Source organism: Dermochelys coriacea, chromosome 9 (assembly GCF_009764565.3).
Source record: "Dermochelys coriacea isolate rDerCor1 chromosome 9, rDerCor1.pri.v4, whole genome shotgun sequence".
NCBI classification, from domain to species: Eukaryota; Metazoa; Chordata; order Testudines; family Dermochelyidae; genus Dermochelys; species Dermochelys coriacea.
In genome coordinates this window covers 30,335,681-30,407,769 of record NC_050076.1, presented here as the reverse complement: position 1 = coordinate 30,407,769, position 72,089 = coordinate 30,335,681, and the positions used below count along the sequence as shown (strand labels likewise).

At 38.4% G+C, this 72,089-nt stretch overlaps 2 long non-coding RNA genes across 2 annotated transcripts; both read left to right on the top strand.

Annotated features, from left to right (window-relative positions):
- Positions 1-15,145: 15,145 nt before the first annotated feature.
- On the top strand, positions 15,146-41,816 carry LOC122455661. The gene is made up of 4 exons (XR_006274026.1): positions 15,146-15,241; positions 28,773-28,934; positions 36,463-36,547; positions 41,348-41,816. It is a non-coding gene; the product is annotated as an uncharacterized LOC122455661 (long non-coding RNA).
- A 10,613-nt stretch (positions 41,817-52,429) lies between these two features.
- LOC122455832 lies at positions 52,430-63,896 on the top strand. The gene is made up of 3 exons (XR_006274323.1): positions 52,430-52,537; positions 62,842-62,961; positions 63,463-63,896. It is a non-coding gene; the product is annotated as an uncharacterized LOC122455832 (long non-coding RNA).
- The last annotated feature ends 8,193 nt before the right edge of the window (positions 63,897-72,089 follow it).

Below are 72,089 nucleotides of genomic sequence, written 5' to 3'. Positions count from 1 at the left end.
CTCTCCAGCTAATGGGAAAGGGAACAATATATGTAGTTAAAATGCAAGCCTTATCGAATACCTTACATTTCAAATACTTTAATTGTTTTTCCATCTTTTCAGTATCTTTAATAAAATGTTAAAAGGATGCTTAATGGCACATTTCGCCATGATAATGAGCAGGCTGAGGTCTCTGTATAACAAACCCTGAACCTTTTTTAAAACTGTTTAATGTTAGACAGTGACTGCTTTATGTTAACATCTTTAACTCTTTGTCCATTTATTACACCTAAATTAATTTAACAGAGGTCTCCAACAAAATGTCCACTAGCCTAGGACAGGGGTTCTCAAACTTCATTGCACCGTGACTCCCTTCTGACAATAAAAATTACTACCGGACCCCAGAAGTGGGGACTGAAGTCTGAGCCCGTCCAAACCCCACACCTGGGTGGGGCAGGGAGGGCAAAGTCAAAGCCCCAGTGTCCCAGGCTGGGAGGCAAAAGGCAAAGTCCAAGGGATTCAGTCCCAGGCAGTGGGCCTGTAATCTTATCCCCGCCGCCCAGGGCTAAAGCCCTCAGGCTTGGGCTTGGGCTTTGCCCCTGGGCTCCAGCAAGTCTAAGTCAGCCCTGGCGACCCCATTAAAATTGGTCCCGACCCTTATGGTTGGGAAAAGCCTCATCCCCCCACCTTAGGGGTCAAACAGGTTTCAGCTACACGATTTTACAAATAAGCTAAGTGACACATTGCACAATATTACTTTAGAATTAGAATTCAGCTGTCTGACATGACAGACTACAGTGTTCCCCCCTTAGCTACACTGCCTCTTAAGAAGAATCTACCAGTTCTGTATGGTTGCCTATGCTGGCTATAACCATTTCCCACACTTCAGTCTCAGAGGTGGTAAAATAACCCAGAACTCCTGCTTTCCAGAATTTTATTTCTAACTAGTAAGCAGGTGCAAAATCCACTTGCAAAGTGTATCTCATAACCCCACCTAGTGGCTCTTCCTCATAAAAAAATAAGTTTTTTCAAGTGGTAGAAGTATGTGCTGGGAGGGTAGGGGGTGAATTAAAATTTAGTGTTAAAACCCTGCTGATGACCCTGGGTAGGGTGACCAGAGAGCAAGTGTGAAAAATTGGGACGGGGGTGGGGGCAATAGGAGCCTATATAAGAAAAAGACCCAAAAATTGGGACTGTCCCTATACAATCAGGACATCTGGTCACCCTAACCCTGGGTGGGGATGGGATGGGAAAGGAATTGTGCTTATAGTTGCATGATGCAAGATGATAGAAATCATCTTCAAAAAAAGGTTTTATAGTGAAAAAACATATTATTATTGTGAGATGTGCAACAAAGCACAGGTATTCCACAGTTCGGTAATTTGTTACACATTTCAACAGCTTGACAGACTTGTAGATTTTGAAATATGATAGCAAAGGTGAAATGGTGAGTATCTCCCCTAAGAGCAACTTGGGGCTTCCACCCCCCCTGGAAAAAAAATGGAGAATAGTGGTTATTTTTAGTAGGAGTACCCCCACTCATAAAGTAATGGCCATCATTACTGACCAAGTGAGTAGTTTCAATACCATTGTAAGTTATAGGAAATGGTGGCCATTTGAGAAAGGGAAAATAGTTGATTTAATGAAAAAGACAAGAAAAACTAATAATTAAGTAACTGCTTACTCATAATCTTATTTCTTCATATTTTGCATTTGTCAGTAGCAGACAATGTGGTTTGACTATATGAAAAGTTTATCTTTCAAATTAATCATATGTTAGCAAAAAGATTCCAAACATTCATTAATTTTAACTCAAACTAAATACCAGATTTAGCCAAAAAAATACAGATAATGTAATCTTTACTCCTATGTTCCTACTCACCAGAGCAACACTCCCTCACAGCTACAGGGACTCCAAGAACAGGGCAGAAATTGCATTAGTAATGTTGTTTGATCTATGTTCCTGTGCCAAAACCATACTTCATCTAGATCATATTTTGGATTATGTGCACTGGACTGGAATTTCTAATGAAGAAGGCAGCTGCATCTTTCTTCTAGTCTCTAGTTCCTGCTCTTCACAATAAAACTCAGTCCTTAGGAAGAAAATGCATCTTATCTTAATGTGGGATCTCAGAAATCATTCATTAAAAAACACAATATGGCATTGAAAACAGTTCAGGAGACAGTCTGTGCCAGCCATAGAAAGCGTGCCAGCAGTTGTAGCATCCAGCAAAGTGCTAGTTATGTTCCACTAAGCCATAAGTGATTGAGCAAGAAGATAGTTCTGTGCTTTTGACACCTACAAAAACATTATCAAGAGAAAGAAAGAGACATGGAGCCAACTAATTGTATAATATTGGACGAATACTTGCATAATTACAGAGCTACGGTGACAGCTGCTTACAATGTCCGCTATCATGCACTGCAGGTGGTAATTTATCCATGGGTTTCCCATTCACTTGAATGGGAAACAGTGTGGGGGAGTGGCCTCTTGGCATCCCACATAATCACATACATTTTAAGCATCTACCATTTCTTAGGTCCCTGTTTTAACAGTGGGGTTTGTTATTCTATACTGGACTTGTCTACTGCTGAGTGCCAATTTTAAGGACAGATGGTAGTTATTATTAAAGATGTTACAGGGCAAGTTGTAGATGGCCCAGGAACTCAAGATAAATTCTTAGGACTGGTTTTGGTGAACTGAATTTTGGAAAGTTTCCTTATGATGCAACCCTTCTGGTTGCATATCACATGACAAGTTGGAGGACAGCAATAGTAATGTCCTTTAAAATGTGACGATCTGAAATACTGTTGAGTATGTAAAACACCTGTTTGAGGCTGAAACAAAGTAAATAGAGATAACTGAATATAAAGGCAGAGACAAAAAAGGAAACTCTTTTTTTAATCTCCCTTATGTCACTTCTAAAACGCATGTTGGCAAGGAGGAAATGTGTCACAATATATCCTTTCTCCTCATGGGGTATACAAGTGAACCACAAGGACAGAAACAATTAGTCATTATGGCTTCAGAAATGACATCTCACATATGTTTTGTGGTGCCTTACAATATATTCTCTATCTCTTCAGTTACCACCCACACCTATGTTACTAAGCATTGAGTACAAAACCAAACGTAGCCTTAATCTCAGGCTGTCCTCGAGTGTGACTGTGGGCTAGCCTCACCAACTGAACCTACTGTCCTACTGTTGTCCATAGGGTCAAGCGTTTGTAGTTGCATTTGCTTTATTTGTATTTGCATTCACTGGTGCACATGTTCACACTTTCCTTAAGCTCTTGTAATGCCTTATTTGGTTATAATACTTACTGTACAGTAGAACCGCAGAGTTACGAACGCTTTGGGAATGGAGGTTGTTCGTAACTGTGAACAAAACGATATGGTTGTTCTTTCAAAAGTTTACAACTGAATGTTGATTTAATACATCTTTGAAACTTACTATACAGAAAAAGGTTTCAGAGTAGCAGCCGTGTTAGTCTGTGGCTCGTTCACCTGTGCATCTACCAATGTGATATATGCCATCATGTGCCAGCAATGCCCCTCTGCCATGTACATTGGCCAAACTGGACAGTCTCTACGTAAAAGAATGAATGGACACAAATCAGACGTCAAGAATTATAACATTCAAAAACCAGTTGGAGAACACTTCAATCTCTCTGGTCACTCGATCACAGACCTACGAGTGGCTATCCTTCAACAAAAAAGCTTCAAAAACAGACTCCAATGAGAGACTGCTGAATTGGAATTAATTTGCAAACTGGATACAATTAACTTAGGCTTGAATAGAGACTGGGAATGGATGAGTCATTACACAAAGTAAAACTATTTCCCCATGGTATTTCTCCCCCCCCCACCCCCCACTGTTCCTCTGATATTCTTGTTAACTGCTGGAATTAGCCTACCTTGCTTGTCACCATGAAAGGTTTTCCTCCTTTCCCCCCCCCTGCTGCTGGTGATGGCTTATCTTAAGTGATCACTCTCCTTACAGTGTGTATGATAAACCCATTGTTTCATGTTCTCTGTGTGTGTATATAAATCTCTCCTCTGTTTTTTCCACCAAATGCATCCGATGAAGTGAGCTGTAGCTCATGAAAGCTTATGCTCTAATAAATTTGTTAGTCTCTAAGGTGCCACAAGTACTCCTTTTCTTTATACAGAAAAAAATGCTGCTTTTAACCATCTTAATTTAAATGAAACAAGCACAGAAAGGGTTTCCAAACTTTGTCAAAAAAAAATTTAAAAACTTTCCCTTTATATTTTAGCAGTTTACATTTAATACAGTACTGTACTGTACATGTGGGGTTTTGTTTTTTGTTTTGGTTTCTGCTACTGCCTGATTGCATTCTTCCAGTTCCAAATGAGATGTGTGGTTGACCAGTCAGTTCGTAACTCTGCTGTTCGTAACTCTGAGGTTCTATGGTATCATATCTGTGTGACTTTCTACTGGCTTTATAGTCAACATTTAACTGTGTTTGTGCATTCTGTGTACCATAAGAATTCTCAACAGAATCCAGCAGTAACAATGCCTATTAGTCCTTATGCCATTAGAAAGTGCGGGAAGACTCGCTTTGTCATTTTTGTAACTGGGTGACATTGTGAGCTGCTTCCCATGCTTGCAGTATTAACCTGCATTACAGAAAAACAGAAAACTTCCATTTAAATTGTAGCAATCATAGGTATCATTCTCGCCACTGTATATTACATTAAGTTAATGAATTTTGGAAGATGCACTTGAACAGATCATCATGTTCAGCCCAATTTATTATAAACGGTATGCATCATTTACATTGGTTTTCTGTCTACTTTATGGAGATAGGGGGAGGGGGGGGGGATGTGGATCACTTCTGTAATCAGCTCAACATGTGTGTCCTGCATGCAAATGATTACTTCTGGGAAATAGACCGAAGATAAAACAAAACATGAGTTTGAGTACAACATAAAGGAAATGTGTCCTGGTCACAAAAAGAGTGCATCGTTCAGATGAAAGTAGAGAATGTGAGGGAGCGACCATAAAATGTGGCTTGTACGGCATGACTGCACTTGAATTGCTTTCACTGTAGTCCACCCATCACCAACAGGCAGTCATGCGCATACTCAGACCACATTCACACAGCCTGTAAAGGACACCACTTTTAAAGCTTTATGCTTTTTTTTCCTTCGGAGGCTGAACCTGACTTTTCAAAGAGTTTTCTTTACTGACATTTATAATAAGCTCTATCTGATTGGAAGAAAGAGACCAAAGACAGCACTGCAGCAGAAGAAAAGCTAACAGATTTTCTTGTGTACCCTGCATGCACCCTTCACTTCATTTGGATACAAAGCAGCTTTCTCACCACAATCCTTCATGAATATTTGCATATTACCTTTTCTTCCCTCTCCCAGTTTGCATTCCTCTCTCAACTTTCAGCACTAGGCTTCACATGCTACCATTCTTTTTGAATCAGAAAACACTCACTAAGTGCTCTTATCATACAACACACCTGATACAGTCATTACCAGACACCACATCTGAGATCAGTAAGGCCACATCAGAAACAGGAATAAATCTCATCCGTTCTCTCTCCATCTGGTTTTTATCCTTGGACCCAGCAGCTGGACCACCTGGAAGCTCCCTTTTTTTGGACTCTCCCTCAAGTGTCTTTTTTCTTTTACAGAGGTGGGAATGTAGTCAAGATTCTGTAACTTGGCCACGACCTACATTCGTTCATTAATTAAATACTTTTTTTAAAGTGCCCTTCAGTACGTTAGTGTGGCTGACTGTTCCAGGAAGGGATCATTCATCAGATCTATTCCAGCAATTTAACAGCTGTGTGGGGTTCTCAGTTCTATCTCACTGGTATGCCTTGGCCCATCTCACAACTGAGAGAACTGTTTAGTCTCTGTGCCCATTCACAACTTGGCTTTTTGGATGAGACTGTCCATGAAGTTGATGATTATAACTGGGGAGTTTGGGGTGTTGGCACTTTTCCATTAATGAGCTGACATACTGACCATGACTACCAACTCATTTCATATAGGCTGTTTCTGGGTATGGCTGGGACATTTATTTTAATTTCGTGACTAATCTACAAGTATTAAAGAAATAATTGAGAAAAAAGAAGCTTTTTCCATGTTTTCCTGTTACTTTACCTATTTATGGTGGTGATGTATCCATGTTGATCCCAGGATATTAGAAGGACAAGGTGGGTGAGGTAATATCTTTCATTGGACCAACTTCCATTAGTGAAAGACCCAAGCTTTTGAGCTACACAGAAAAGCTCTCACAGTAAAACTTGTCTCTTTTATCAACAGAAATTGGTTCAATGAAAGATATTACCTCACCCACCTTTTCTCTCTGTTACTTTACCTCAGTGGTTCTCAACCAGGGGTATGCGTACCCCTGGGGGTATACAGAGGTCTTCCAGGTGATACATCGACTCATCTAGATATTTGCCTAGTTTTACAACAGGCTACATAAAAAGCTATAGTGAAATCAGTACAAACTAAAACTGCATATAGACAATGACTTGTTCATACTGCTCTATATACTGAAATGTAAGTACAATATTTATATCCCAGTTGATTTATTTTATATTTATATGGTGAAAATGAGAAAGTAAGCAATTTTTCAGCAATAGTGTGCTGTGACACTTTTGTATTTCTATGTCTGATTTTGTAAGCAAGTAGTTTTTCAGTGAGGTGAAACTTGGGGGTATGCAAGACAAATCAGAGTCCTGCAAAGGGCACAGGGTCCTGCAAAGTCCTGGAAAGGTTGAGAGCCATTGCTTTACCAGACAATTTGCACTGCACTTACCCTCTGCTGTCAGACCTGATCACATATGTGACCATATCTCTTTCTACTTGTTGGCCTCTACTGTTAGCTCAAGGGGAAGAGAACTGTGATTATATCCACACTGTAGAACACATACATATGTAGAGAATCACTGAAAATCATGAAGTCCTGTGTTGGTTAAAAAACTGACCTGGGTTAGAAGGCAATTGAAGTCAGCTATAAAAAATAAAATTATAATATATAATAAATGGAAGAAAGGTGAAATTGATTGTAATTTATGTAAATCTGAAGTTAGGAACTGTAGACAACTGATAAGAAGGGCCACAAAGAGATATTTATGGCTAGGAACGTTAACGACAATAAGAAGGGATTTTAGATACATTAGTAACAAAAAGAATCCTGACAATATTGGTCCATTATTAGATGGAAATGGTAGAATTTTCAATACTAATGCAGAAAAGGCAGAAATATTCAATAAATATTTCTGTTGTGTATTTGGGGGAGAAGACATAGTCTGCTCATATGGAAGAGGTGGCTGAGGATCATACTGGACCGTTAATGTTGATTTTCAATAATCTTGGAGCACTGGTGAAGTTCCAGAAGACTGGAAGAAAGCTCATGTTGTGCCAAAAAAAATTTTAAATAAAGGGTAAATGGAATGTTCTGGATAGGTCTATTAGCCCAACATCAGTCTTGGCAAGATAATAGAGTGCTGATAAAGTATTTGATTAATAAAGAAATAAAGGATTGTAATTAATGCAAACCAACATCTGTTTATGGAAAATAGATCTGGTCAAAGTAAATTGATATTTTTTTCACGAGATTACAAATTTGGTTAATAAAGGTAATAATGTTGACAGAATCTGTTTAGACTGCGGTAAGATGTTTGACTTGGTAATGCATTACATTTGGATTAAAAATAAAATTAACATGGCACACACCTTATATGGATTAAAAACTGGCTAACTGATAATTGTAATGTGATTGTAAATGGGGACTCATCATTGAGTGATTGTGGTTTCATTGGGGTCCCCCAGAAATCAGTTCTTGGGCCTTTGATATTTCACATTTTTGTCTATGACCTGTAAAAAATAACGTAAAATCATCATGTAAATCATCAGATAAAATTTGCAGAAGACACAAGAATTGGGGAAGTGGTAAATAATGAGAAGCACAGGGCACTGATTCAGATCTATCTGGATGACTTGATAAACAGGGCACAAGTAAACAACATGTATTTTAACACGGCTCAGTGTAAATATATATATTTAGGAACAAAGAATGTAGCCGATGCTTATAGGATCGGAGGCTGTGATGGGTTATACAAACCCCACATTAGATAATAAGGGGTTAAGGTGATTCTCTGAGTTCAGCCAGCTCTACCCTACCACACCTGCAAGACAGATACAGGCTGGAGGTGGGTCTTAAAAGGAGAGAAGAACAGCTCACTTGCAGGCAGACCAAAGAAGAGAACAGACTTTCAACCCTCAGCTCCTGAGGAAAGGGCTGACTGAAGGCAGGAACTTCCCAGACAACCTTCCTGAGTGAAGGGAGGGCCAGATCCTGATACAACCTGAGCAGGAGTCATTCCCCTCTCTCTTTTACTAACTCAGGGTTTTTTGCGTTAGTTTCCTTTGCTTTTTGTTTATGGATTACCCTGGAAGGGGAGAGACTTTGACGTAATCTGGCCAGAGGGCCAAGTCACAGGAGGCGGCAGGCTACTGCAGAAGTGGATCAGCCATTGTCAGCAAACCCCAGCAGAAAGAGAGCTACCACAGCATGCCAGACCACAAGGAGGTGCTGGCAGTAAGTTGACTCCTGCACAGGGACTCAACCCCGAGAAGCAGTGACTCTGAAAAAGATCTGGGGGTTATAGTGGATAATCAGCTGAACATAAGCTCTGAAAAGAACTAATGCAATCCTGGGCTGCATAAACAGGGGAATTTTGAGTAGGAGAGAAGTCATTTTACCTCTGTATTTGGCAATGGTGTGACCGCTGCTGAACTACTGTGTCCCGTTCTGGTGCCCATAATTCAAGTAGGATGTCAATTAACTGGAGTGGGGTCAGAGAAGAGCTGCAAGAATGGTTAAAAGATTAGAAAACATACCTTATAGTGATAGACTCAAATAGCTCAATCTATTTAGTTTAACAAAAGAAAGGCTAAGGGGTGAATTGGTTACCAGTCTAAGTATCTACATGGGGAACAAATATTTAATAATCGCTCTTCAATCTAGCAGAGAAAGGTATAATATGATCCAATGGTTGGAAATTGAAGCTAGACAAATTGACTGAAATTAGGCATAATTTTTTTACAGTGAGGTTAATTAAGTATTGGAACAGCTTATCAAGGGTTGTTGGGGATTCTTCTTCGGTGTCAATTTTTAAATTAGAGTGGATGTTTTTCTAAAGGATTTGCTCTAGGAATGATTTTGGGGAAGTTCTAAGGCCTGGGTTTTACAGGAGGCCGGACTAGATTATCATAATGGTCCCTTCTGGCCTTGGAAGCTATGAAACCATGAATTATATGACCGCTACTTCTTCCTCAGTTAAAGGAATACATTTAAAAACTAGTAATGTAGTAGTCGAAAATGCCTTTAATGTTTCTATTTGGGAAGAAAAGTCATTTGCTTCTCTTGCGGTTGGGCTCCCTCTCCTCTTACCTAGGTTGTTCCAAACTCCTGCAACCTTGAGGGAGGCCAGAATCCCCCCCAGAAATCACTCTAATGCACAGACTTATTTCAACACCTTCATTAGTATGGATACCTGATACCCTGATACCATTGAAAACAATGAGCAGGCAGATAACAATAACCCAAGATGCTTAACAGTGAAGTTCTAATTCCATCAATAAGAATCTCAATTGCCTCTCCAGTTTTGGTTCTGCAGTCCCATATTATGGTGCCCTTTGTGCAATAGCTAATTCTTACATGCAGTGGAGGTGCATAGGTGGGGAATAGCCTGAGTGCATAGTCCCTGGATTGTCATTCTGTTGGGAGCTGCTGTGTATGTTCCAGCAGCAGCATGTGTGCCAGGCTGCAATCTTTCTCTGTAAGTGGCATTCCTATTCGCCAACAAGAGAAGACCAAGCATCTGGAAGTCAGTTGTGGGATTTCTTTCCAGCTGTCTGGCCAACCTCAGGGCTCTGAGGGGGAATGGAGAGGTCAGCTCCTCCCCTGTTGTGTCTAGCATCTAACCAGTCAGGGCTCTGGAAAGGGGAGGGCTTTCACAGCTCTGCTACTGCTATGTGAAGTGAAGGGGTTCCACCCTACAAATATAGCTGCAAACATTAGAGGCGGGTACACTTTAAAAAGCAAACCATAAAAATAGTAAATTTAGAGAGCTTTTAGCAGAAAGACATTCTATCTTCCAATTAAATATTAATTTGTCACTATTACCATAACCATTAAGGGCCTATTCCAATTAATTCATTAGGGGTCCTTCCACTGGTTTCAATAACTTGGCTGAAGCCCTAATTTGGCGTATGGATGTTTGCAGATGTTTTGTGTGACCATACTGCAATGTTGTGTTCTGTTCACACCTTTGAAAGGCTGTAGTTATTTAAATACCGTAGCCATCAGTCAATACCAACATTCTTCCAACCTAGGTTACAAAATCTGATAGTAGTTTTGTGATCATCTGGATTTTTTACTAAATCAAGGTGCTTTCAAATTTCTCAAGGTTGGTTTTTTGTTTTGTTTTTTGTTGTTGTTGTTGTTGTTGTTGTTTTTTGGAGAGAGAGAGACAGACAGACAGACAAGGTGGGTGAGGAAATGTCTTTTATTGGACCAACTTCTCTTAGCGACCTGAAGAAGAGCTCTGTGTAAGCTCAAAAGCTTGTCTCTCTCATCAACAGAAGTTGGTCCAATAAAAGATATTACCTCACCCACCTTGTCTCTTTAATATCCTTAAATCTTTTCCACAGCTTGAGGAATTATTTTAAAATGAAAACAAACTTCTCCTCCTCATGCTTATTTTTAGTCTATTGTTTTGGTCAGCTCAGAAATCCTATTTTAACCTCTACTGTATGTGAATCAGTGCTTGAATTAAGGGAAAATGTCAGGGTCTGCTCTGACTTTTTTGCATTCCCTCCCCTTGCCATTTTAGCCGTTACCTCGCTACCCCTTTATATTTACCCACCTGAGCATTATGGTATAACTACTTATACCGACCCTTGAACCCACCCCATTTTGAGCATGCTGTACTCAGTATCTGTACTCAGAGCCTGCTGGACACTGTCAAGTTAAATTGCCCATTGGTAAAAATTTTCCCTGCAAAGAAGTATGATCACACATTGGTGACATCGTGGCAATGCATGAAAACACTGACTCAGGCTGCCAAAGACTCTGATATTACAAAGATAACACAGGTTTCAGAGTAGCAGCCGTGTTAGTCTGTATTCGCAAAAAGAAAAGGAGTACTTGTGGCACCTTAGAGACTAACAAATTTATTAGAGCATAAGCTTTCGTGAGCTACAGCTCATTTCATAGGATCCGATGAAGTGAGCTGTAGCTCACGAAAGCTTATGTTCTAATAAATTTGTTAGTCTCTAAGGTGCCACAAGTACTCCTTTTCTTTTTAAAGATAACACAGTCTCCCAGGAGTGAGATTTCAGAGCACTCTTGGCTTCTGCTGATCAGTCATGGCCTAGGGAATAACTTCAATTTTTCACTTCATAAAAATTTATCTTCCACCCTGGTGCCTGCAGGGTTTGTGTCATGGGGGGAGGAGGGGAGTTGATTTGGTTAGAACAAAAGTGGGTGGAGGAGCGTAAGGAAAGAGATATTAAAAATAAGTGAAGTGCATGGAGTGAATAATTAAAACCACTTTTCCATCTTCTGGAGGAACAGAAACCACAAAGATGAAAGTGAGATTGCTTGTTTTATTAGTTGCCTAACCAATCAATACCATCTTGCAACAGCAACTGTATAAACACACATCTCTTCAGCAAACGCTTTGTAGAGCCACCTGCACCCTGATGTAAACTGAACCCCAGTGACTTTTCAAACATTCTCATGGGAAGTTTACTTCTTTCTCAGAATACAACAGACTGTATTGCTCAGCAGATTATTTCTCAGAATACAACGAACAGTATTGGTCGGCAGATTATTGGAATAGATGCAGCATTTTTTGGACAGTGGTTGCAGTGAAGGATTTTAAAGCAGTGGTTTGTGGGTTTTTTGTTTTGTTTTAACCACTGCTTCATTTTTAACATCTTAAACCCCAATGCACATCTGTGTCAACGCTTCCACAGAATTTGTAAAAATCTTTGCATACCTTACAGGTCAAGTCATATTGGGCTAGATCCTCAACTGGTGTGAATCAATGTAGCTGCTGCACTGAAGTCAATGGAAATATGCTGATTTACTCCTGCTGAGGTTTTGAGCCATTGTGTCCTTAAGATTCAAAATTGTGTGTTTCTAGTGAACTTACTTATTATTCAGCTATCTGGTTAATTTATTTTTTATATTTGACAGTGTCTTAGTACAGAATTGTCATTGAAGTAAGCAGGGGGTTACATGCACAATTCTCATTAACAGTAGTATTTTTCTTGGGATTTTGCAATGCCATTGCCTTCTAATCATATGCAACTTTCATGCTTATGCATGTACAAACCAGAAGGAATAGAACTGAAGGAGGGCAAAGGGAAATTACCGTACTAAAAATACTGATCTTATCACAAAATTTTGCGTAGCCCAAGCAATGCCTACCACGGTATTTAACAACACTTCGTGCAAAACTGAAGGAAAACATCATCTTATCTAATCTATCAACAGTTCCTAGCTTTGCAGTAAGGTTAAAGTCCTCCTAGATAAACTGATGCCAAAATAAAAGCCATATTTTAAAGAAACAGTTCACCTTTTTATTTAAGGACTTATTCAAAGTCCATTGAAATCAACAAGTGTCTTTCTGTTGACTTCAATGGACTTTGGAACAAATTCTTAATATTCTTCTGTAAGAAAAAAAATAAAAGAAAAACACACTTATGGGAAAAATTCTTCACCTTCTTAAATTCTTCGATTCCCTTCATATATAGATTTCCCAGTGTCATCTGTGGTAATTCAATGCACACAGGGACAGCAGGATTCCACATAAAAGAACCATCATTCCTATGGGAAAGGAGATTTTTTATATACTAATTGTCCTTTTCTTTTTGACTCATTTGCTCACATGTCATTTCAAGTACACAATTACTTGGGTCATTGTCTACCTGCACAAATAATGTCAAATTCCTCATTAGCACTTCTGCAAATGATCCAACATTGCTAGAAATGCTGATCTTCAGTTGTTAAATGATTTTACAACATTTGTAGATGTGCTGCTATACTTAAGTTCTGGCATATTTGATATAATGTAATGACTTATAACATGTGAGGGTCAGGACAGCATGAGAATGAACTCTGAGCTAAATTTAAGATCACAGTGAGGGTTGAACTCAAAAGTTTATAAGGTTAAGTGTAGTTTGGAACCAAAAATGTGGATGTTTGTAGAAATCAATTAAATGTATTGGTTCTGCAAAAATGGGCTGTAAGTACTGCACTGCCTCTGTATCAGTGTTTTGACACTTCTTTTTCTAGTCAGGACCTAGAAGAAACAAGAAACTTCTCAAACTTCAGAAACAGATTTGGTTCAGGTTCAGTTTTGGCAAAAGCAATTTCTGGACTGCTTCATCCATCCCTTTTAGGAATTAGAAAAAGGTAGAATGTAATATTGGATCCCTTAAAACTCTATGTTCCAAGTCCATCCGCTGATATAAATCAGTGTAACTATTAGAGTTGGTTGAACTGAACATCTTTTCAACTGAACATCTTTTCACTGAAAAATTTTCTTTTGCGAAAGTCAAAAACATTTATCAGGATCATAAATTATGATGAAGTTTTCTGTGGTAACATTTCTGAGGTTCAAGGTGGACTCTCCAATCACTTACAGAGAGAGAAAAACAACAACACATTTTAAATAATTCACTTTCACAAAATGGTTCTGTTTTCATTCCAATGTGGACCAAAACCAAATTCTGAAACCTTCAGATTTGTTGTAACAAATTGCATTGTTTTTCTCCATCCATCTTTAGTAGCTACATTAACTTTCATGGTGCTATGCTGAGTTAAGCCAGCTGGTGACCTGGCCACCTGTTATGCAGGAAAACAATGTCTATTTTAGAAGGATTCAGGGATTTAATGACATTCAGTGGAATTCACGTTAGTGTACAGGTGGAATTTTAAGGCTCAAAAATTGTATATTAAAGTTTAGAACCATACTGTAAGCAATCTTTAATTACTGGAAAAAGGCAACAGGGGATGGATCACTTGATGATTACTTGTTCTGTTCATTCCCTCTGAAGCAGCTGGCATTGGCCACTGTCGGAAGACAGGATACTGGGCTAGATGGACCTTTGGTCTGACTCAGTATGGCTGTTCTTATGTTCTTATCTTCTTAATTAGGCACCAGTAAAGGTCTAGTTAGCATAGGTTTTTAGTATTATCGTGTAAAGAATTCCCTACTTTCTATTATGGACATTTTTATGTAAGTTTGGGCCTTGAGAATCTGCAGCAATCTAAACAGTCCATTAAACCAAAGTGCACATCCACTGCATTTTAAAGATTTTCCTCATTTAAAAATATTTCTTCTGGAAAACACATAATATCAAGATTTCAGTTTATCCTAAACAATGTGGTCTGATAGCATGGAAGGAAACCCAAGTATAATACAACACTAATTTCTGTGATAGAAAGACCAGTGGAGTAGCTCTGCACAAGTAAAAAACACATTCTGATGTCTATATCCCAGAATAAACTGAAAGATGGTAAAATCTTCACTCTCACAAGATCCTGACCTCTCCCTTATCTTGTAAGGACCTAAAAAGAAAAGAAGCATTTGCAGAAAACCACACATTCTGCATAAGGATCTAGAGAGCAGAAGTGTAATGGTCTCTCATTACCTGCTCCATTTTTTAAAAAAGCTGCTATACCTGTATTTACATGAGCACCTTGGTCATAATATGATCTTTTACTATGTATTAGAATGTTGAACATATTTAGCCAGCAAAGGAGTACTTATGTGGCTTCAATGAGATATGCTGCAATGCCATACACTGCATCTTGAATGTGTCTTAAGTAGAGATGGGAACTGAAGAATTGAGAATGCATCAGGATAATTGTGCTCATAATAAATGTCAAAGGAATTAATTAATTGCCATTTGTTTTTACAAGGTGCTGCCCCAGTTTCACTCTTAGCATTGTAAGACTGTGGTTCATTACTGACTGGTTAATGCAACCCAAAACTCCCACCCAAAACTCCACTGAAGTAATCATCTAATAATTCATTGATTGATGTGTTAAATACACTGCAACCAGAATATGCAAAACCCCCTCATAAATCAGTAATTATCCTCATCATGTACTTCCCAGAACAGAATAGCATTATGTGAAGCAAATACTTCAGATCCTAACCTGTACCTGACCTTACCAAAACTAAGGTAGAATGCAAGATTTATTTTTGGCAGATTGTCAACTTTTAGCTTTGTAAATGGATCTTATAAGGAGTATGCTGTTAACGCTGAGGGTGGCTGTTTTCTGGTTTGGGCATGTTTGTTTAACTTCCAAAAGAATTTTTAGAATCTGAGTTTTGCATTGTTTGTACCTAAAGAACCAGTGTGTAGATGTGAGTTTGTGTGTGTGCACATAGAACCTGAACCTTTGTGTGTTACATTAATGGACAAATGTGGTTGTTTTTTTCCTGAACTTAATAAATAGACTAAAAATTCAGCTTAAAAATCAGAGAACACTAGTCAGTACCTACTGCTGTTTAAAAATTATATATGAAGAAAGACTTTCTTTTTAAAGCTTCTAGCTCTATTTCTAAAGACTACTGTCAAGATGATATACTCCAGGAAACAAAAACATCTCTTAAATGATCACATCCCAATGCAGTATAAAACCATTTTGAAAAAGCATCTCTCTTTCTGTCACCTTGTCTGACAAGCTTTATGTAGTTTATTTGTATGCAAGTGAATGGCAGTTTATTGTGTCCCAGAGGATAGGATATTAATGATCATTTGCTCCCTGCTGTGTGGTCTGTCATAGTTTTGCAGAAAGAAGACTGACAGAAGTAACAACCAATCAGTATGCTAATACTCTGCCTGACAGTGGATAGTTGGTCCATTTTAGCCAAGGTTCTTCTGCCAAATCCTTAGGTAATTTTCATAAAAAATGCAATTTTTGATAGCATCTGCAAATTGCTAGATAGAAGCAGAAGCAGACTAAGAAACCATATATTTCTTTTGTGTAGCAGTCAGATTTCTATCTCAGCAGGTGTTTTCTAGGGGAGGGGAAAAAGACTTCCAATCTGAAAGCCCATTTTGGTCAGCCAGAATCAATCTCTAAAATATAGAGCAATTTGTTATATCAATATCTTAAGAACTCTTTGCAGCATATCAGAATTAAATCCAGCCCTGACAAGTAAATAGATACCAGAATATTTTTAAAATGATAGCTGGAAGTCAAATGTCAAAAAACCACACAGATTTGTTCTATATGATGTCATTCATTTTTTTCTCTTCACTGCCATGAAGCTTGTGCAAAACCCAGCTAAAGACAGTTGTTACCAGCTCTGACATACAAATAACCCAACGTTTTGTTAGTCATTTTGTATCATACAGTCCATGCTATACACACTCTGTGCCATAAAAATAATGTTTCTGGAAAATGATTTCTGAGTGTTTACACAGCACATGAACATATGATTACAGACAGGATTAGTGGATTTAGGTATTGATGGTCAGCTGCCATAAGTCAGCGCCCAAAAAGAGCTGTATTTCTATCCATAAAATTACATTTTATTCTCATTCATAAGTGAAACAATGAAAACAATAGAGAGAGCCAACATTACTAGTTAGTTTGAAAACAAAATCCTTAGGTGAATTTGATAATCAGGGAAAACAAATATGAGTAGAGAGAGAGAGAGAGAGTGAAAATCCTTGACAGGTATACATCAGCTTGAAACAAAAGTCTGCCTCCTTGTTGACAAATGGATTTGGACAAGGATGACCTTTCTAATGTGCCTTACCTGAAGAAGGAATTGTTGTTGATTACCTAAGGATGGGTTGCTTTTGGGACCTAATGCCAATTAATATCACTCATGTGTTACAGCTGTATATGATGTAAATTAAACAGATACATTATATCAGCTACGTTTCTATAAATGGGGGTGAGGGGAGAAAAAAAAGAAAATATACTTGCTTGCTGCCTGCTGTTCTTTATATGCAAATATTGGTATATTACATGGCAACATACTTGCCTTCCAAAGCCACATAAATGTTTTACTGTTTTATGAGATGTTTGCAATAAATGTGATTGATGATAATTTTTTTTATAATTGCCTATTAGAAATACTCTATTTTGTGACAAATCCTTTAGGAATTCAGTTTCAAATCCAAACAGAATAAGAGAAGATATCTGTACTAAGAGGTGGGTGGATTTGCTAACAAAGATCAAAATGTACATTTAGTCTGCTGTTTGATTTTACTCAGACAGTTCTTTAAGCTTGCTACCATCTTTTCCAGTTTACTGAGTTTTTCATTTCAGTCAAATGCAGACTTGTATAAAATACTGCTACTGTACCTCAGGGCAGGCAAATAGCTTTAAGGTACACTCACAAATAGTCACAAGGGTGGATAGCTATAATTATATTGGAGTGCATCCAAGAAATCAGCTATTCTGTTTATACTTATTGCCTCTTTGAATTTATGTGCACTTCAAGCAAACATACTGTAAATTGATTTTAATACTAAAACTGTTGACCTTACAATTGCAGTTTATTGACTATTTTTTCACATTACTGCTGTTGTACTGGAAAGATACACAGTCAAGAGAAATATTTATAGCAGGAAACTCCAGGTACATTGAAAGTGACCTTAGGTATTGCTGATAATATTTTTAAAAAGCAAGACTTTTTTTGCAATTATTTTTGGTCTAAACATCAACAGCCAAAATCTTGACTGATTTACTCCCTCTGCAGTTCCATTGAAATCAATAGGGAATGCATGAGGTGTAGATCAGCACAGAATCCAGCCCTATAATTACAATTTGCAAGGTTATTTTAAAATGGTAGGTCACTCAATTATTGCTCTTTGAACAATAGGCTTGTTGGGATGTGGGTATGCCTCCATTATCATTGCAGAGATCAGAAATGGGCATAATGGACTCCATCTGCACTGTGAAAGCTCATGCTCACTAGTGGCCCTTGATATATTTTTGTCAAAGATCACAGAATCAGAGTTTAAGTCCAGAAGGGACCATCAGATCATCTAGTCTGACCTCCTGTATATCACAGGCCACCAGCACCATCTACCACGCACACCTAAACCCAACAATCTAAATTAGATCAAAATATCAGTGCCCTCAAGAGATTAGATTATTATGTGCCACAGGAAGGCAATAGGAGAGACCATGGGGCACCAATGCCTGAGGCCCCTGCAATGGCAGGGAATTGATTACATAAAATATACCCAATTAATCCCAGCAAGTGACCTGCACCCTATGCTGCAGAAGAAGGTGAAAACCACCAAGGTCACTGCCAGTCTGATTCGGGAGAAAATTCCTTCCCAACCTCACATATGGAGATCAGCTGGATGCTGAGCATGTGAGCAGGAACAGCCAGCTAAGCATGTGAGAGTGAGAATGTTTGATGCCACCTCAGAGCACTGGCCTACCCCATCCAGTGTCCTATCTCCAGCTGTGACCATCTCTGAGGCTTCAGAGGAAGGAGACCAAAACCCAGAATACATTGGCTAGGGGTGGGGTGGAGAAGAAGAGAAATCCTTTCCTGACCTCTGCAAGTGACCAGCTGAAGTCTGATGCATGAGCTATAGGAACATAAGGAAAACAGGAAAGGAACCCCAGGGCTTCCTAGCCTGGTCCTCCACTATCACGTGCAATACAATTACAGACAGTAAGTATGAAAAATCAGGACAGGGGGTGGGGGGTGGGGTAATAGAAGCCTATATAAGAAAAAGATTCCAAAATCAGGACTGTCCCTATAAAATCAGGACATCTGGTCACCCTAGCACACCCCCCAGGGAGTGGCAGGGAACCACACATGTGAAACGGAGCTCATTTCTAGTTCAGGCCCATCTTTCTAAAAAAAGAACTTTAGGCAGGGTTAACATACATCTGGACGGGTGAGGCTTTTTTGGTTCTTAAATCGCTGTCCGGTAGGAATTTTTAAAATTCGGGAAAATAGATGTATGGTAACCCTGTTGGTACAAAAAATACATACTGGGGCACATCCCTTAAATCAGAACTTTTTATAGGGAACTGGTTGTTAAGATTTTGGCAGCTCATCACTGGAATCAAGAGAAGTAGTTTCTATTCTAGAGAGTGACTACATGTATGTTTTAGGGCAAGACTCACAAGGCTTCAGTTTCCCTATCTAAATATTGGGGAAAAATCTGACCTTCTTTGTAAATCATTTTGAGATCTATGGCTGAAAAGTTGTAATCATTATTATTATCCATAGAACCACAAAACAACTGCTTCAACAGCCTGATCCAAAACCCATTAAAGACTATGGACAAATCCAAAATATCAGTATTACAGCATTACAATGAATTTGTAACAGGTGACTGAAATGTCATATGGCACAGCCGAGCAAATATTAAAATAATCATATAGAACAAGAGATTCCATATATCTTAAAGTGCTAAAAAATAATGTACAATCTAGCAAACTTGTCCTATAAGACTAAGGAGAGATCAGATCATTCAGTTTTCTATTTTTCCAGGTAAACTAAACAAACAAAAAGCAGCAATTTAACCTAGTAAATGAATGGAACCAAAATAGGACTTTCACATCTGTGGATTATAAATCACAGATTTCCACAATAATACATATTTTTCCCTTCTAGATTAATTCAATTAAGAGGAAATTTGTCCGATTTTTTGCCAAAGAAATTAGATTTAACATATTAACTTGGGAAGACATCAGAGCAAATTTACTAGGCTCATTAGGCTTAGGAAATTAAGTTACAGAAAATTGTGCTTCCTAGTAATAGATTTAAGCAGTAATATTTAGCAGTCTGCCAAAGATACACAGATTTCTCATACAAATAGCTATAGGGACCAGCAACAGCCACTAAGTATATCTCAGCAGTACTTTGTATCACCTTTTTGCAAAAAAGAAAAAACTATTCCCATTTTGAAGAGTTCAGAAATATCAGGACTGTACTCAGGTGAGGAGTATTTATTGACCCTGTACAGTCAAAACAAGCTGAACCAAGCTCCTGAAAGGGTTTGAACGTTGCTATCTATCCAAAGGGAACTATGTGTGTAGAACCAAAATGCACAGGTTGGGAGGCTATGGATCTATCATGTGAGCCTGGACCTATAGGTTGTGATCATGTAAAAAGATCTTGCTGTATGATTTATTTCAGCTTTTTTGTACTCCAGGTTGGAGCTCACATCCTAAAAGAAGAAGTGCCAGAATGCACTTCTGATACTATATTATCACTCATAAATGATAGTACCAGAAGTACTGCAACACTGTTCCAGCTCCCCAGAATAATGCCAGAATGACTCGAACCCTGCTCTAGGTATTTTATCAACAAAACGCAGTGACTAATATAAATGGACCAAATTCAGACCTCAGGTGCATAGTTGCAGCTTGCACTAAGTTCAGTAGGATCCATGTTTGTATCTTTGCTCAGGATTAGCCAAGTCTCTTGTAATGTGAGAACTGCTATGGGCACAGTAATATTGGCAATTATGAGATACCATAGTGGACTAGATTCAGCCCTAGATTATGCTGGTTTTTGGATAAACAGGACTCCAGGAGATATGCAGAAGGGGATGCCACAGTGCAAGGCAACACAGACTATCCTCCACCAGCCAGGCCAAAAGTTGGCATCTGACTGGAGAGGTGGTATGGTTTTGGAGCCAAGGAATATGCTAATTAATCTAAAACTCATTCTACATCAATGGAAAGAGTCTCCCTCCATTTATTGTATGGGAAGCCTGAGTGCCTAATTTTCTGAATCCCACTGATTTTCTCAGCACCAAAAAGTTAGGCATGCTGCTGCTCGCAATCACCACACACAAATTTTCTTGTGAATCTAGCCCTTGAGATTTTGAAGGATAAAATAAATTGGAGGAAGAGGGGACTTAATGAGGGGAAGGGTCACAGACTATTCTTTTGAATTGCTTCAGGATTTTGTAGCCACCTGACAACCATAGTATTAGCTCAGGTCGTTACAAGTTCAACTCACATTGCTAGTCACACTCCCAACCTTCCATTTACTGTAGATTACAGGCTAGAAAGTTAGTTTTTTACACTTTCACCTACCTACCAATGGCCCCTGCTGTCAGAAGTAGGGATTCATTTTCCCATTGGGGTGAATGGCTTGTTTTGACTGCATGCCCTTGAAGATTAATGGAACTTGAACTTGGGTTCCTAGTAATAGATTCACCAGCCAGAGCAGTCCAAAGCAAGCCCAAATGCTTGAGTCTAGTCCCTTTCCTTAGGGCAGATTTTATTTAACAATAGAAGCTGCAATAGGTTCAACATAATACAAATTGCTTAGCAACAAAGACTCTACCGCTTTCTACAAGCTGGGAGTGGGAAGAAATATTCTCCCCCCCAGCTAACTTTTCCGAATTCTATGGAGAGCTCCTCCAAGGTAATTCCCGGACACTGTCTCTCTCCTGTCTGTTCTTGTTGGCTTAATGAATGTCACACACACTTGCTCCCGATTCTGTGTCCTACAGCTACTCCTCCCAGTTGTAAGTGGCCTAAGGCCTATAGCAAGCATGCTGGAACATGCACATGCACCCAAGCCCCAGAACCTTGTTACAGTTCCAATAAGCCATGTCTAGACCTTGACATAAAGGTCTCTTGTCTTTAGCTAAATAAAGTAACATGGAAGGAAGAAAATATGAGTTAGGAGTGAGAGCTGGTGGTAGATGAGGACAGGAAGGTTCCTGTCAAGGGGTTCAAAGACTGAGAAAGATGAATAGAGGAAGAAATAACAGGCAGTCTGGGATGGAAATAAAGTTGAAATTAATTTTTTGCTTTTGGGTTGTTTTTTTTTAAGAGAACAAAAATAAGGTTCACAGTTAGTATGAAATTTATATTATTTGTTTGCAAAATATCAAAATATTTGTGTGCACAGTACCTTGGTGTGCAAAATAAATGGTTCTTGTGACATCTGCTTTGCGAACCAGGCATTGGAATCTAACATTATTACAATCTGGGACAGTCTGATTTATTAAATAAATAAATAAAATAAAATAAAAGCAACAAAAATTGTTGAACATATGAAACTAATGCTGACACTGATTTCTTTAGAATGTTTTGTATTTCCCATAATACTTATGAGTGTGCTGAAGCTCAGAGCTTCTGGTTCATATGTGTTGGGTCTTTTAATAGAACATAATTTGCCACTGACAACTTATTTTAGAATCCCAAATAAATATCCAGTAGGCTTCTTATGGTTGACTCACCTCTTTTTCTTAAGGATATTGGTATGAAATTTTCTAAAAAGCCAGGGATCACACTTTTATTTCAAAATTTGCCCCATTAAATTTGCCCCATTAAATTTGCCTCATTAAATTTGTTTCTTTTCACAGCACCTCTTCAGTTTACCCACTTTTAGGGTTGTTTGCCAAGTTATGAAGCTAGGGTCAGTCATGCTTCAAATTGGTGCTGTAATTCTTGACAGTACAATGATCACAGTGATGTCCCTTGAAAATATACAGGATTGAATATTTATGGCTGATACATGTTTTGGAGCTGGGCAGGGCAGAAATTGTCAGACTAGAAGATTGCCTACCCTCCTATGATGGACATTTAATTGACTGTTTGACCAGTGGGTCCCATATCTATTGTGAAGTAAATAAGACAACCCTCTACTTGTTAGAGATCAAGCAAGAGATTACTTTTTTGCCCTCGCTTAATGTAGCTGGGAAATAGGTTTGTTATTTTTCTACAAAGAATGCACAGGAAGGAATATACTAACAAGTGTCAGCTGCATCCATGATCTATATGAAAGATCTCCTTAAAACCACTTTAAACACCAGCTTCAGTCCATATAAAATATCAGCTATGCAATGCTTATTCCTAGTTTGTACAGCTGGGGGCTTTGACCCTTCCTCAGCAGATGGTGTAGATAGATGGCTTAGCATATATTTTCAGGATCCATGTAAGATTTAAAAAATGGTATCTTTATTATTACTCTTTGTGGCAACAATGACTGGTTCGGAAGAAAAGCAATACCTAAAAATAATTGGGATTCAAATTCCCTGGATATTTTGAGGCAATTGTAGAATATGAATTACACTCTATCAAACCATTCTTCACATCTGAGGCCTTTTCTTACAAGTCACCATCTGGAAATTATCAAGATGCCCAGGAACTAGAAAATGTATAAACAGTATGGTCTAATTAATCGCTACACTCCCACGTTCATAAAGACAGAATAACTCATTTGTTTTTTTAATTTATGTATTTATTTATTTAACGTTTGCAGAGTGTTGGAGCCATGTTGGTCTCAGAGTGCTAGACAAGGTGGGTGAGATAATATCTTGTATTGTCTCTTCACCTACAGAAGTTGGTTCAATAAAAGAGATTACTTGTCTCTCTTATTTATTTTAAAAATTCCTGAGCAGGAGAGTAAGTTCTTGAAAGGAAGACTTGCATAAAACTGAACCAACCAGACAATATAGCTTTCCTATTCTTGGTCAACTCCTACAATGCTAGGACTCCCTACTATACACAAATACCACTGTCCCCAGTCACTAAAGCGACTCTCTTGGGACATAGCCATCGCTGGCAAGGGCAACTTGAATTAGGCATTGTATTTAGGGCCCTCTTAGGAAGGAGAAAATTATGAGTGTCCATGAGCCATCAAACCATCTGTGGCATAATAAAGTTCTTGCTGTTTCTCTCGCTCTAATTATCGTCTCCTTGTTGACATTCTTTGAGAGGCCAGATTAAATTTGATTGAAGCCAATGGAAAGATTCCCATTGATTTCAGGGAACTTGGTTCAGGGCCTTACCGAGGCAAAGTAGAAAATAAGAAAGCTCCAATAGTTTTCTGTTTGTCAGTGCAAGAGTTGAGCTTAGTTCTCACTGACTGGCAAGAGAAGACTTAAGAGCTAAGTGTCCTTTTCAACACTGGTACAACTCCATGGACCACAATCTGGGATTCAAATTTAGGTCTTCTTCTTGGCTGTGCTTTATCAGCCAGATAGCCCTTCTCATCTATTTATTTAAAATTGCTTTACAATAGAGGTAACTGAGGCAACGGAGGATTAAATAATTTGCTGCAGGTCCAACAGCAGGTTAGTGAGAGAGCCAGGAAGAGAACACTCTTGGTAGAGGAGAGACAAGACTTAGCTGTAGTGAATATAAAGTAGACTCTATAATGAGGATACCAAATGCAAATAGTTTCTGTAATTCTCCCTGAGGCTGTAGTTCTCAGATTAAGCACAGCTTGTGTTGCTAAATATCACCAAAGTACTGGCCTGAACCAAGCAATCATAGATGGTATTGCTTGCAGTGTATATAGCCAACCCATAGAGCCATCTGATAAAAGAGGTAATTTTTAAAGAAATCCTGGCAGACACGAAGTTATGTTACTCTAGTGCAGTGCTATATATTTTCACTCTGAAGTTTACAAAATACCTGTATTTATCATAGCAAAACTTTCAACAAAATGGTGAAAAATGTAGTTTCTGTTAGAGGATACATTTCACTATAACAGAGGAAAAAAACCACAGTTTTGCAAAATTGTTTTAGGCCTATGGTGATTGATTCTTAAAAAATATATATACATATATATGATTGTGGCTTCTATGGTTTGATGCCAGGAGAACCATATTTCTTAATACGGGATTGCTCATTAACATGATATATCCACTATTACCATATTAATCACAAATTGATTTCCTTTACAGACAGGGTAGTTGAAGAACTAATAATTGAAACAAACATTAACAAAGCCAGCTTTATTATGAATAACTGCCATCAATATTACCTTTGATAGTTACAGTATAAATTACTATTTTCCAGCTGTCAAATTTCTTTTGCTAGGATACTTTGAAAATAAAATGTGCAAAATCAAAGCAGTTATTGTAGGTCAAACTGCTGAAAAAGTTATTTTTATTCTGATGCTATTTTTAATTTGCTCTTTAAAGAAAGAGTGCAGATTTTTAATACTGTAGATGTATATATACACACACATTATGCTCTGCTTAAGGAATTTATGTCAACGTTCTGTAAATTTTTAACATTGCCCTTTATAAATGTTTCAGGGGCTATAGAAATGAGACAGGCCTATAAGAAGTTTAATGGGTCCCTGTTTAGCCATTTGTAATGGGGATTTAACTGCTTTGTTTGTGAGCTTCAGCCAAGAAAACAGATTACCTTCATCAAGTGCTAATACTCCAGAGTCAATCTATACTCTGTTCAGCTATGGAAAGGTATCATGGGATGTCAATAAGTACTGTAAACACTAATCCAGCAAACCTGTCAGCTGCTGTATAAAAAATTATTTCTAAATCCAAGCTTCAAGTCCATCACCACTCTTCCTTATCCAAGGCATAAAAAAATATGGTGCATCATCAGGGACACATCTCAAAATTCAAAATAATCTGCTCGTAATAATTGAAATTGTTGCAGTTAAAGGGATGCTTTCTGCATATCGGCAAGACAAAAGCATGTGATAAATATGAAAAAAAATCAAGGCCTCAGAGATGACACCATCACAACACAACAAATTCCATCAAAATGTGTTTGCTGAGGCACTAGATGGCTCAGGGGATTGATAATGGTATTTCAGAGACTTTCCCATCTCATTCTCCATTTTGAATTCAGTCCTAGTGTCAGTAAATGAAAACTATTACCATCCAACAGGGGTGAAAGTAATATCAATTTCTTACTGGTATGGAGGCCAACTCTGGCCCCTGGAAGGGGCGTGGCCTCAGGCAGAAGGTGCGGGGCTGAGGGTCAGCCTCCCCCAACCAGCCCATCCGTGCTGCCTGGGGCTCCAGCGGCGATTTAAAAGGGCCCGGGGCTCCAGCTGCTGCTACATTAGCGGCGGCCGGGAGCCCGGGGCCCTTTTAAATCGCTGGCCCCGGGGCAGTTGCCCCTTTTGCCCCCCCTGTTGGTGGCCCGGGGGGGAGGCAAAAGGGACAATGACATTAAAGAGCTGCCGCAGTGCTTTAACGTTGTTACCCATTTGATACTGTCTCGCAAGACCTTCTCATAAACTAGGGAAATACAACACAGATGGAGCTACTATAAGGAGGGGTGCGTAACTGGTTGGAAAACCTTTCTCAGAGAGTAGTTACCAGTGATGCACAGTCAAGCTGGAAAGGCATATTAAGTGGGGTCCCACACAGATCAGTTCTGGGTCTGGTTTAGTTCAATATCTTCATCAATGATTTAGATAATGGCATAGAGACTACACTTATACATTTTGCAGATGATAACAAACCGGGAGGGCTTGTAGGTACTTTGCAGGATAGGATTAAAATTCAATATGATCTGGACAAACTGAAGTGGCCTGAAGTAAATAGAATGAAATGGGCTGAAGTAAACAGGATAAAATTCAATATGGACAAATGCAAAGTACTTTGTGCTTTGGAAGGAGCAATTAGTTACACACATACAAAATTGGAAATGACTGCTTAGGAAGGAGTACTATGGAAAGGGATTTGGGCGGTCATAGTGGATCACAAGCTATATATGAGTCAGGAGTGTAGCACTTATCAGAGGGATAGCCGGGTTGGTCTGGATCTGCATCTTATGCTCCAATACATCTTTTAATCTATAAGGTGCGACAGGACTCTTTGCCGAGTGAAGCACTGAGTGTAGAAACATCATTCTAAAATGTATTGGCAGGCATGCTGTAAGCAAGACACAAGAAGTAATTCTTCCACTCTACTCTGTGCTGATTAGGCATCAACTGGAGTATTGTGTCCTGTTCTGGGTGCCACATTTCAGGAAAGATGTGGACAAATTGGAGAAAGTCCAGAGGAGAGCAACAAAAATGATTAAAAGTCTAGAAAACATGACCTATCAGGGAATATTGAAAAAATTGGGTTTGTTTGGTCTGGAAAAGAGAAAATTGAGAGGGGGACATGATAGCAGTTTTCAAGTACATAAACATGTTAAAAGGAGGAGGGAGAAAAATTGTTCTCCTTAATTTTTGAGAATAGGACAAGAAGTAATGGGCTTAAATTGCAGCAATGGTGGTTTAGGTTGAACATTAGGAAAAGCTTCAGAATAATTAAACACTGGAATAAATTACCTAAGGAGGTTGTGGAATCTTCGTCATTGGAAATTTTTAAGAGCAGTTTAGACAAACACCGGTCAGGGATGGTCTAGATAACACATAGTCAAACCTTGACTGCAGTGGATTGGACTAGAAGACCTCTTAAGGTCCCTTCCAGTCCTGTGGTTCGATGATTCTATAACCGACACCCTGGCTGGCAGTCTCAGTGTTGCAATGCCTAACTGATTTAGGAGCTTAAATCGCATTTAAGGTGCCTATATCACTTTTTAGAATAAGATTTAGGCTCCTAAATCAGTTAGGCATTGCAACACTAAGCACAGCAAAAATATGGGTCCATATGGCTAAGTGCTTAGCTGGATTGGGGGCAGCACTCCCAGCACTTTGTCGGATCAAGCCCATATTAAGGAATCTTGCACAATTGTTGCCTACATCATGTGAAAACACAAAACTTCACTCTCCAGTGCTTTCAGTCTGGCACATTTCATGAGCACTAAAAGTTTGGCATAAGGAATCTTTGAGATGCCTTTCTTGATTTTTCAGCTCCTTTGGCTGCAGCATTTATTTGATATGTTTTTAATGGTGTTATCATTTTTACACAGCTGAAACTGTGTTCTTACGAAGTTTGGTTAGATATATTTATTGCTCCCCAGTCAGATCTCCTTCTTCATATATACAATATGCTCGAGAGTAAATGTTTTTCTCAAAGCTTTGCTAGATTATAAAGAGGGGTGTTCAATGGAAGATAAATTATAAGAATTACATATGATTGGCATTTGGAAAAATATAAACAGAACATTATTTGAATTATAGTATATTAGGAGAATTTCTTTTATGTTTATTCAACAAATGTTTCCTAAAAGGTTTTCCTCCAAACCAAATTTCCAAAGAAATTTAATTTTCTGTCTAATGTTATTCTCAGTGGTTATAAACTTAATTAGCTTCTTAAGCATCACATTTATTTGCATTTGAGATAAATGTAATCTGTTCTTAGTATAACTTTTTGAAATCAAAATATGGACTAAAAAGGGACAAGTTTGATTAGTGGAACAGATACTGTAACAAGTAATCATAGCAATGAGATGTTAATTGGTATCTGGGAGGTTCTATTCATAGCAACAATAGGCCATAATAACACTCAGTGTCCTCTACTGCTCAACTGTATTTTGCCATGGCATTTATTATACTGACAATTATATTGTACTTGAATTTCTTGCCTGTCTTCTCAATAGAAAGGTATATAAAATGAATCAGGCACCTGTGATTTTGTGAGGCACACTGTTTGGAAGTAATATACTGTAATTTACCATAACTCCTGTTTGTTTCTGGAAGTCAATGCACAGAAATATAACAGATTTTTCTGCACAACATAAAGGACTAAACTGTGAGCCTTGTGCTTACACAAAAAGTCCCAGATTGTCAGAAGGCTTAGTTTCAAGAGTCAGGTATGTAGGATTTATCCCAAATTCTAAACAAACTAGAAGAAATCATAGGGTTTAACAAGAGATTTTCCACTCATCATCCTGATCTCTGTATCTATGTTATATCCTTTTTTAACGTCACATCCCATCTGTCTTGTCTGTTTAGATAGCCAGCTCTTCAAGATGAGACTGTCTTATTTATGTTTGTACCGAACCTAGCATGATGGGACCTCAGTCTCTAATCTGGGCCCTAAATGCTACTGAAAAAAGAATAATAAAATAATTTTCTGTGCCCTTAAGGCACAGGTCAGAATTGGAGCCAATGCTGAGCTGCACCATGCCACTGGCACAGTGTCTTATGGAACTGGATGGAGCCCCATTACTATGTCACCCTGAAAGAGGTGCAGCGACTACCACCTCTCTATCTGTTTTGGTGAATCTAACATCAGCAGTGCTGCAAGGGTGAGAGACTCCTTGTATATATGGCTGCGGACATCTTGTCCATAATTAGTATATGTGATTGAACACACACTATAGTCAGAGGCGTACTTTTGGGAGGTAATTTGGAGGAATGAGCACAGGGTTGGGAGTCCAGAGAAGTTCTAATCCCGGTTCTGTAGTGTGTCTTTGTAGAAGTCCTTTCAAAATTTTCCTGCTGCCTCGGTTCCCCCATCTGTAAAATGGGGTTAATAATAATTGCTCACCATACTTGGAGATTCTTCCCAAAACACTCTGAGCTTTCACTGGGTTTTCTAAGAGACTCTCAGATTTTGAAGAGGCCAGAATGCCTGTCACTTCTTTCGACTGAGATCCCATTATTCTAGGAACTTTACAAGAAATATAAAAAGACATGATCCTTGTCCCAAAGACCTACAGTCTAAAAAAGAATCCATGCTCAAAGACCAAAATGCTTTGTAATTTTGACACTTACTGAATTTATATTATTTAACTCACAAGTGAAGATCATTTTATTGCTATGTAGTGTGGTGGATGCTCCTTTGTTTTGACTTTGATACCTTAAATATGAGAATTACATTAGCTACCTTCAATCTAGTCCTCTGCTAATTACCCTTATGGAGCAAGTCATGCTTCTTTCTCAGAAGGTTTTCCTGTTTCCCAATCCTTCAGAATTTTGGTATGTAATTGATCTGAGACTAGGTCTTTGCCAATTTTTCAAAATTACTGTACATTTAAGAAGAATTATGCAAAAACAAACAGGCAACCCAAAAACATACAAGTTTTGGGAGGACAGGATTTGCTGTTGTAGTTTATTTGAAGATTCTGAACATGATATTCAGCTACATTTATGAAGAAAAATTTAAAAAACCCTCTCATGATTTAGAAACTACTTCTAAGAGACCTACTCTCCTGTTAGGACATGCAAAACATTAAATAATAGTTTCAGATTGACTATGAAGGTGACAGGAAAAACCTCTAGTTTTCACTACTTCTACAAGAAAAATCAATCCTTTAGGGTTTAAAGGGTGTTCAAAAATACTTAGCAAATAAACCAATATATTTTTAATAAATTAAAAATTAAAATTTTATTTGCTCAGGCACTGGGGTCAAGCACTACGTCCACATTTGATCTGTGAAAAAAATAATTATACTGCATTAAGTCATGGGGAGGCGAGATTGGAAACAGACTTTCCTTCCTGCCCAAAACTTTTCTGCAGATGATGAAGGGAGCTCATCACAAAACCTCTGTAAAGACACTTTTTGCAAAGCCAAATGGATAAAAATTTGCCACTTGTTATATGGCTGTGCTTCAGTATTTCTCACTGTAAAAAACATTGACAATTGACTTTTGTGGAAATCAGCAAATCTTGGCAAACGCAGAAATCAGAGTTTTTGCATAAAGACACTTCCTGTTTCACATACCCTACACCTTAACCTCTTTCAAATGTGAAAGTCAAATGAGGCACTCCAGGCTGTAACTATTTCCTTTCATGTCCCTGATGTCATCAAAACATCAGGTAACAGCATGACTGGGCTTAATCATTCATAGCTGATAAGGAGAAGGTGGTTGCATCAATAATGCAGCCTTAATTGGGGTTATAAATATCAACCTGGATAGGATTTAAAACACAAAGAAGAATGAGTTGAGAAAGTGATGAAGGAATAAGATTTGACAAGGGCAGGATTGAAAATAATGAATGAGAGAAAAATGAGAGAGGAAAAAGATGAGACAAGAAAGACAACAAAAAATTCATACATGCTATGAGATTTAAAACTGAAACATCCTGCAGCTGCTTTTCCCATCACCTTTAATGAACAAGGGATAACCAGAACTCAGTTCACCAAACCTGAGCCCAAAGATTTTCCCTGTCTGTGCAAAAACCTAGTAATCCTATCAATACCCAGCATCTTTCTTCTCAAACTAAACTCTACCCTCCTTTAAACAACAACAACAACAACAACAACCTAAAAATGCTTCAACAATCCTGACTACAGTTTCTCTGGAATTTTTTGATGAAGTGTTCTTTCATCACAAAATGCTGATTGGTTGAAATCAAAACTTTCCACGGGAACATATCACTTTTGATTAACTTTTCTTGGATAAGGTTTCTCGGGTCAAAACCAGTGAGAGAGAGAGAGAGAGAGAGAGAGAGAGAAAGAGACCTGATTGATTCAGAGCAGGGATCTGAATCTCTCTCATATTTTGGGCAAAATTTCAAAAAAGTCTCACATTCATCCCAGTGCAGAACAGGACACTTTGAAAGCATTACAATTTTCACAGGGTGGGAAAACTGTATCCTGCTCACCTGTAATCCTGACCAAGGAAATACAAATCCATTTTCATTCATAAGCAAGTAGACAATACAGTTCTCATAGCTGCAGTCACACATATTCCAAAAAAGGGTGATTCAGCTGGTTCAAAAATATCTTTCTAGTATCTTCTACAACAAAGCAAATCTGACCTGTGCTAGTTTACTTCTGCGGGAAACTGCCTGAGAATGAACAACTCTTGCATGTAAAACAGGTTCCTCTTCCCGAAATTGATTAACTAAAATAATTACAATCAATTAACAACCTTCCAAGGGTTGCTACAATCCAAAGAAAGAACAAAATCAAGCAGGTGACCTTTAGCATTAAATATACCAGAAAATTTACATACTAAGTTAATACAAAAAGACTCAGGGCCAGATCCTCATTTGATACAAATGAGATGGTGAACCATTGCTGTACTGGAAACAAATATGGAAACAAAAAAAGTTAAAGGTTTGAAGAACAGAGTATAAATCACAGCAGATTCAGCCTTTTTATCTGCTCAACATTCTTTATCAGGAATATTTGTGAGTGGAGAGATTTCCTTCATTTTAAATTACTCTATGAATTTACTCTGAATTATTTTATAAATTTAATTTTTCCATGGCTTGTTCCTATATGTTTTGTTTAATTTTGACTGGTCATAAGAGTTTAATGGAACTGTAGCTGTTCCCCAATGGTCTTTTTCTTTCTAGTCTTTGTAGTCCTGGCCTCAGGCTAGGGTTCTGGACATGGAATTTGGGAACACTCTGCTCTGGTGTATTAAGAATTTCCCACCCCATACATAATATACCAGGTTCTTTATAGCATTTTCTGGCCTGGAGTTTTCTGTCAGCATGATCATAGGTATTTATGTCTGAACATGCAGTGGAGGGTGTGGACAGATGCTTGAATGGTATGTTTCATTGTCTCTGTGCCTCGGGACAAGTGTCCTCCTCCTGGGTTAGCATCTTTATTGTACTATATAATAACTGCCATTCCTGGTCATTGAATGGATAGAAGAAAGAAGTCATAACTGCAAAGGATGAAGAAACTGCTTTGCACAGTTGGTATATTTAGCTCCTAGCATGAGGCAAGCATCAGCCCTAACATGGGAACCAGCACAGTTTTGTCATAATACGCCACTTCTGCCAGCTTCAGATGACAATGGGCTACTGCAAGGAAATATCAGGCCAGTTTGTTCAATGTGACAGAGAAAGCAGTCAAGAACTCTGTGTTCAGACTTCAGGGAGACATGGTGCATACTGTTCAGTTGTAGTCTGACTAGTTCAGTGTATTGTTATGGTGTCTGGAGAAGACCGTTTAGCAGAGAATGACATATTTCTGGGATATACCAAGATAAATGACAATGCTACTATGGAACTCATTACTCATGATGATTTGGGAATGAAGAAGCAGAAAGGTGATGAAATGGAGTCATAGAGAAGGTACTAGAAGAGGAAGTCTTACAGAACATTGCTAATACCTTCCTTAACAGTGTCTATAACAAAATACCTTTACCTTCTGTGGTGGGTTGTAGGGGAGAAATTGGAGCTCGAATAAGAGACCAAACACAAGAGATGATGCAAGTCCCTGAAGCCCTATTTATGTTTCTAATGCTTCACACAGGCAATCTCATTGGAAACACCAAAAACAAATTATAGCTGTGAGTATTTTTCCCAGTGATCCAACTCATATAATTGGTGCAGTATGTCAGGGAACAGTTACATGCAGACTGACCCCTAAGAGCTGAGTATTTCATTTCTCAGTAACCATATAAAGCATAATCATAGCAATGTATACGCTCATCAGAAGAGCCAGGGTCAGCAGCATCTTGGCTTAGGTGAAGGGGTGCCTCTTTCATCACTAAACAATGACTCAGGGAAATGCCTTTTCTGATGTGGAGACAGGGCTGCAGAACCAGCAATGGACTCAGTTGTTCCTAAGAACCTCAGTGTTTTCTATGCCAGCTGAATTTAGTTTAGGGTTAAATGGGCAAAAAGTACCACCATGAACAACCTCAGTCCTCTTTAGTGAATGCTGCCTATGCAAAGATGCTGGCACTTACTACATGTGGCCAGAAGGTTCTTTTTTTAAATGATAGTTGCTACCACGTCATGATAGGATGTACCTCCTTTCCCCTACTGCTCCCCACAAAACAGGCTGTATCAGGGCTCTGCTGATCAACAAGGTAGCAAGGCATATTCATGTCACCGTGAGAGGATCCACTTAACTGCAGACACACGGACAAGCCACAATGAGCTGTACACAATGAGCTGAATTCAGCTGTAGCAATCATCATGTCACACTGTCACACATGTCACACATTTCCAGGCTACGCTAGAACAGTGGATGGTGATATAGTCTCTCATTCAGGTCTGTAGTCTCTGACAAGTGGCAAAATACAAGGAAGGCAGTGCATGATGGCAGTTTTCTGTATGCATTCTGCAATGTGTACTGTTTCAATTGCTCCCTCATCACTCAATGAGAACTTTGTGGTATTCTTATCACAACCAGGAAGATTTGTGAACACTTCAGCTGATCTCATGCCATACAACATTCTCCAGGAGCTTCATGTGGAGAATCAAATTCTATGCCACCCGATGAAGGAGAAGGCAACAACATAGTGAAATTTCACATCCTGGATTAGCTCTACGAGTATCAATTAGCTACTTACCATCCATGCTCCACTCAGATTCAGCAGTCTGCACTTAACACCAGCAGAGTGGTCATTAATAATGACTCTGTGACACCTCCAGTCCACAGACATGGTCAGTGATACATATTGAAATCCATAAACAACTGCCTGATGGGATACCAAAACAAAACAAAGAAAAGCTACATAAGCAGGAAGGCTCTGAAAGATCTATAAGTGGCCCATGCCTCCCCCACTCCTGCTTGAAAATACTAGGTTTTCTTTCTTGATTGAAAGAGAGGAAGAAAAGCTCAACTGACCCACTGGCTGTATGTGTGACAGGAATGCCCATAATGGAAATGCCGGGCAAGACTAATGTGAAAGTAGTAGTTAAGTGAGGGGAGAGCTCTGCGGGAAATCCTGGAATACTTTATTGCTGCCAAGCTGCAGACTTCATTCCAGGGAAAGGCTGCACATATGGCCAGTATACTATTGCTATATCTGCCAGTATAGAACCTCAGCAGTATTGGTAGCAGTTCAGGGACCCATAGCTGGCCTTGTTTTACGTTCAGCTGTACAAATCCCACTGGTAAGCTATGCCTTTCCTCTAAGTGCCTTCTGAGTACAGCAGATGCTGTAGTCACCAACAGGTGAACTTGCCTCTCCATAGAAAATATGCAGGGGCTTTGACATCATAAAAATGAACAAACCACGGCTTCCACAGGCATACAGACTACCAAAACATATGGCTAGAAGCAGGTAAGCAGATGCACAGGACACAAACCGGGATAATCAAGGGGATAACATAAAAGATTTGGAGCACCAACAGTTGGTTTATTTCTCTTTCCGCCTCTCTCTGTGTCTGCCTCACACTCGCACATTCATAGGGTTTTTATTTGAAGTATGTTATGAAAAGATTGCTTACCTTATTGACAGTAAGTGTGGCCAGGCTTCCATTTTCTCCCAATTAGCAGGACAGGATCTGCCTGTGTCTCAGTTTTCTCCTGGTCTTGAGGAGTTTAGCCCTTCAGCCAAACTATAAGCTCCCTCAGTTCCCTCAAGGGTAAAAAAGAGTCTAATTCCTTTTACTCTTCAGTTCAGGGATTCCACAAAAAGTCATTCACCTTCCCCAGATCACAGCCCTCTCTCTAGGGTCTGTGTAATCTCATCCTTAGTTGGTCACAACAGCCCTGTACCCATTGGTTGCAGGAGTATCCACTCATCCCCACAAAGGACACAACCAAAGCGGAGAGCATATTAGCTCCCTTATCTACCACAGACTCTAGGCCCAAAGCCCTAAACAACAAAGCAGCCATCTGCTTCAGACTCGAACTTTGCTTTAGCCTTCCCCCAGGATTACCTCCTATCCAGGCTAACTGACTTCCATCTCTCCCTCTATGGTCCTTTTCCCCAAGATTCTTTTTCAGCATCTGCTTATCAAGGAACCCAGAGCAGGTCTTGCCCCGGCCCCTACCAACAAGCTGCTGTTCTAGCTAGCTCTACTCACACTGAGATTGTGGTTTGGCTTCTTAGCAGGATTTGCTCTTAACCTGTGGTGACAGTGATCCCTGCGAACTACAAGTCCCCAAATTGCTTTGATCTGGGAGGAAGCAAAACACAGAACAGATCCAGGAGTTCTCTTAAAGGCCTGCCTTGTCCTGTGTCAAGACCTCTTGAGAACTTCTAATGCAAATGTAAATATGTTAGTCATGAATACAGCTGGTCAGAAATTATTGTCAATTTTTCCCCCAACAACAACAAAGGACATTTTTGTTAAAATGAACACACTGACAAATGTTTTCATTTTGATAAAAGATCATTTAGAAAAAAAGATGTAAAGCACTTTGATAATCTTGAAACATTCCACTTCAAAATTTCCAATATGGAAAATGTTGAATTTTTGTTTCAAAATGACTTTTTGAAAATAAATGATTTTTTATATAAAAATAGTTTAAAAGTGATAAAGGCTCAAAATCAAAACAAAACATTTCACTCAGCCTGAGATTATTTTTTTTCAGAATTCCATTTTGCAGGAAATTTTGAAATGTTTAAATTATGTTTCATTTTGGAATGGAAAATATTCAAAATCACAACATTTTGAATCACATGAATCAGAAAATCTGGTTCTCACACCCAGCTCTGTTTATGAGCACGCAATGGTAAGAGTTGAAAAACCCCTTTCCACAAGTATTTATGTAAATGTAACTAATCCCCCTGGGACTGACAATAGTGGTTGAATCTGGGACCTGCAGCATTAAAACTATATCTTGGTACTTTTATATGCCCATCATCCCTACTATTTCAGACCTCAAAAAAAAAACCCTCAAAAAAACTCATCACCTCACCTCCTGTAAGTTATCATCCCTATTTTGCAGATGGGGAAGTGAAAAAAAAGAGTAAATTAAGTGATTTTCCAGGTCACGCAGGAAGTCTGTAGCTAAACTAGGACCTAAACCCAGGTCTTCCTGGCTAAAGCCAGTGCCCTATCCAGTATACTATCCTCCCTCTACCATTTGAGCAAAGGATTAAACCTCTTGTTTTGCTGAAGTGAGAGCTAAGTCCATTAGCTAGAAGTAGTAATAAAATGTATAAATCTCTCATGTACAGCAGCCACAAGAGGAAGACAGAGACCCACACGGTCCTAGAGTGAATGTGGAATGTACATGTGGAATGTACAATCACAAAAAGGGGGGTGAGTACACTGAATTTATTTTTATTTTATTTATTTTAAAATTCTTCTGGAAATGTTACTACAATGTTTGCCCTGTGCTAGTTTAAAAGTAGTAACAATTCTTAGAGATATTGTAATACAGAAGCTGCACTTTGGCATGTGTTCTACACCTTCTTGTCCTCTTTGCCATCAGAATGATACAAGTGATATTCCTGTTATATCAGCAGTCAGTTTGTTATCTGCTAAGAACAATGGGCCAAAATGTGTGGGGCACAGGATTGTTTTAGATCTGAAATCAATTTTAGAGTTACTGCTGGTCAATACCACTACAGTCCCCATAATGAAAAGTGATTTGTGCAGCAAAGATAGGAAATTTAAGTTGTTTACCTCTTTGCAGGCTGAACCCCCTATTGATTTGATGCGGTTGGTGGACCAAGCCAACAACAGAAGTGAATGCGGGGAAAAGATCAATGTGTGGAGGAAATTCAGTTTCCTGGTCCCTCCATGAGACAAATGGCAAAGGAACAGCATGTAGCCCAATGCATTTTCTTTGTACAATTATCTAATAATTATCTGAAAATGCGTATTTGGGTAAAGAGCCCCAAATCATTTTTGGCAATAAGGATCATCTCATGAACCAACCTATACAACACATTTTTGAACACTTGTCTAATTTTCAGTATACTGTAACTTCTCACACAATATCATACTGCAGCAAGTCCAATGTAAAATTGGAAAGTTCTTCTAGGAAAGTATAGTTTACAATGGGGAAAACTCAAAACATATCCATGTAATAGTTTGGAATTAATTATGGTATTACAGTTTTATTTGATTGTTTTTTTGTGTTGCAAAGATGTCAGACATAAGAACGGAATATTTTCATAATACATGGGTATTAGCATTTTTTCTCATCATCCTCAGCTTCTATAGTACCTTCCCTAAACTGTAGCAGCTAATCCTGCAAACATGCACATGAACAATGTTATTCCCATGAGTAATCCCAGTGACTTCAGTGGAACTACTAATTTGTCAAAAGTTACTCAGGATGCCCACTTTAGTGGTTGGGCCTATAGGCATGATTATATAAAAGGCTCTTTATGAGAGTCAGCCCATCATTTTTAATGATCAGTTGTAGTCAGCACTTATGGTAGAATTAACTGCCATTTCCAGATTTTTTTAAAACAATATTTCCAGTCCTTAGAATAAACTGGATTATTCCTGCTGACCCATTCCACTAACTGTCTTTCTGTGTAAAAATCTGTGTTTTGGTTTCCTGCAGGAAAACACATACCATTTATGGAGTGAAATGAAATCTTCTGTAATTGGGCACGAGTTACAGAAAATTATAGCTAAAATTGTGTATTTAAATATCTTATTTTGCTAGTGATTTCTCTCTTAGTAAAACTTCTGTTGGATGGATTCTTCTCTTTTGAGATACATCTTTTCCTTGATGCAGATGTATAACTCTCATTTATATCAGAGGAAGTTACCTGTGAGTCGAGGACTAGATCATGCAAACCCTTCGTCACATTAATAGTCTTTATTCATGCAACTATTCCTGTTGGCATCATTGACACTACCTGTGAGGACAACTCACATGAGTACTGTTTGCAAGGTTTGGATCCTGAGAGAACAGATCTGTCAGCCCTTTAACACATTGCAGGATCACTTTCCATCATGTTGCTCCATACTAAGGTCCACAATTTCGATACCCTTCTGAATACACAATAGTACCTTACTCAGCAAATACTCAGTTGAAAGCACTGGGAATACTCAACGAGACAGGGAATATACAGGATGAAGAAAGGTAGCAGTTGAGCCCAAAGGAAACACAGGAGATGATGGCAGTTGCTTTGATATAAAACTGGAGTGATACAGATGTGAATCTGGCCCAGATTGCATAAAAAGTTGATTGTGTGCTGGAGCAGCAACAATAAAATCAAGTTCTGAAAAATGGAAGAAATAATTATGATTTCACAAAGATAGAAATTATTCTTTTAAATAAGCACAAGATTACCCATTTGTTTTTCCTTTGGAAAACTGCCCTATTGGATATAACAGTGATGCACACAAGAGGATAAAATATTTTTTATGTTATGTCTTCCTGTTACTTCTACTTTTGTTGATTGATGACTCTCTTTCTCTTGGCTTTTGATTTTGCAAGGCTAAATCAAAAGCAAAGTCCCAAAAGAGAGAAGCAGTGATATGTGACCGTTCAGCATAGCTGCCTGTCTTTTGGTCCACTATAGAATATTTTTAAAACATAAAAAAAAATCAGTTCCTAAGGACAGTAATCAATCCTGGTTAGCTGAGAAACTGGAGATCCCATGGTGGCTGTGTGCTTGGCAAGTATCCACTTTCCTGTGTATTACAAGTTTAAGTAGAAACAGAGCTAGGCAACAACAGGTGGCCTCAGGCTCCAGAAACTTATCCTCTCCTCCAATACAAAATGTATAATTCGTAGTTAATACCTCATCTAAATGTGTCCAAACAAAACCAAGGACCTGTTTTGCCTTTACTCAGACTGTGCATGCCTTAGAATTTAGCATAATTTAAACAAAATATAACATAACTCTTTCACAGATGTCACATGATGTTGATATTCTCTTCTTTGCAATTTAGGACTTGTAATTTTTAGAAGGTTTGACTGCACAAAGGACTGTGCATGTCCCAGAGGCATAAATAAAAAAAGGATAGTACTCGTGGAGCTAAATAACTAGGGAACAAATAGAAAGGGGAAAAAAGCCAGTTATTTTTATTCTCCAATTTAAAAAAATTATAGATGGCCCACTCTTTCAACAGCAGTTGCATGTGTTGGTACCCTGTTAGGACTGGACTCATATGCATTCCAGAAGGTTTTAAAACAAAACCCACATCTTTCATACAGCTTTTTAGGCTCTCCAAGTATCTTCCCAGCATAGAAAAACCTCTGAGTGGCACAGGGCTCTTTGCCACTTCTGTCCCCCTGTCTGGGTTGTGGGGAGTGACCCAGGACTTGGCTGGCAAACAAGATGTGCCTGAAAGGTTACTGTGCTGATGATCTAGAGCAACCCTTGTAGGTGGCCATTCCAGCGTGGCATATATAGCCTAAACATAATGCTGTTATAACTAGTGCCAAGGGCCAAGCTGTCCCTGGCAGGCCACAAATTCAAGGGAGCATAAAGGACATCAGGCCAGTGCTATTAACTGGTGTGAGAGGAGACTCAGACTCATTATCTGTAGAGTCTGAGAACTTCACTGCAGATATTAAAAATGACTGCACCACAACTATAGGGGGCAGAATTTGTCTGGGCTTACCAAAAGAAGGGCAGCTCTACTTTGTGATTGGGGGGGTGGCAGGGAGAGGAAGAAGGTCAAAAACTGCTGCAAAAGGTTCTTGGTGGTCAACTTTGCAGCAATGACTCCTGCCCCCCAGGAATGTGCATAAAGGTACGAAACCTGGGTGGGGCAAGTCTCTATGTGAAAGCAGTGAGGAAGCCAGCACCCACCCTCCCTCCCCTAGTGGAGGCGAATGGCAGGCTGGGTTAGGACTTGCTGTGGGCATTACGCCAGTCGCTCCTTTTAAATGGGGGCTGAGAAGGAATTTTTCCCGCACAACTAGAATGGGCTTCTATAGTGTGTGTTTTTTTTGCCTTCCTCACAGCGGGTGTGAGGATGGACCTTTTCTGGTGAATAGAAAACATGGTAGGCCATATGTCATAACTTATTTTGTAATATTGGGTGGGTGTTCAGTGCAGATACTCCATAGGGAGGGCAGCCAGTGACCAGATAAATGGCCTGGTAAAGAACTTAAAAGGAGGTACTGGATAAAGAAACAGAATGGGGGAGAGGGTTCGGGGACTCCCATGATTGGTACGACAGGGAGCCAACCCTTCCCCCCTGCCCCCCACCCTGTTCTCATAGCCCTCCTTAACCCTCTTACGAGGCTGGTGGATGTTAAGGTCCAAGACATGGGTCGGCTGGGGGACCTGGATGGAAACAAAGGAGCGGCAGAGTGGAAGCCCTGGAGAATTGATTTGAATAAGCATGGATTAAACAAAGGGGAGCTGGTAAAAGCCCCAGAGAATTTATTTGAATAAGCATGGATTTGCTTGCACTGTACACTTTATCTGTCGGGTAGTCCCAGACATCTATACAATAAAGTTGCGGCCTGATTAAAACCTTTAACAAGCCTCCTGTCCTTCTTGCGGTATACCCAGACAATGAAGTCTTGAGATCAAAGGGGCCAAAATGTGCTGCCAGATATAGTTGTAAGACTGCACTGATTTTAATGAAGCATGACTTAGAACAAAACTTATGGAAAAATCCTATAGGAGTAGTAGCAATATTTTTGTAGGACTCTATGGACATTAATAATGGTCCATAATGGTTACTTTAAAGACCTATAAAACTTGATAGAAAATTATATCCTTCTACGGTTTTTTTTTTTTGTTTTAATTGTCTTGTAGAATTCTATTGAAGGGATATAAATCTCCATTAAAAATCTATAGGATGGCTGAAAGAACCTTTAGGAAGAATATAATTTGCTATTCATTTCTACAGGATTTTCTGCCAAGGGGACTTTAGCCCTAGATGTTTTCAGTATTATTTCAAAATGACTCTTGAATTAGCAGTAAAGTAGAGTGCTGATCTGTTCCTGGCCTCAGATTTGAAATGACTTTTGCCAAAATGTGCAGAACTCTCTGAATTATCAAAGGAGCTATATTTTAATATCTGGGCCCAGATGTTTCAGCAGTGTTCATGGGAGCTGCATGATTAAAGCTCCATTGGGAAAGTTTTCCTTCCCTCCTCCTTGCTTCACATCTATACCTTGTATTATAGACTATTCCACCGCAACTTGATCGCAATTCAACATTAATCAGGGCAATATACAGAAACTGGAAGAGCTATTCACCTCTGCAACAGATTTGAAAGTTACAGCTAAGTTCAGGTAAGCATGTTCACTTTCGAGGACTTGTCTGATCAAAACCTCCGAACTTTTGATCCTGTGTACCACAGGTTTTCCAGTCCCATGGTGCACTCTTAGTGCACAAAATTGCAAGGAAGCACAATAAAATTAAAAATTTTAAAAGACAATTTAGTAGTATATAGTGAAGGGACCATTGTTCATATACATCTACAGTATTTTACTGTAATATCCCAAGCACTACAGCTCATAAAGTGATACCACAGTATTTTGGACTATTACATCCTTTTATTTTGACCTGATGTGTCCTGCTGACAACTATCTGCTATAATGAAGAAAGGAGCAAGCCATCTGGCCACCTTCTGACTGAAGAGGACCTTTGGTGGGAGAGGGAAGTGGGCCAACTTGCAATCCTTGAACAGAAGGCCTGTTACTGGAGGTAAGCAATGGGGGTTGGAGTCAAGGGACTTTGTGGAACATTCAGAATGTTTCAGTTCAGATTACGTTTTAAACGTAGGCAAAGGGTTTAGTCAGGTTCTTATTGTATCCAAATCAGTTCATTCATTGTTAGTGTGAGGAGCTCATTTTAAAACAGATCTATTTATTTTTTAAAGTCAGGCTTTGATTCTGTCATTTGAAAAATGTGGTGGGTGTGTTTACATAAAACCATAATATTGATCACAAAGGTATATGGCAGAGTATAGTACTAAGTATACAGCTCTGCTGATATCATTCAGTTGAACTGATTAGACTTTGATCTGCCCAGATTAGTCATTATAACCAAAATTCACTGAGCTTTTGAGAGTGTAATAATCTTTTGATTCATACATCTGCATTTAATTTCACCGAAGTGAGGAAAAAACTCATAAGTGGCTCTATGTTGTCCATATAAAAGCACTGAGCAGTTGTTTACTATCAGGTACAGTAAATACTGCTTGTATAAATTACACATAAGCAAGGCAATCCACTGTCAGAGAAAGCTCTGTGATATTTATCAACTAAATAGTTAGTTCATTTGATCCACAGAGAATGTTTCATTCCTATATATAGATGGACAATTTGTTCCAAAATCTCTATTATATATATCTCAGTATATAATATAGGCACTAAATAGAAATAATGCACTATAAAGAACAGCAGTTGTATCAGATACTATAATTATTTAGATAAGTTCCTAAATAAGTTCCTGTATTCAAATAGAATGCCCCTTGTGATCCCAATTAAGAATCTTTAGTTTGCAGGAGCCAAATGTTTTAAGATCATAATACTATAAAAGGTTTTGCAACTAGAGTCTAAGATATAATTCCAAAATTTAAGCAGCTCACATTTTATTTCAAAATTAGTCTCCTTCATTGAGATATTACCTTGGCGTCTATTAAGATTTTGCCTTCAGATGGCAATTATTGGGCTTTTTTGTTGTTGTTGTTGCCTTCTTTGTTGTTTTTACATTTAAAAGCTGTCTGATTCTGAAATGAAGCTATTTAATCCCTTGTCATCACATGGCCATAAAAATTGCAGGCAGACAGAAGTTAGCAATGGTTGCTTCACAGGCCCCACAGCAATGCATGGTAACAGATTTTCAAAGCAGTTCAAAGAGTCCAGTTTCCATCTGTGTTTGGTGAAGGGTGCAAAAACCTTGGGGCCATCTGAAAACTCTGCTTCATCTCTAACACTTGGAATAACAAAGGTGTTATTTTTCAAAGCCACATTCTCCCCTCCTGGGGTGGCTCTGCAGATATAGTTCAGAGAAGGTGGAAAACTTCAGAGTAGATATTCTCCTTCTAGACTTTGCCTCCTTCAGGGAGTTCTTTTGAGGATGTCAGAATAGTGGCCTATATAACATGGGTTACTGCCATCAGAGGCCAACAGTTAATGAACCCTATAGACAAATTCTTTCTTCAGATTTCTGTGCAAAAATCTGCAGAAAAACAGCATCCAGGTTATTTCCGAGCCCTGGAGTGTTATTTAATCAAAAGAAAGCAGAGGGTGCTCTATACCCATAGTACAAGCCAACATATGCCATATGTCTCCATTTCATTCTGCTGTGCCAGGATCACGAAACCCCACATTATGAAAACAATAACTTAAAGATGGTTGGATTGCTTTATTCCTAATAAGTTGCCGATTGCTAAAGTTTGCTTGACCTTTGCAAATAAGGCAAACCTTCAACTCATTTATTTTCACTTTTGGTATAATTTTTTAATTTATTCTTTGTACACAGAGCACATTTATACAGGATGCTAACATAAGGAACCTGATGAGTAGCATAAAGCAATAACAGTTATTTATTGTAATTATCCATATAGCACCAATAATATGTCAGGCATTTACTAGATTCTCATTGTACTATCAATACACTTAGTTCTTTACCATCTGTTACTGCATTTCTTGTATCCCGTATTTATCACACAAACATATGTGACCTCTCCTATATTGGGAAAACAGAGTGGAGAATAAGTCAGCCAGAAAATACCAGTTACTCTCAATCATAAGCGTAATAACTGTAGGTTCTTGCTTAAACGCCAAAGTTGCTTACGTAGTCCAGTGTTGTGAGGTAATGAGGTTTTTTCAGCCTTTATGCTATCTGAGAACAGGACATGTGTTATTTGTGAGCATTTTTGTTTTGCACAAATATTGCAATGCAAGTGCTTTACTTGTACATTTAGGTTTGTCTCAATGCTCACTGAGGGTCTTATCCACTTCCATCTGAGTCCATTAGGAATCTTCCCATTGACTTGCATGGATTTTGGATCAGGCTCCGAGGGTTGAATTCTTCCCTGACTTACACAGTAGGTAATTCCATAGGGGTCTATGGACCTGCAGGGAATACAATGCTATTTGATTAGTTAAAACTGATATTACTAGAATTTGAGAGAAGGAATTTGGGGTTTGTAAAATGGCTTTGACTGCTGTAATGTTCTAGAGTTTATCAAAAAGTTTTAAAATGAAGACATATTTTGCAGATTGTAATCAAGCATTTTTTTTCTTACATAGGCTACTCAACAATATAAACTTCATTGAAAATTTAAAACGATCTTAGACTGATAATCATCTTAACTGACTTGGCTTTCTAGAATTGGATCCATCAACAATGTGCTTCTCGGTACCTTTTCAGTTCTTCTCTTTTTCTTCCCCTCATTCACCGCATTCTGGCCCTGATTCTCTCTGTTCCATGACATTAGTTTTACATGGTGTGACTCAGTGCAATTCAGTGGAAAAAAAACAGGATGAAACTGGTGTAAGGAGTTCTGTTCCAAGGGCCCTGCCTCTCTTTCAGTTCTGAAATTTGGATGCAGGGGGAGGTGCTGGTACGTTCTGATCCCCAGAACATGGATGATATGCTCCCACTTTTTCAGTCATTTCCCACTCCCCACAGACATCATTGTGAAGTGGAGAGTGACATAACCACTATACTCTCCCCCACAAATCCAGGAGCCGCTCTCTTATTCTCTACATTTGAATGAAACTCCATCCCTAACTTTCTGCCCACGGGGTTCCCTGATTTGTCCACAGGCATCTCTTTCATTTCTTATAGTTCAAAGGTTTTTTGGTCGGGGCAATTTCTGCTCTGATTGATATCTTTTGCTACCCCGGTGCCTTCAGCATGGTGAGCCAAGTCAGAATTTAGCCCAGAGTCCTATGCTAAAATGTTTTCTTCTAAAGTTTTGCTCTGACCTCTGCTAGTAGGTTTATTTATTATTATTTATAATTATTTCAACCTAAAATTAGACAAAGAAAGGAGGGAAGTAGTGAAAGAGGTAGTGCAAATATAGTGTGTACGTTGTTATTTTCATATGACTTTGGATTTATTTATTTATTTTTTAAACAATTTAAAATTGTAACATAATGTGGGTGAGATTATAAGATTATGAGATAAGGCAGACAAGCAGGGATGAGTGGTTAGTGGTGGGAGGTTTGCCAAAGAACTAGGATAGAGTTGGAGGAGGACAGCAAGTTGACTTGTCTCAGCAAAAGTCAGGCTCTTCAAAGTCTGATCCAAACCCCTCTCGATGTTCAAAGACATTCTCGCTCTCTGCTGTGACCCCTTTGTTCCATTATTGTTGGGCTCTACTTCCTTCTAGGCCTCATTATCTAGTCCAAGGCATTCAAGCCTCTATGTGTTGGTTCTCCAAGATTTTTATAACATCTTCTCTACCCCTTCCAATTTCACCACTTGCCCACACATCTTCCTGATAGTGGCCCTTGTCTTTGCTACCTTCTCTGTTTCTGGTGGCACTGGATAGAGAAGGCAGTTATCCCTAACTACTCAGCACCCTATTTTCATAGCTAATCAAAAGGGACATAAAAACCCACAAAACTGTTAAAGGAGTCACACATATGGAAATCTTTCAAATGGCTAAATCAATTTCAATTCCATTCTGCTGCTCGGGGCACAAGAGTTTAAGGTTCCATTGTAGTATGTGCACATTTTTGCAGAACTAGAACAATGAAAGCATAATTCATAAGGAGAGAGGAGAATGATACTATGTCCCCTCCATACAGGTGAGACTGAGGTGTTCTACTGAGAGGAGTTCAATAAGCTCTCCACCCCATGAACAGCTTTAAGAGAGTGACTTCACTATCCCAACAACTCATCCAGCAGAGCCGACCCAACAGCCAGAGAGCCCAGGGGACCAGTCCAGAACTCATGAGAGCATGGCAGAAATTCCAGCAATAAATGAGGCTGGGAATCTAAGACCAGCAGAGACTCCAGAGCTGTTAGTGAGTAGGGAAAGATGATATTTTTGGGTGGGAAGGAAGCACTTTAAAGTTGTCCATTGTTCTATCTATGATGGTTCTTATACAAAAAGAAAAGGAGTACTTGTGGCACCTTAGAGACTAACAAATTTATTAGAGCATAAGCTTTCGTGAGCTACAGCTCACTTCATCGGATGCATCCGATGAAGTGAGCTGTAGCTCACGAAAGCTTATGCTCTAATAAATTTGTTAGTCTCTAAGGTGCCACAAGTACTCCTTTTCTTTTTGCGAATACAGACTAACACGGCTGCTACTCTGAAACGGTTCTTATACAGTACCCATTACCATGGTAACCAATTTCCTTAGAGAAGGAGGAAATCTACTTTGGGGCCATACATGTACTGTTACAACACTGGTTTCACTGACTAAATGCCATTGAATTCAGTTGATATATACCAGTTTACACCATCTGAGGTTCTGGCACTTAGTCTACAATTTTTATGAATTATTATAATTGAGTTGCATGTACTAAATACTTTACAGCTCACAACATGATAGTCCATGATGACCCAAGAGTTTACAGATTACCAGGGATCCTAGAAATCCATTTGACACAGAAAAACCCAGAATCTGCATTTTTAGAGAATCTTTAGATTTTACATTTTCTGGAAAATTAAGAACATATGTTAACTATAAACTAAATTTTACTAAAAGTATCAGTGTCACTTATTCAATACTTGCAATTTCCCCCTGTTGTAGTTGATTTTTGAATGTGCTTTACATTTACAGTGGAACCCTGTTTGATCCAATCTAATTGGGACCAGGGCCAGATCAGATAATCAAAAATGCAGATAATCAGGGGAACTGGCAAAGAGCTTTCTACCCCTTATTTTAAGATGGGTGGTGGGGCTTGGGAGGTCAGCCCCATGCGCCTGGTGGTTCATCTAATATGGAAAGCCAGATAATGGAGGCTGGATAAAATGGGGTTCTACTTTTATATCAATAAAACACTGTGTTCAACTGATACCTATATATACTGTGGTTAGGGAAACTAAAGTTCCGTGTTTCATTTTAATTGTGGAAAAATGTGGATTTTAATGTTTTTATTGGAGAATTTGGGGGATTTATCATGGAAAACTAGGATCCCTGAACATTACTAAGCTCACCACATTAATATGAATATTAGCTATTTGTTATGTTCTATTGTAGAAAGTTCATTTTTGCAAAGCTGCTTTATGCCTCACAATGTTTGTGGTTGAACTCAATTTCGAATTTACTCTCGTCTCCGTATTTATGTATAATTCCCATTGAAACTAACAGAGGCTACTCCCAGAAGAATCAACCAAATATAAATTATTGATGGCAAATGGAAAAAGTATCAGCTAATGGACTTGACAAGGCCCTTAAAATTAAAAATGATTATGTGGCTACGGACACACGTTTTACACAGGTGTAAATCCATTGAGTTCATTGGAATTAGTCCCAATTTTCATATCTGGGTGAGAGGAGAATCAGACCCTACAAATACACTACATGTCAAGCTATGTATACAGGCAATGGAGTAGTAAAGTTAAGAACAATAGTTTTAGCTGAAGGGTTTAAACATCACAAAACTACCATATATTTTATCATTGATTATTATTTCAGTGGGGTTTGCTGTACCTCCTCTTTGGATTAGATGTTGTACTGATCTCCACCAATGACCTCTCAGAAGCAATTGTGCTATAAATATTTCACTTTCAGTGTACAGCTTGCTGAAATATATCTTTATTTCATGACCATCATTGCTGGCTACATTTCAGATACACCTGGAGTTGAACTTCAAACACAATTCACATTAGGTAATCAATGGTTAAATCCGATGTAGATACCAAGAGAAAAATCAATAATGTAACACCCAGTCAATACAAAAGGTCAAAAATAATATAAACAGGAAAGAGTTGCACTTTATGAAAGACAATGTGAATTCATTGGTATGTTTATCAGAGACAACATAGCACAGGAACTCTTGATATTCATGGGTATTGTTAAAATATCTATAACTATCCATGGGCACTCAAAATTGGTGGGGGGTTGCCATGCTTTGAAGCCATCCTCACAGATACCGTACATCAAATCACAGAATCAGCCAACCTGGACTGGCAATTCAATTCTTTGTAGATGTATTATAGGAAGTACTCTAGGGAATGTAGAGAACAGCATGTTGTGTTCACTGAGCTCAGGCTAATGCAGATATAAAACTGGCCTCATGGTAGCTTCATATGGGGAGATACCCCCACTGCATTTTAGTGATTAAGCTACTTCAACACTTACACTGAGTTTTTAGAAAGATTAATTGTTTATGATTCCTTTCATATCTATACTGTTACATACAATTATAACTGTAAAAGCTATTCCTTTAATATAAGGAGCCATTTAGTAGGCAAATGTTCTTTATGTTGAAATAGCTGTACAATTGTCTGCCCACATTAAAACTCTAGATATTTCAAGAAGACTTCACAGTCATAATTTCTTTTGGTACCTCTTATACATCAAGAAAGTTGAGTTAGTGTTTTATAAGCATACATGTTAACCCCATCACTCCCTATGTGTACCTATAACCAACAGTGAGGAATTGGTAGTGAATCTGAAGGTGGAAGGGAATTGGGGTGAATGTCATGCATTTCATGACTATAAGGAAAGGAAGGAGTTAGAGCAGCAGAATAAGAACAATAGACTTCAAAAAAGCAGACTTTACCAGATTCAGAGAACTGGTAGTTAAAGTCCGATGGAAAGAAAATATAAGAGAAAAAGGAGTTCAGAAGAGCTGGTAGTTTCTCAAGCAGACAATATTAAAGCCACAACTAGATGGATAAATTGCTAAGGAGGAATATAAAAGAATAGCACAAGCATGTAGGATAAAATTAGAAAAGCATGTGGAAAGGTTAAGGCACAAAATGAGCTAAACCTAGCAAGGGACATAAAAGGCAACAGGAAGAGGTTCTTTAAATACATTCAAAGCAAAAGAAAGATGAAGAAAGTGTTGGTCCTCCACTTAGTGGGGAAGGAAAGTTGATAACTGATGACATCAAGAAAGCTGAGGTGTTTAATGCCTATTTTGTTTCAATCTTCACTAAAAAGTGAATGGTGACCAGATACTGAACACAATTAAGGTTTCCAAAAAGGGGGAATGAATGCAAGCCAAAATAGGGAAAGAATAGGTTAAAGAATATTTAGGTAAGTTAGTTGTATTCAGGTGGGCAGGGCCTGATGAAATTCATCAGAGGGTACTTCAGCTAATTCCTTAAGCAATCTCAGAACCATTATCAATTATCTCTGAGAACTCCTAGAAGATGGGTGAGGTCCCAGCGGACTGGAAAAGGGCAAATATAGTACCTATGTTTAAAAAGGGAAACAAAGAGGATCTGGGAATTATAGGCTAGTCAGCCTAACTTCAATACCTGGAAAAACACTGGAATAAATTATTAAGCAATCAATTTGTAAGTATCTGGAAGATAATAGGGAATAGCCAGCATGGATTTGTCAAGAACAAATCATGCCAAACCAATTCCTTCTTTGACAGAGTTACTGGCCTAGTGGATAGGAAAGAAGCAGTAGATGTGATATTCTTCATTTTAGTAGATCTTTTGACACAATCCCATATGACATTCTCATAAGCAAAGTAGGGAAATATGTTCTAGATGAAATTACTATAAGGTGTGTGCACAACTGGTTGACAGATTGCAGAGTTATCAATGGTTTAGTGTCAAACTGGGAGGGTGTATCTAGAGGAGTCCCTCAGGGGTCAGTCTTGGGTCCAGTACTATTCAATATTTTCATTAATGACTTGGATAATGGACTGGAGAGTAATACTTATAAAATTTACAGATGACACCAATGGGAGGTGTTTGGAGGACAAAAATAGAATTCAAAATGACCTTGACAAATAGGAGAACTGATCTGAATTCAACAAGATGAAATTCAATAGAGTCAAGTGCAAAGTACTAGACATAGGAAGCCAAAAAATCAATGCACAAACTACAAAATAGGGAATAAATGGCTAAGTGGTAGGAGTGCTGAAAAGGGTCTGGGTAGTATAATGGATCAGAAATTGAATGAGTCAGCAATGTCATGCTGCTATGAAAAAGACTAATATAATTCTTGGGTGTATTAAGAGTAGTGTCCTACGTAAGACACAGGAGGTAACTGTCCTGCTCTACTCAGCACTGGTGAGGCCTCAGCATTTCCGGGTGCCACACTTTAGGAAAGATATGGACAAACTGGAGAGAATGCATAGGAGAGCAACAAAAATGATTAGAGGTTTAGAAAACCTGATCTATGAGGAAAGGTTAAAAATCTGGGCATCTTTAGTCTTGAGAAAAGAAGACTGAGGGGGGACCTGCTAGCCTTCAAATATGGTAAGGGATGTTATAAAGAGGATGGCGATCAATTGTTCTCCATGTCCACTGATGTTAGGCTAAGAATCAATGGGCTTAATCTGAAGCAGGGGAGATTTAGATTCAATGATAAGAAAAACTTTCTAAGTATAAGGGTAGTTAAACTCTGGAATAGGCTTCCAAAGAAGGATATGTAATCCCTATCACTGGAAGTTTTGAAAAACAGGTTGGACAAGAACCTGTCATAGATGGTGTATGTTTACTTGGTCCTGCCACAGCGCATGGGGCTGGACTTGATGACTTCTCCAGGTGCTTCCAGCTCTACATTTCTGTGGTTCTATATACATTATATTGTACATCCAAGAAAGCTTTGTCCATCTATTATAATGATGCATGAGCATATGTGAACGTAAATGTAACAGTCATCAGAAATCCACAGACTATAAATCGAGCTGATTCTGGAATATAGTAAATGGCTCTAAACTAAATCTCTGACCACTTAGCAAGCAGAGGAAAATTTAAATGTCTCAAATGAGTACAATATACCTCCATGCTGACAGAGGTAAATCAAGCTGAGTTGCTTACTTGTGATTAGTCAGATAAGTCATATGTTATTGCTGGAATTCACTAACAGGATGAGCATGCAAGCATTTCTAGCACAAGTGATTGTGTGTGAAAACGAACATTTGGTTCTGCAATTACTACTGCATGCAAGTTTTAAGTGGTCTTTCCATAAACCTTTGTACCAGTAAAACATGATCGTTCAAGTGTTCATGAAAAGTAAACACGGCGGGGGAGGCATGGCCAAAGCAAGTTCATTTAAAACTTAACATGAATATTTTCAGAAAAGGAGTTGCCTGAGTCTCCCAGCTCTGATAATTAGAATAACTCTCGTGCTCAAATAAATATTGCTGCTTGGTTCATGAATGTACTTTATACACCTCTCACAAGTATTAATATACTTTGTATCAAAAGGAACCCAGCTGAGTTAGCTTTAAAAAAATTTTAAAAAAGACAGGTGCTTCAGTGAAACCAGGGAAAATGTATTTATTTGTCCTCCCACCCTGGGGAAAACAACTAAATAAACAAAATACACATCCAAGTTATTAGCAGTGCCATCTTAGACAAAATAAAGACCTGGGGGCACTCACCAACATTAGGTTAAAGAGGCAGGCAAATACTAGCTGCCTTTCAACTCAGATTTCTGTACTTTTTTAAATACAGTTTACTGTGCCTCGAGATTTCTAATTCCTAACCTATTGCACTTCACTCCCAGTTGCTAGCAAGCATTAACAGCAACTTGTCCACAGGTATTTGCATATTTGTCCTTTATGGGTTTTCTAGTGAAAAAAAAATGCTGCCATAATTAACATAAAGGAGAAAACATAAAACTGTTCTACCTTTCATACTTCATTTAAATCTGAAGCCCCTCACAGTATTTTGACCTGAATCTTTAAGGGAAAAAAACAAAACAAAACAAAATAAATCCAAACAGCTTTTTAAGGAAACAGACCGCCTTATCAACACTTCGAAAGCAAGTTACTTTATCTGATATGAAGTAAAATGATGTAAAGTGACCCTCTACAAGCAGTATATATAGGCAGAAATAAGTACATCTAAAATTATGACAGAACTAGTTTTCTCAACTAAAAGTGTGTGTATTGAATAAAATACTCTAACATGAGTCACCTGATATGAGAGAAAGTACTGTGTTTACAAACTGAAAAATTACTATTTAAGGCTGTACCACTTTTACCACATCAGCAACTGGTATCATGGCCATATCATAGCAGGCAAAAGAGAGAAAGCTGGGAGAGAGATGTAATAAACCAAGGACACCTAAAAAAAAAAAGGCATGGGGAGGGAGAGGCCAGATTCTGAGCTGATATAAATCAGCTGTAGTAAGTCAATGAAATGCTGGCAATTTATACTTGGCCCTTGACTTTTTTTTAATTGTTGCGGTGATAATGAGATCAATAGTATGATCTACTACTCATAGTTTACAACAAAATCCTTTCCAACTGGATTAAGGTAAGGAAATGCCTCTAACCATATTCTTGTCATCAGGCCAGAAAACAGTGATGAGCTGTTTTAATCAGTGTATTTGAGGGGAGGGAGAGGTTGCTGTATATAATATTTATAGCTAGTGCCACTGTCCTTCACTGCATGCATTAGGGAGACAGCATCTGTAATATAATGATGTAATGATAAACCACAAACCATTTAAAACAGACAAGTTGGTGTCTCTTGAGCAGATTTCCGTTGTATGCAGAATTCATTATAGATCAGATTTTGGCTGGTCTTTGCAATGAGGGAAGGCATAAGATGCTTTCCCCATCCACTTCACACTCAGCAAAGTGCCAGTTACAGTGCAGTAAAAAGGACTGCTTGCCCTGGTGACATCAGGCCAGAGAGCGCTGCATGTACCACCCTTGCCCATAAGGTCTGCCCATGATAAAATCCTGCTACGAGCTCCCCCTGAGTGGATCAGCTCTGCAAGGGGCCAGTGTTATAAGGGAGGGCAAAATTTGGCCCTCCATAGCACAACATGGATGTGTGTGTGTGTATGTGTGTATGGGGAGAATATATACAGGGAAACGAACTGATAGGCAATAGCTGTTTGTCAGTTAGAAATAAACCTAATTATTCTGTGTATTCCAACATATAAATGACTACATTTACGAAAGTGCTGTGCATTTCAGATTTGTGAATGTCCTCATTCTAGAAGTAATCAGTTATATGGAGCTGATCAGGCAGAAAAACTGTTGATAGTCAGTATCTGACAAATCTGCATTTAATTCCTGCCCATCCCCATGAGTTCTCACGTATCAAATGTAATTCCATGATTTCCACCTCTACAGCTAGCCATCTGCAGATTTAAAATCCTTGCCCCTCATTGCTGAGGTGAGCTGCTGTGATTTTGCATTAGCAGGGGACTAGTAATCAGTGTTTCTCAATTCGTGGCATTTGAAAACCAGCATAACTGAGTTTACGCCAGTCCTTTGTTATTTATTTATTTAGGCCAGGGTTCTGATTCCTGTTCCATTCTGAAGGAGCTGTTCTACTTTTTGCTTTAATTAGGTCATTGGAGGTCAATTTGGATAGAACAAAGGAAGCTACCATGTCTATCAGGCTCATTTTTGGCAGACACACGGCAGGCATGATTATCACAATCTTTCAGCAAAGAGATAGAATGACTGATTTTCCTGGAAGCCATCATGAGCAGAGATTAGCATACAAAGCTGAGAGCTATTTACACCTGACTGCAATAATAAGTTTTTAACTGGTTAGTGCTAGACCATGCTGACACCAATGATCACTAAAACAGTGTTCATGCAAAATGATTTCAGTGCCAGTATTAAGTGGAAACAAGTGCTATCATGGCATGCATTCATTTGATCTGGGAAATTATTGCAAGTTTTTTATTTCAGTGGTGCCATCTCAAGGAAAGTGTGCTGTACATGGTTCTCTGATGGACTCCCCTTGACAGCCCGCTCAGTGTAATTCAGAAATCTAGTTATGGCACATGACACAGATAGATCAGCTAGAGCAGATTTAAGTGATTAGCCAAGCACTCCATCTGGTAGGAGGGCTTCTCGTGCATACATCCTTTGTATGACTGTATCTGAACCCTGAACAGGGAACCAAAAGGAGCAACTCTACTGGCTGGTTCGATAGGGATTTTCATCTTGACCAATTGTAGGAGTTTTGCTAAATTTGTCTCAACTGGAAGTTTTTGGTTCTTGCATTAACCAAGAATAAGTAGTTTTGGCAAAGGTGTGAGAGGATGTTTCATACTTTTGAAATCAACACAAACTACTTCAGCGATAAGATACCAGACTAGATGGACCTTTGGTCTGTTACAATATGTCTAATTCCACTAATATTAATAATCCCCTTTAATAGGCTCATGGCTTGAGCTAGAGCCCTTAATCTTGCTCTCCTCACTCCACCCTAATTCTGACTAACAATCAAGGAATCTCCATCCTTCCCTGTTACTAAGTGGCAGATTGTGTCAGTAGGAATTAGGCAGGCACCTGTGATACTACCTGCTGGAATCTAATTCTTTTAGTCAGTTAACCATTCTTGGTCTTTTTATAGTTCATTCAGTGCAAGAGAAGGAGGAGAAAAGAGAGAATGCCATTAATGCCAAAGCTACACTACTCACAGTTAGGAAGTTATCCTTATCAAATGGAGTTAATCTGGTCTAGTACCCAGGCGTTCCATTGTTTGTATTCAATCTGACTACAATCACTAGAGAATTTCTGAACAATTTCAACCACAGCACTTTTTCTCTTTTTTAATTTTTGTGTTAACTTAATAAGGATCTATAACTGTTGTACCCTTGTTTCAGCTCCTGGTATGGTGATGAACTAAAAACTTATGCCTTGACCTATTTCAGAACTTTCAGGAAGAAAATATATGCACTGATTTTATTTATTGATTTTTAAACATTGCAACAAGTCAGCAAATTGGGGACGATGTCTGGAAATGAAAACTCCTTGTCCAGTGTACAGAATGCAGAAGGAGTTAGATCCTACTTGCAATAGATGGATATACAATGTTCAGCTCCATCAGAAATGTGACTTGCCAATCCCAGGGACCATCACCCCCCAAACTGTTTTTGATATATTTTTATCCTTCCTCTCATACCATTCCTCACTTACTAGGCCCTGATAGAACTTTAGTAAGTGAAAGAGTCATTCTCTCCCTATACCACTTTCCCCCTACTACACCACGGTAACAAAAATCTAAGGTCATTTTGAAGAGCAGCACTGAAATTCTACAACGAGCATCATTCATAGGTTAGGAGGTAATGCTGAGCGTCCTGGACCTCCACAAAATCAGCTTGGAAGTTATAAAACTTATAAAACCACATGAGCTAGTTTATCAACAGCGTGTGATTTGTTAGCCGAGTGAAGAACATTGTAAGCGTATGTGAATGATAGAAGATGACATAACACTCCTATAGCCTTCATAAAAGTGTAATTTGTTTTAACACAGTTTTAAAGACTTCTACCCAATCCTGATACAAGCTGTGGCAGCACATACTGAGACATGATGGGGGCGCTACAGAAAAAAATGATACTTACTGCATTGTGATATTTAACTTCGACAAAATATTGTTTTTATTCTCTCTACCTACAAAGGGAAATACCTCATATCCCATAGTCAACTTACCTACTGCGGGTGATAAATGTCCAGTTTTTAATGGCACACCCTAGGGGTATGGAATCAGAGCAAAGGCCTAGAAAAACATTGACTGTGGATCAGGAAAACAGAGCCAAGCTTACTTCATTGTGGATCAGGGAACCACATCCAAGTGAAAGGAACCTAATGCTGAAGAGAATGATTTTGGCGGTTTGGACCAACTGAACAGATGGAATATAGACAGTGATGAATTGGAACAAGAGGAGCAGTGGAATGTGTGGGCCAATAGGTGACCAAAGCTGTTAAATCTCATATTCTCATGTGAAACAATATCCCTCACCACTGCTTGAAGTCGTTTAAGCCCTTTTGGACCCATGCATTTAATGTTCAACAATGCAACTTCAACCCTGATGAAGCTTGTAAAGCCAAATGGAGTTCACACGAAGTCACAAATAAATACCTCATGAAAGACCCAGTGCAGAAAATCCCTGGCTTCGATCTCCCACAAAGATCATGGCCAACCCTAAACTGTATCTGCACAAACCATGGCAGATGCAGATTCTTGCTGCACAAATGGAAAATGTAAGACTCTCCAGTGCAACTGTGTTTGTCCAGAACAGACCATGGAACATATAACTGCTCAATGCATGATTCACAAATATGAAGGAGGCATCACAGCAATACGCTCTGCTACACCAGATGCAATTATCTGACTTAACCATCTAAATGTAAAATTATAGTTGTTGCTCCACATTTACATCAACCAATATGAAGAAGAAGAAGATGTGAATCATCACATGCTTAAAACCAAGAACAACACTGTAAAACAAAGAATAAGGATGAAAAGGAAGGCACTCTCCCCTCTGCCTGCACCTGAGAAAGAAGAGTAGTATGATAAGTGCTTCAGACTGGTAGCCCAATGCCAAGTCTTCAGGGAGATTTGGAATTACCAAGCAAACAAAAGAGGAAGAGAAAACACTGATAATGGTATGTCTGTGGCACAATAGTGTGTTTGTGTGCATTTTTTTCAAATTTAGTAACACCTTCTGAGGACATTAAAGTGTGTAGGTGGGGTATGTATCAACCTGTTAATCACACTGATAATTTGGTGGTTTATAGTAATGCTATTAAAGAATGTATCTCTTGTAGCTGTAAAAGTGCCAAAATTTATGAGATGAGTATAAATTCCTGTGCATCCTGTTACAAAGGTAATATTTTTGGTCTGTGACTGTAACACACATGCGTAAAGCTTGTGTGATTGAGTACAAGTAAAAGTTGTCAGTAGATAAAAGTGCCGCATTTGCCAATAATAGGTACGATTTTTGCATAGAATAGTATGCAGTTACATACATACTCCTGCATGGTGTGTAATCCCATCCAAAGGGCATTGCTTGCAGCAATTGTAATATCTGATCCTGCAAACATTTTACCTGTTGTAAGTAGCTCCACTGTTTTACAATCAGTAAAGTTAAGCGTTTAAGTAAAAATTGTCTTTTGTTGTACTAACATATTCTAATACTGATTTCAATTGGCCTGTAAAGAATATTAATCTATGTGATACAGTAATTGTGCAACACAAAATTAAGGCATGAACATCTAGGGATATGATGTATCGTAATGTCTGGGGATATGTTGTTAAATTGTTTTAGCATCAATAAAGATCAGAACATCATATTTAAGGGAGTCAGAAAGGTGTAAGGCTCTCCTTGTTCTTATCTTCAAAGTCCTTCATTCCTCAGCCGCACTCTGTATCTCTGATCTTGTTTCCTATCATGTTCCCTATTCCCCTCTCTTTTTCCAATAATGCCAGTCTAGACTCACCCTCTTTTATTCCCTTCTTTTAGTTCATCTTTTTTCATGCTGCCCCCTCTTCATGGAATTTCCACCAAGCCACCCTGCTCTCTTTATTCAGATCCCTCCTAAAAACTCACTTCTGGCGTGTTGCCTATGAGAAGGGAGGATTAAAAAACCCCACAAACCCTCCTGTGATGGTACTGCCAAGATCTGCACACAACACTTTCAAATGAGACTTATTGTCCTGCCTCTCACTTTCCCCACCTTTTGTTTGCTTATCATCCTCACATTTTTGATAGGCCATGATTGAGGAGCACATCCTGATTCAGAATAGCATTGAAGAACATGCTTAACATCAAGCATGTGCTTAAGTTCCATTGACTAAAGTTAAGCACAGGCTCTGGTGCTGTACAGGTTAGGGATGCTTTTCTAAAGGGCTGCCTTATATGGTAAGCAGTGTTGGTATGAACCTTGTCTTTACTTATTTCCATGATGCAACTAGAAAACTCTTGGGCACTTGAAAAATAATTAATAGTGCAGAAGATGGATGTCAATGAAGCTATGACAATTTATAGTTGCTGAAGATCTGCCCCTAAATCTTTACCTCAAGCTTTCTTCTAGGGAGGCAACCTTGTGAATTGATGAGAGAAAGTGTCAGTGGTGAACTTGCATTTTCTGCATGTAACTGAGGTATTTAAACTGAATTCATGAAATTGTTACTATCCAATTAGCTAGCAACATCTAGCTCAGTGGAAATGACCTGATATAAAGTGAAGTAAGCCAGGTAAGAGAGACAGACAAAATACTAACTACAATAATACTTTCCAAATAAATATTTGGGACACACTACAAAAAGTAAGAGCTGTGTACAGTTTTACCTGTCTCAAAGTCACTGGACATGTTTACATTGCTTTTCTGCAATAAACAGTTCTATATTCCTAATAAAATATCTATTTTACTCTTGAGTAGCTGGGCATCTCAATGTTTGGAGATAGTTAACTTCAGAGGTAGTTAAACAAATTGCTTTGTCCCATCTCTGTCTTCAACAAATTCAGTTCCTAAAGAAAAACGCAGTGAAGCAGTGAAATATCACTTTTGTTTTATACAGTGTATTTTTTTCATGGCTTTATTTCATTTTGCTTATCAAACTCAGGAGCCAACTATCAATTCTACTGAGGCCTTGTAAGTGAAGATTAAAGCATTCTAACACGCTTGTCTACAGGTGTGCCATGGTGAATTATGATCCTCGCATAATTCATAGAATGAAAAAGCTACACCCAGAAACCAACTGTTAATCAGTGCATTGGCACAGAAGATCAATCTTTGATTCGTATATTCACAAATCCTGTTTATTTGGCCACATTAGAGAACAGTCGGGTGAGCTGGAATGGATTCTGAGAAATGATGGATGTAATTGTCAAAACTGCCAAGGTCAATGTATAATGTTCAAAAAAGAACTAACTCATTTCAAGCACCTTCCATTTATCATTCATGCAATTTGACCCCCAGTTCTCTTTGTAATAACATACTATGAAGGAACAACTGCTGTGTTCATTCCTATATACTCCTGTGGACTTTTAAATACCATTCAGGTCACAGCCTTTCCAAAAGACTGAGGCCATTTGTATATAACTTTTTTTTCTAAGTATGTTGAAACTATTAGATGAAGCCTTGATTTAATAAAGAATAAGTTGACTTCATCTGTAGTTGTTGTTGTGTTGCCATACAGTATACATTTAAAAAGGACCCCGTTAAATTATTTTTCATAATGTTCCACAATTTAAAAAAAAAGGGACACTGGTTTACAACAACCTCTTGGAACCCTGAAAAAGAATTCTGTTTCTGTATAGAGATGTTCCACCATTGCTTGATGCATTCTATTTGCTGACCGTCATGCTGCAGAGCATAAGCCAGCCTCTCAGTAATGAGGATTAGAAAGAAACTGTCCCCGGGGACAAGTTTATTCTATAACTGCTTTTTACAGGCGTTCTTGCACATTCCTTTGAATACCTGCCACTGTCAGAGACAGGATACTGGACCAGATGGATCCTGGGTCTGATCCAGTTTGGAAAGTCCTATGTCATTCTGTTTGATTCTTTGAGTACTGGGCTTCTGGCCAGAGCTGGTTGAAAAATGTGTTTTATTTCCTACACACACACAAAAAAATGACAAAAAAGAACATTTGGGGTTTTCATAAATAAAAAAAAATGCAGATTTTTTCCGGTTTCAACCAAATTAAAAAATAGAATTGTTTTGATTTTCAACAATGACAAAATTATAACATTTTTGACCAACTCTACTTGTGATATGTTTCAGATGGGACTCTGTTTTTCCCATTGTTTCCTCCTACATGGGCACATAGAGCTTATGATTTCTTTTGTCATGGAATAAAAAGCCTAGAATCATTAAATAAATAATAAAATATACTGAATATTTTCTGTGAGGGCAGGGTAGTGACTGGACCTCAGGCTTCGTGGGATTTTCAACTATTTCTTTCACATTTTCTTTGGAGCAACTTAACATTATTAGGCCAGATCCTCAGCTTCTGTAAACTGGCCTACCTCTAGCTGAGAATATGGCCTGAGTAATCTGAATAATTTGGAATCAGGTTCAGATGAGCTCCCCAAAGTCAATGGGAGCTGTTTGGTGAGCATCAGATGGACACAATTTGGCCCTATTTTGGCCTCAGTTCAGGAAAGTATTTAAGCTTATGCTTAACTTTAAACATATGCTTAACTCTCATTTACTTCAATGAGACTTACACACATACTTAACATTAAGCACATGCTTAAACACCATTCCTGATTAGTGTTCAGTGAGTTTCAATGAAGTCACACAAATGAGGGTCATTCTTGTTAGTTACCAGCTTGTGCAGATCAAGGAGTGACTGGTTCACATTCTTTTCCAGGTGCAAGGCACATTCCATTGCTGTCAACCCAGATTTCCTAAAAATTAGGGCCTTTGAACTGTGAAATTAAGGTACCACGTAATAAATAATTTCTGGTCATTTTTAAAGCAGCATTCTCCTAAAGTATCACATGTTTAAGAAAACATTTCAAAGTGCATGGCAAATGAAATGTCATTTCCCTCCTAAATGATAAATCATTTCTCCTACTCAAGCTGATGACATTGTAGTACAGTATACAGCCAGTTTACATAAGTGCTTCACTTCATATTTAAAATGGAAGAAGGCACAATATGGCAAAATTTGTAGGTGGGAAACTGTGACATCAGAATGAGTGGCAGCAAAAGGTGTAAAGGGAAGCAATCATGTGTGAAATGGCACAAGATGGTTTTAAAATGTCTTGTCACCTTAGAGCTGAGCTGTAATCTTGGTAATAGAGCTTTTTCCATTTGTGAAGAAGCACTTTGTTCAAAAAATATCCTCTAAAAATAAAAAATGTAAAGAAAAAGTATCTTCAGGGGATCTAGAATAGAGAAAATACAGAGACAAATTTAAGTGATAACTTCAGCATACATGAGTATCACAGGTATGAAAAAAAATGGATTAAAACCTTCAGTTTACTTGAAGGGTCAGAAATACATTGCTGGATGAAATTTATGAAGCATTACACTTTTATTCAGAAAACTCTTACCACTCATATTTACTTGCTAAAGGGAAATAAATCCATAGGCTTAATTTGAAAGACATTGGCTACCATTTGATGTTAAACTGGTCTCCCTGACACACACTCCAGATTTAAATAAATGAATTATCTCCAGCAGAAGCCGCATCAGAATTGTGTGTCATATTGTGATATTCCATTCTCCTGCCTTCTCTCTTGTCCCATGACTCTTGAAGCATTTGTAAATGGACTTACTAAAGTTTCTTCATTGTACATTAGTTCTGTCTGCCATAGGCTGTGAATTAATTTTTTTTAAATGAACCAAGACATAATTGGAGAAGCATTAAGAATTTGTAAACTCTTTTAGAAAAAAGAAATTGAGACTGTAAAAAATTACTCCACTTATGACCATTACAATACAGGAGAAGGAGTTTTACACTGATTAATCTCAATAGGTCCCCTGGAACCAATATTAATTACCTTGAGGGCCAATTTTATATGCTGGTTTAGAGCCATGGAATATATCTAATGCACAGCACTGGACATTTCATTCAGTCATACTTTGTATACAACCACTAGGACAAGCACACTGCTGTACTATGGAAGGAGCTTGAATGACAGTGGGAAATGGCCCATTTGCTTTACATATGCATCCTGGTCAACCAATTAGAGGTGTAACTTTGGCAGCTAAAAAACTCTGCACAAAACTATAATCCCTGCTATGTCAGTGGCTGCAAGGAATCATTAGCCACAAATATCAAGGACACCTGCGCAAAACTGCACTACTGCAGATGTGCTATATAAGTCATGGATGAGGCATGCCAATGAACAGGGCTCTGCAGAATATGTCTAGTTGCAATATACAACCTGCTTACTTCCCTGTGCCCCTTGCCTTGGGGTTGGATTACTCAAGGCTTAGAATGATACACCCACGGAGGAAGCTATTTCATTAAGGCTGGTCACATTTCAACCTATATTATGAGGATAGTAACTATATTGCTGTGGTCATTACTGACCTGTGCACACTGGCAGTGGTGTTATATATATTTATAAATTTGTAAGTCTCTAAGGTGCCACAAGTACTCCTCATTCTTTTAACAACTTTCATGTGAGAACTGTGAACAGTGTGAAAACTAGTGTAAGGTGCTCACCCTTTTCTCTGGCACAGTACTTATTCACTGAGTGCTGCATACACTGAGTTTTTGAGGTAAGGGAATAAAAGTGAATGGAAATGAGGCTGCTTTGTGCATCCCTTCTCCCTTGGGTCCATGGAACTTTCCATTGGTCTGCTGCTGTCCAAACCTGTTAGAATACCTGTCAGAATACCTAGTGGCCTTCTCAGCCAATAAACACTCTAGTCTGAAGGAGGGAAAGGGTGGCACAGTGGTTAGGGATACTAGCCTGAGATTAAATTCTTTGCTTCTTTGTATGTGACATTGGGCAAGTCTGTGTTCCTCAGTACTCCATTTGTAAAATGCGGATAATAGAACTTCCCTACCTCACAGGGGTATCAAGAGGACAAATGCATTAAAGATGGTGAGGTTCGAATACTACTGTGATGGATGTCATGAAGGTACCTAAGAAAGACAGGTACAGTTGGAGCCCAGTGGTTACCCAGCTTTCCTGTTAAACCCCATACATTCAGACAACATAGATGATGCACACTTGATGCATGAACTGATTTACAACCCTGTAGTGAAGGTGGAAATTAATTATTCCATTAGTTGCTGCAAAATGTATTGAGAATAGTAACCATGTGGGATAGTTATGCCCCTTTTCTATGTAACTCACTACTAAACTGAGCCCTTCTTTGCACCCTTATAGGTAATATCCATACCATTGTCGCCATACACCATACCAAACAAGTGGTATAACTATTTTAAATATTCTTAATATATATAAGAAACGGCATGGAATAAAAGAGGCAAGATCAGCTCATTGTAGGTGAAATAATAATTAATTATTATTTTATATTATATTATTATTTAATATATTATATTATTAATTTATTATTCTCTGTTTTCCAATTTTGAAATTGTCTAATTCTATTTAAAAAATAATTCCACAGAAAACTGTGCCATTCAAGTATATAATGGGACAGAAAATTATTTTGAGTTTGCTGAATATTCTGTGGAATGTTTACTTCCCTCCCCCCCCCAACAGTATATAGCTTGTACATTTCAATATTTTTTATTTATTTCATCACAGGTCTGGTCAACTCATGTTAGTGTGTGTTTTTCTTATATTTTTTCAAGAGGATTTTTCTGTTTTTAATGATTGCTAGCTGATTAACTCCACCCCATGTAGACACAGGAAGTTTGATTAAGTTTGATTTCATTTTTCAGTGTTTGTGAACCAAGATAAGAAAAAAGTAGGGATTAATTATATTTCTGCTTACATCTCTCTCCAGCACAATGTCAGATAATGCTGTATGTATTATTGTAGGTTTCAGCAAAACAAACCAAAAGGACGACGAGTGTCAGAATAGAAAATGGAAGAATAAAGTCAGCTTTGAAGTCTACCTGTACATCTGCAGTGCATTGTCAACTCTGAGCTTATTTTGAAATCAAAGAATGATCACACAGAATTCCAAGCAATCAGACACAGATTGCTATATAGAGACTTCACATCAAGTTCTTTCTTTGTAGCAAGGCGAAGTAAAAACCCTGATGTTTTGAGATGAACAGTAAAAGCAAATTAGTCACATCTAGCATACAATTAATGTTACCAGCAACACAGTGAAAAACAGCAGTTTGAAAACTTATAAAAATGTGGAGTTATTTTCTTGGACGTATAGTATAAAAAACCTGTCTTTTTTATGAGACAATGATTACCGATTTGAAATCTTCACAGATGTGCTATTAAAGTTATTAATTTCACCAGGATTATCAATAATACTTTATTCAGTTGTTCTCCAAGCATTAGAATAATAATGAATCCACTCACATTCTAAATTATAACACTTCTTGTCCTTATGTTCAGGATTTTTGTTTTGCCATATATCTTTTCAATCTCCTGGGTTTAAATTAGTAAAACTGTTTTAAAGAGTTGAAAGCTTTAATACATAATTGCATAAAGTACAAAATGATTATGGGGACTTCAGTCAAATATATTAAGCTGTATCAATTAATGAAAAAAGAGAACTCTAGCTACTTTTAACCTATTTTTGAAAATGTCTGGGACAGTAGACTTCAAAGAGAAGGAAAATGACTTAAATAGGTTGCATATGAGAACACGTATGAAAAGAGACAGTGAAATAGAAGTCAGACATGTCTGATTCAATATTAGTTTATTTTCACACTGGCCATAGTAGATATGAAAATTTGGCAATCTGCTATTTAAGACAAAATTCACTATTGTTATGTAACCCTATAAAATACGTAGTTAACAGCATCCCACTCAATGAAAGACAAACAAAGCTGCTGCCAATATTCATTTTAATTAACCCAATAGTATTAGCTGCTTACGACTTCACTCTCCTCAGTCCCAGTGGGCAACCTGAAAGGCAATTCTCACTATTACTTAGCTCCTGTGGTGTAATCCACAAGAGGCTGTCAGCTTGCCATGGTTTGTGACCTCTGACCCAATCACTTTCTTCCTTTTAACATTACTACTTTTGCACATTTAATGAACTTTGTACATGGTTAAAAAAGATGTCAGCACAGAGAAATGATAGGCCCTGCTGCGAAAGGCTCCATTGTTTCTATAAGTCTAATTGACCTTTCACATCACAGAAAATGAGAAAAAAATCAATATGGTTACTTAGTCACCAATCCAATGCTATCTTTTATTAATATGCTAAACACATTGTTTTCAGAGCATTGACACCCAAACACCCCTACACGTACAAAAATGACTTCTCATTAATAACCATTATATTAATCACTGTTGCCCAGAACTGGATTCTCACTGTGAAATCCCCTGGTGGAAATTGCTATAACCGTTCAAACTATAGGAACGAATATTTTTTCACCATAATTACTGCTGTCTTCTTATTGAAAAATATTCCATTAGATGGCAGCTTTTAGTTACGTAAATCGAGTTGATTAATTTTTAATTTCGAGCATTTATATGACATTGCACAAGTAAAGATCTTTGATAATTTAAATGGTGAGCTGAGCAATTATTAAAATAACGTACAGCAATTCAAATATTCATTTACTTACTAACATTGCCATACATCATTAATGCCTGGTTAAAATAAAATTTGGAAAACTGTAAATGGTGATGTGATCACAATGATATTTGTATTCTTATCACTTAAGAAATGTGCTAGTGTAAAAATACATCTACTAAAAATAGATTAAAAGGAGATTGTCTTACCTAGTTATTCCTTACTGTGACTCTGTTCCACCACTGAGGAGGGAGGAGGAAGTCAGTTCTCCAGTGATTGTCAATCAAGCAAGAGGCGACAAATAGGAACATAGCATTTTGGTGCTGTTCAGAGTCAACTCCCCCTCTAGGAGTCAGAAAGTGTCTGACAGTAGAATATACACAAGCCATCTGTGAGAATAGAAAAGCCCCCTACCTCTTGGCAAAGTCCTTTAGGGACATGGAAATTTGACTCTGATCTCACTGGCACTGATGTGAATCAGGAGCAACTCTACTGAAATCAATGGAAATATTTTAGTGTAAAAGCAGTGTAAGTGCAAGAATTGGGCTGCTCATGATATCTTGGTCTCTGCTTAATCACCAGTTTCAAGCATTTCTCTGAACTATGCATTCTTATCCTAAAATATATCAGCCTTGAACATCTTAGTTAATCACCCCGACAGATCCTCTTTCACCTAGGTGTTCACAAACTTTAAAAAATTGTACACTGTTATCATGTCACCATAGAAATTGCATCCACAATGTTGCACATGAAATATTTAGGATTTGCCTGAATTAATCATATTTAAAATAATAAAGTAAAAATTTTCATTCAATCCCCATTTCTTCACACATTTAAAATTTAGATTTGATAATTGCTAATAATTGCACTGCAGGAAACCATTTCTTCACTGGGCATGGATTAGATGAATTAGTAGGTCTTTTCCATCTCTAATATCTATGATTCTAACTATGTGAGATGCATCCGATGAAGTGAGCTGTAGCTCACGAAAGCTTATGCTCTAATAAATTTGTTAGTCTCTAAGGTGCCACAAGTAACTATGTGAGGGAATGTTTAGGAAATTCTTGCATGATTCTTATGCAATTTCCCTTAAGGAAAAGGGTTTGAGTAAAATTATAATATAATGGTTTAATAATTATCTTCAACAAGAAATACCCCAGGCTCACAAATAGTTTCAACAAACCTTTCTATATTTCTCCAACTGCCAAGGACAATAGTTTCCCTGGCTGCTGCTGTTGTTTTGTATTTTGGTTTTGGTTTTTGTTCTATTCCTGTTTTTATGCAATGTTTCAAAAGGTGCTAAACTGGTTTCACATCTTTCAGCAATAAGAAATGTATATTTAGTATGGGAATAATAAGGAAAAAATTGAGTTTTGCCCTTCGGGAACCTCAAAGATGAGAGAGAATACCTACATCAAGGAAATGACTGTGCTGTAAAGTAAGAGAGTTCCATTTTACAAAATGGACCTACTCCTTTGTCTGTATTCAGGGTCATATCTGCTTACCTTTCTGACCAAAATCAGTTTACAAGATTTTACTCCTGTTAGCCGTAGTTATAGAATTCTAGAAAAGTGAGCCAGATTCTATTCTGACTGTGTATCATCAACAACATTGTTTGTTATTATTATTTATTGTTTAGAGTAGTTAAAGATCCCATCAAGATGCAGGCCCCATTGTGACTGGCAAGGTAAAAAATCATATAATAAGACATGGTCTTGTTTTGACTCCAAGATCTTATGACTGATGATACATCAGTCAGAAAGAGCCCAATTTGATTGTTTACAGGACTGTCAGGAAAACAAAAATAAAAACAACTGCTTACCCATAGACTGAGCAGATTTTATGTACAAGCCATTGAGAAAGCAAAGTTTAGGACTACACAATTCCATTTTTACAAAGTCATTTTTCAGACTATAACCACACTAAACACACTGTAACATATATGGACTTCCTTGTAAACACAATGCTTCACATCAGGGCCACTCAGAACTTCACCACAAAAGCAGTGAGAGAGCCCAGCTTTCCTGCTCCAAAAGAACAACCCCCTACCATTTAATCTAAAAGAGAGTCTCCCAATTATCACTGCAGTGCCTATGACATGGCTGATCAGTTTTGATTCCTTCCTACAGAATACAGGTTCCTGAATTATTATTTTTTTGCTGCATCCTCCCTTCTCCATGGGAATTACACTTGACTGTCCCCTCTCCCCCCCGCTACTCCTGCCTGTACATGACAAAAAGTGACTGACTGAGGGGAATGAGTGTCTCACACCTGGGGCAGTGGCAGGACTCTGCTGGCTCTAACCCCACAGGAGTGCATGGCAGTACAGCATGAAGCGGACTGGGGTTGTTTGCCCTCCCTCCACCTAGATCCTCTAGCTCCTGCAGGCTCTGGAGTGTTTAAAACATGAAGGGCTTTGGCTGGCAGGGCAACCCAGCCGGGGCAGGATGGCAACAGGGAGAACACACAATGTGGCCCAGTGGTCAGGAAGGGGAGAGCAGCAGGCCACTCCTGCAGTGGGCCAGGGCTTGTCAGGGCAGGGCGGGACTGCATTACCCCCTCACCCTGACTGCTGGAGTCTCCCTGCATACTCTCCCCACGGCTGCCCTGCCCTGAACCAGACATCTGGCTGGCCTCTGCCCCTTGCCCCACCTCACACTTCCACGATAACCTTGTCATTCCACTCAAGGGGAGTGTGCCCCACAGTTTTAAAACCAGTGCTACAGCAGTACATATATACTAACCAGTTTATTAAAATATGTTCTGCAGCAAAAGGGAGGCTTTTAGCTTGAACATACTTCTGAGGAAAGACAAAACCAGAATTAAATTGGGTGTAATTAGCTTTGGTTTAGAAAGTTAAGGACCATTCCTGATTAGAGATGGGTGAAACATTTTATCTGAAACTTTTGTTTGTTTGTTTAAAATGCAGATTCAACACCACAAACATTTTGTGAGTTTGTGCCAATTTTGCCAAATTGGTCATTTGGGGGACCTTTGGGAGGGGGCACAAAGTTTTGTTTCAACATTTTCAGAATGAATTTTTTATTTGTTTTAAAATTACTTTTTTTTACAATTTCCTTTAATTTTATTTTTTTTAATGTATAAATTTAAAAATGGTCAGTGATTTTATGGAAACAATTTTTTGGTTGACCCAAAATGATTTTGGGGGGACTTTTTTGAAATTGCCAACAAATTGAATGAGCCTAACTCAATTTGTGACTACCAGCTTAAATGACTATTTGCAAGGAAGCATCATTTTAAGATTTCCTCCCCAACCTTAATTCTATATTTACAAGCATTATCAACTTTAGATTTATTTCAAGTCTGTATGGTTGGTAGCTATTATTATCCCATTAGAGAGAAGGGGGAGGGGACAAAAACTAAGATTCAGAGAGATTTAAGTCCAGATTTTCAGTTTCGCCTTTTCTTGACTCTTCTTCTACATACACACATGAGGCTGCACCTTGCAGATGCAGGCAAGTGTTAAAATTTGCACCCACAAAACCCATTTGGACAAATACATCTGCAGTGAAAACTGTAATACCTGCATATGTTAAAATTATTCAAATGTCACACCAAGAACATTGTGCACAGAGAAGCAAAGGTTGGGGTCTCGAATCGGGCAATAGTTGACTTGACCAAAGTCACACAGAAGGTCTAGGAAAGAGTTGAAAATAGACCCTAGACCAAGTCGAGTACTCCCTATTCCCTGTTTTGAACATAAAATCATCCTTCCTTTTGATTTTAATGTACAAAGTGTTGTACATTGCCATATTTGTTTATGGCACTATCAGCTAACACTATTAGCTGCCTTTCACTGATATCAAACTTTATTATAAACACCCTCCTTATCTGTTCTAACACTTAAAATATTTTGCTCTTGGGAACAGCAAATTACAAAAAATAAAAGAAACTTTATTTTTGGAATGTTGGTTGTTTTTTATGACCTAGTTCAATATGGTTCCTTAGAAGATTAGCATTATTATTATGCAAAGGATAACATCCCCAAAGAAGAACAGATAGTATGAACAGCTACCGTGTCAATTAAATCTTTGCATTTATTATTCCTGTGTCCTCTTTCTGCCCCTTTCTTCCTTGGTGGTCTTCTGGTATTTTCCTTAAATAATACCAGCAGCAGTGTAGAAAAAAAATAGATACTACAGGCAATATCTTAGTACAGTTACAGAGAGAGACTTTTTTGTAGTATAATATTTGAAACTGCAGGCCTTGGAACTTTGAGTTCTACTATTTACACAGATGTTAGAGAAGGCAGCTTGTAACCATCTACCTCTGCCCTTGTGGTCACCTTTGCCTCTGAGCAGTCTTTGGGAAGTACATTAATAACATTTGTATTAGATACCCATTTCTAAGATACAATATTTTTATTTCACATCGTCTGTGTGGAATGTAACTTAATATATATTCTTGATGCAAAGAGATGTTTACTTAGTATTTTATGATTAGTTCAATTGTAGAGCAGGGGTTTTCACAGGCTAATATCAATAGCCCATACAGTAAGAAACAAGGCAAAATACAATTATTATGCTGTTTTAAAGAGTAGCACACACAAAAAAGTTAGAAACTAATCTTAAAGTCATAATATAAACATTCTGCTACAAAAAGGAAATAAAAGAGACCCAATCTTTAAATCTTGCTCTTTGAAATTAAAGGAAAATATTTTCAGGAAAGAAAGATTGAATAAAAAACGGACTGAACCATATTGTGTATAAATTATATAAAAATGTATCATAATTACTTGATAATGTGATTAAACTGAAAGGCCTTTTTGTTGTCTCTCTCCTGGATATCTTACTGTAGTCATTCTTTAGAACATTCCAAAGAAAGAATAATAATGTTGATACAGGGTATTAGAGGGTGTTATACAACATTTCCTTTGATTTTTGCCTTTTAATTCCATTTTCTTATTTTATGGGATACAGAATAAAATTGGAAGGCCATAGGCCCTTCCTACTTCTTAATCTTTAGTCTTTTTCTTTCAGATGCTGCAGGTGCCCATATCCTGCTGGTAGGCCGAGTGCTAGCCTCCCACTGGGATTTGTACTCAGCCAGGTGTCATGGCTGCCATGCTGAGTGATAAACACTAAGTAAAACCTGTCAGAGGAATATTTGCATTGTGGCTTTTCCTTTAGAATCAAAAGGTGTTATAAAATGTCATTGAAGAGCTTATAATAGTGACTAAGCATTTTCTATACTTTAGCATCTCTTGGCCTAACTTAGTCATAGGGGCCTCCTGCAGGTATGCCTAATAACTCCAGCTCTAGTGCCTATCTTTTCACACCTTTTTACCATGAAGGAAGCATTGTCTGTGATTGTCCATCAGCTATAATCCTTTCTCAGCATGACACTTGTTAGCATAATTACAAAGAAGAAACCAAAAGGTACATTGTGTGTGTTTCTTTTTTAATGATGTGGGCTATTTGAATGAAAGGACCACTGTATTTATTGCACTAATCCAGCATTTTACAAGTTTTTTTTTTCTATGGGGGAAAAATACCCAACAACTTCCACCTTTTAGTTTTCCTCTTTTATATTAAATCAAAAATCCCAACTACAATGCGAAGAACCCTTCACAATAGTCACAACATTAACAGAGTTAAAAGAGATGCCTTGCTAGCATTAAAATTAGAGTTTCTATTGAATAAAATTATGAATTATGATCAGCACTTGCACCTCCAAATTCACTTTCATCCTTCTGGTTGGCTAGTAGAAACTGTGGCACTGATTATGAAGAAGAAAAGTTATGGAGATTGTAGTTTGAGCCCTTTCTTTCAAAAGAAAGGAAAACTTTTAAATGATCTCTCCTTGAGCACTGGAAGCTAAAAAGGTAAAGAGGAGCTAATGAACCCTAAAACAACCCTTTCAATTTTTTTTTCTTGATCACCTCAGGAGCCTGTAGTCCTTATGGTCATGCAATTGTTATTTCTGAAGCAGAAAAGAGACTAGAACATGTTTAACTCTAGAAAACTTCCCCAACTTTATAGCAAAATTTGCATCATTTCCTATCTCGCTCTCTCAGGAAGAATGGAGGATGCTGAGATGCTAAAACTAAAACAACAACAAAATACATCCTACAGATGGATAGTGGCTTGGTCTGTGTGTCCAGGCAAGGGAGTATGGGGCTGACCTATAAGTTATATAACTCATTTTGATGATTTTCAAGGACCCCCCACCTCCACACACAGACCTAGTAACATTGAAACACATAAGCAAAATTAAGGATTCACTCACCCCCTAATCTGTTACCTAATTTATGGAAAGCCCTTAAAAGAACCTCCCCTGAACTTCTACATGGGCTTGTGCACTGTGGATCCTGGGAGTAGGTGGGTGAGGAAGAGCAGGGGATGGATAGATACTTGGCTTCACCCTTCAATACACTAACCATCTTAGCTGAGCCAGTGTGAGTGTTGTAATTTGATGCTGGCGAAGGCCAGCACCAAAGGGAACTAGACAGGGAAATGTGTCTTTGAAGTATGCCTCTCAAGATCTGCTCCTGGGTAGGTACAGTTTACACACCCTCCCTTGCTCAGGACACAGCTTAGTCCTAGGTGCTCTTACACAGAAGTCTAGGGCACTATTGTGCTTTTAAGACAGAGTGGGTCTGGTGTGAATGCAGACATGTTGGCAGGGGCAGGACAGATGAGGAAGAGGTGGATAATGTACCATCCTGTAAGAAGATGCAGTATTTTCTCCCCTCTGTGCCGTGCCAGCTGTGCTGGACAGCATTCAGGATCAGGAGCGATGGCCTTTCTCCCTCCGTGTTCCCCATGCCCACTTTGGAAACCTAAGCATTGATAGCAATCATTGCAAGGAGCATTGTGTGGTTCCAGCTGTGTGTGGGGAAGCTCCTTGTGCGTTCTCCCCATCCCTTTGTTCTTCTAGACCAGGCTGGGCACAATCTTACCTTTCATGTGATCTATTTGTGTCATTGTTCAGAGGA